Genomic DNA, 51,919 nt, shown 5'->3' with positions numbered 1-51,919 from the left:
TCTGTCTCTCCTCCTCTGGTCCAGATCTGTCTCTCCTCCTCTGGTCCAGGTCTGTCTCTCCTCCTCTGGTCCAGATCTGTCTCTCCTCCTCTGGTCCAGGTCTGTCTCTCCTCCTCTGGTCCAGCCTGTCTGGATCACCTTAAGGAGACTTTGAACAAACAGATGTAAAGTTACATGCATGGGTTACAGACTTCTTTCCATGCAAACAACTTTTTATCTTCTTTTAAAAACAGGTCATAATCTTATTGTTATACTTAAGAAATGGCTGGATATCACAGTCCTTATACTGTATCAGTTTGATTGAGTATTATTGTGTAGGTCCTTTTTATTTTACTGTTACTTTGGATGAGGTTTTCATGAGTCAGTCAAATTAATTTGTTTTCATATGCCATATTCATATGTATCACACACGTAAGGGTAAGACACAAACCTATTGAACAAATGCAATGCAATGGATAAGCTTCATTTCCACTGAAGTCACAGATAACGTCATATATCATATTTAAACAAATCATTTCCTTGTCACTAAAGCATTGACTACGCTATTCATCGTCCTTAAATGCAGGAATTAAGTTACATGTTCTGTTCTACAGCCACGATGAGGCTGTTTCTCAAGTGTGAGGATAATACAATTAAAAGAGGCATTGGTAATAATATTAAAAACAACAATGTTTGGGTCGTTCGTCGGATAGGCGGTTAGCTGCAATACATAACTCCAGTTCAACAAACCATATTACAATATCTAAGGGAGCGTTATTATCTTGAAATGTGACGTTCATATTTTAAAGATACACATATTTCATTGTGAGGTTGATTTAATATACACTAAGCCTCTCTTCAACAATACGTTGACGTTAGCTAGTCTATGTTATGCTATAGTAGAGCATAGCGAATTTAAATGAACCTTAACAATGCATACAGTAACCTAAATAGCAAACTAACTATCTAACGTACAAAGATTACCTTATTTTAGCAACCTCGCACAGAAGCCTTTTGGTAGACAGTAGCATCCCACTTAATATTTTACACTCTTGGATGCTACGCATAGCATCGTTAGCACAGATGGAGCTACGATTGCTTAAATGCTACCCCAACTCTAAACATTCATTAACGTTAGCTTAATAAAAACACCAGTAACATAACATAAAGTACGCAGGGTTGACTTACCGAAGAAACTGCATTCATGGACGGTCTGTTTCAACCGCAGATAGATCCTATATTTGCAGGACGAATAGTCCACCAGGAACCAACACAACAAACACTGCCGAGTTCAAGTAGTGTTCTCCTCATGAGCTGAGCCGCTGTAGCATCACGGAGCTAACGGAGAGGAGCTAGGAGAGAGGAGCTAGGAGCAGCAGCCCCGTTGTCATGAAGGGGGAATCTAACTATATACAGAATATGTTTTTGTAGATCCAGGCTAGAAACATGTTCATTTTCTGATGTTAAGTTGGACATTTTAACAAAGGGTCTACGGGAATTGCTCCCATCTGCATCCATCGCCTACAGTTTGCAGCATTGGGCTTCACCGCACTGTCCCGGGGTTTGCCGCTTGGCTCTGATAGGCCAGAAGTCGGTTTGATTGCATTAGGGCTCGATTGCTTATCCTGTCTGAGTAGCCCGGATGAGGCTGCATCGCAATTTTTGACGTCGAATTTTACACACCGAATTTTTTTACATCGAATTTTAAACACCGAAATATTTGATGTCGAATTTTTTTCACTTGAATTTTTGGGATCTGAATTTGAACATTCGAATTTTTTTAACTTGAATTTTTACATTTTTATTTCACATAGATAAATTCGGAGCAAAAAAAATTCAGATTCATGATTTTCAAAGTAATTATTTTCAATGCTATAAATTCGGTGTCTAATAAAATTCAAATACTTCTGTCTCTTGTTTGCTTCCATAGTCTTACCTTGACTTGAAGATGAAGTCCATGCTATCCTTCTGGACAACAATCTCTATTACTTTTTTGTAAAAGTCCTCCTTATCTTCCTCTAGTTTCAAAAGTCTAGTTTGTTGTTGCGTCTACCGTCTCTGCGTAGAATAACAGTAGCAACAAGAACCTGTGGGCTCACTTGCGCCCCCTTCAGTGCGGCAGAGGTTATGGCTGCCTCCCCTGGTGCTTTTTTCATTGCCGTTGTATGATGAGACCAGCTAGCCTAAATATCATATATACGTGAAATAAGTTATTTAGAGACTATGGATGGCAAGGATAAATGTAATAAAGGGATCTACAAACATTACATTGGTGACATACAGTGAGATGGTGCAGGCATGCGCTTAGGGCCCGCTTTCCAGACAGTTTCTGTGGGGTGACGCATTCTGAGGTGAGGCAGAGCTCATCTGTGCCTCACCTCACCCCACAGTAACTGGCTTGAGCTCGCTCACAAAATAAGTGCCCGCGCTAAATTAGTGCCCGCGCTCCAGCCAGTTACTGTGGGCTTACGAGAGGCAGAGCTCGTCCCTGCCTCACTTCTCATCGCTACCCGTAGTTGTAGCGGAGCTCGGCAAATTTGCTGATTTTAACTATAAAAAGCGATTGGAATCAAACAAAAATCACATTTACAACACAGATCAGTGGAGACATTTTATTATTATTACTATTTAGTTTTTCTTTAGTTGTTTTTCCGTTACATTGGAGTATGACAGGTGAGGCTCAGCTATATATATATATATTAATTAATTTTATTAAAAAAACAATATATTTTTGAGTGGGCTGTATCTGTCGAAAACTGCTAGCTACTGTCTGCTGTATGCACCTCCCTTACGAAATGAACTATAAATGAACTATAGTATTACTATAGTATATTATAAGAGTTGTATAGTGTCCTATAGTCAGTTTGTAGTGTTCTGTAGTATTTTTCACCAGCTATTGTATTACTATAGTTTTTTCTGTAGTGCCATTTTATTAGCTATAGTAGCCCTATAATATTTCAATAGTAATACTCTGTATCTAGATCTTTGTAGTATTCCTATATTATTTTGAATAGTATAACTATAGTATAATATATAGTGTTTATGTAGTTGTTTTTTAAACACACTATAGAACACTCCTAATAGCATGATATTGTCATAGTGAATGCATATTATTACTATAGTGTTTGTAAAAGTAGTACTATAGTGTTTTTGTTGGTGTTTCCGTATTAAGACTATATTATTTTAAATAGTACTACTATAGTATAATATATAGTAATAGTATGATGTTGTCATAATGAATGCATATTATTACTATAGTGTTTGTAAAAGTATTGCACTCCTAGAATTAATGTCATTTATTTATATCAAATGAATTGAGATATATATATATATATTAGCTGTACACTTTACGAATATAATAGTTTTTTATGGACAACTTTACCATTCAATCTCGTCCAACTGATCTTGCAGCTGTCACTCCTCGGCTCTTGGTAGTTCAGGCAGTTATCAAACCTGGCAACTCCGGGGTTCCTGGCAGCTGTCAATCAAAGTCCAGTGGCTCCGCCCCAAAGTGTCAGAAACTTTTCACGCGTGCGTAGACAGACTCCGCGAGCGAGTGAGGCTGACACTCCCGCAAGGGAGCAAGAGGGCTATCTCTCTCACGAGCGAGCGCATAGCCGCCCGCGGGGGTTTAATCTGCCCGCGAGTCATTTTATGCACGTGTAAAAGCACATTTTCCGCTCGTGAGTAGCTTGTTTTACGTGCTAGAATATTGACCCAAATCTGACTCCATATATAGACTCCACTCCGGAATATTTGTGTTGGGTAATCTATGGTAGGGCTAACCCATACAGTGGTGGGGCTCAAGTCAGTATTTGCAATGTAAAATTACATACACGCTATATCGCCCCCTTGACAGTGAAACGCCACGCGTGAGGTTTAGATTATTTCCCTGTCTCAATCCAAATTGAACTGTATGAAACAAAAAGGCACATTTGTCTTGTAGTAAATAAAAAGGGCGACCTGGAGCCAATCCTGCAATTTCCCCACAGGTGAAAGAGTTGACATGCTGAAAACCCAACCCCTGCACACATTATGGTACTCTCTTGAGAAGAAAAATAAATAAATCTATTACTACACATTTAAAAAAATGAATGCCATTTTAGTTTTGTGCAACACACTCTCACTCCCTAAGCGTCCAGGAGCGACGTTTGGTCAGTGTCCGTGGCGTCCAGTTGTGACGCTCCTAGGCTCCTTCAGCGTCATAAAGGGACGCAAATAGCTTTCAACTGATTGCAATGTATTCCCATCTGCGGCGGGATTTGACGCTCATGGAAGCACGGCATTCGTTTGTGTCGGCTGCCCTTAAAGGCAATGTGAGCGTCCATTCCCATTGGATAACGGAGAATTGTACACCCGGAAGTAAATATTCCTCTTACTGTCGATTGATTTTACAGTGATATCTGCACTACTCATCGACTAAAAAACACCAGATTATCCTTGTTAATTACACAACATTGATTGGTTTAAATTGTGTGCAATGCTTTTGTATTTTTCCCCTTCGATTCGGAGAAACAAATGTTTTTTCTGAGTAAAGGATGGCAGAAGACACTACACTACCCAGAATCCCCAGCTATCGTTTGGACTACACCATGTGCTCTGTTTGACAAACCCCGTGATAGTCCTCAAGCTCTGTGATTGGAGAGTGTGCTCCGAGGGTTACGCCGATTCTCGAACAGCACTTGAAATGGGATGGAACCATGCACGGCAGACTGTCCAAAACTGGATTTGAACGGGTCCACCGCGTCCCCCCCTCCCCCACCCCACCCCCAGAACTACACATGCTGGCTATTCTGTTTCGCAACATGTTCTCTATCTATGGCACGTCTCTACTGGGAGTTGTAGTTTTAAAAGACGTTTTCGTATTTCCCATAATAAGAAGTTGCCAGTATTAAACTGTGTACATCCCTGGAGGTTTAGGGGATAGGAAACACTCAAATTTAAAACATATAATTAATAAATGGGTGAAAATTGCTTGTGCCCATAATGGGCAGCATTAATATATATACACACATGCCAGCTAAGGTCAGAAGAGCTTTATTTAACAGCTGGTCTTATGTTTGTGACCCCTGTTGTTAATTGATAACATCACATTAATTGAAAAGCCTGAAACATGCACTTGTTAAGGTTCAGAGGCAAATTTTGCAAATATGGCAGTAGCCATCGATCAGCTTAAAATAAGATATACTTTATTGATCCCAAGTTGGAACATTTGCGTTACATCAGCATGTGTAATACCACTGCACAAATATGCAGTGGTGTTTATTTGTAAATCATTTAGTATAATTACACAAATTCTGTGTTTTATATTTAACAATTCTGTGTTCTTTATTTATTGATTGTTCAATACCTGACAAGGCCGGAGATTAAATATCTACATACATCTTATAAGAGTATAATACATTATGTATAATATCAGTTAAAATAAGTGCTTCAACATAGTTAACATTGCTGGAGGTATGCACAAATATTGATAGATGTCTTGTAATGCGCTATTGAGGAACCTGCGACCCAAGTTTTTCATTCAATGCAGAACTACACCATAGTTGTGTAGGCCTATATGATATGTCAATAAACCTTAGAAAATCTTGAAAGGGATGTGCAAAATAGTCATTATATACAGTCTTTAATTAACTATTAGTAGAGAATAACGAGTAATGAATATACTTTATAGGAATCCTATTAATATCTAATAATAAAAATAATGAAATTCAATAACATGCTTTAACCACTAGGTGTCCCTTTATATCAGCTGTGCACCTTTATGGTGTAAATACAGCCTATCTACCAATTGGATCAAATATAAAAGTCAGCCGAATTAGTGTTGATACTGCAAGGAGACGTATTGTGTGAAAAGAAATGTAAGATGTTGTTTAATGGCTGATATATTTATGATCCACGTCACGTTTTCAGTTCCTCATGTTTGTCTATAAGTCTTCTCATCAGGGCTCTATAAATACAGAACTACGGCAGATATGTAATATTTAATGCAGCCGAACCGTGTATTACAATGCCGTTATGTGATGACTTTCAAAGAGAAAAGCAAGCACACTCGGAATAAAGTATTATTTTATTTAAAAAAAAGTTTTCGGTCTGTTTCCGGTATTTGTTAATGACGATGTGCTGTGAGATGTGAGACTGAAATTGCACAGGGGAAAATAACGTAGGCTATCTTTAGATGCGGATTTTGTTAAACTAATATGTTTGCGCTGTGGACCAACACTATACATTGACGGGGAAGGGGGTAGCAATAAAGATAACACCATTAAACAGTTACACAACATAACAGAAATAATATCGATAGCAGCGTCCCTAGCAACCACCTTGGTAACAATGAAAACGTCGCGATTTCCTGAAGTAATCTTCGTAATAACTAGCAAACTAAAGATCATGGACATCCACTGCACACATAATCTGAAATAACAACTCATATTTCTCGCATCAAATGACATCAAAACGCATTTTAATGGCCAAACTAACTTTAAAATTGGCATTTTCCACCGAGAATAAAACGAAGTTCGGCCATGTTTTCTTTTTCTGCAGGGAGAAATTTGAAGATCACGTGACGTCAAACAGAGCACATGGTGTAGTCCAAACGATAGCTGGGGATTCTGGGTAGTGTAGTGTCTTCTGCCATCCTTTACTCCGAAAAAACATTTGTTTCTCCGAATCGAAGGGGAAAAATACAAAAGCATTGCACACAATTTAAACCGATCAATGTTGTGTAATTATCAAGGATAATCTGGTGTTTTTTAGTCAATGAGTAGTGCAGATATCACTGTAAAATCAATCGACAGTAAGAGGAATACTTACTTCCGGGTGTACAATTCTCCGTTATCCAATGGGAATGGACGCTCACATTGCCTTTAAGGGCAGCCGACACAAACGAATGCCGTGCTTCCATGAGCGTCAAATCCCGCCGCAGATGGGAATACATTGCAATCAGTTGAAAGCTATTTGCGTCCCTTTATGACGCTGAAGAAGCCTAGGAGCGTCACAACTGGACGCCACGGACACTGACCAAACGTCGCTCCTGGACGCTTAGGGAGTGAGAGTGTGTTGTTTTGTGTTACTTTTTCTGAAAGCTGAACCTGGTGCTCCTCACAGAGAGAAAATGGAAGAGGCTGTGGGAATTACTTTACATTGTGGATAAGGGTGGATCGCCCCCATTGTTCTGTGTGTCAAATTGAAAGACAGCCCACACACCTACCAATCATCAAACCGTGGGGTCTTATTTCATTACGTGTTGATTTCTATCAACACGTAATGTTGTATCGATGTATATAGAGATGTAATAATAATAATAATAATATATAATATTTTTATAGCGCCTTTCAGGAAACCCAAGGTCGCTTTACAAGTCGGGTAGGGGAGGGGGAGTAGGGGAAAAAAGGCAGACAGGTTAAGGGGGTGGGGGGGGAAGTAGCAGAAAAATAAACCTATTAAACTAACTATACAGTGGCGAAAGCCTTGGTAAAAAGGTGCGTTTTGAGGGCTTTTTTGAAAATGTCCAGGGTTGGGGCGCTGCGGATTTCGGGGGGGGAGAGAGTTCCAGAGGGTGGGGGATGCCACACTGAAGGCTCTGTCACCAAAAGTCTGCAACCTGGTGCGGGGGGTGGAGAGGAGATCCTGTCCAGATGATCTTAGCTTCCGGGATGGAGTGTGGTAGCGGAGAAGGTCAGACAGGTATTGGGGGGCGAGGGCATGGAGGGATTTGTAAGTCAGAAGAAGGAGTTTATAGGTGATACGGTGCTTGACTGGGAGCCAGTGGAGGTGGATCAGGGTGGGGGGTGATGTGCTGCCAGGGCTTGGTGTGAGTGAGCACCCTGGCAGCCGAGTTCTGCACATACTGGAACTATGTACTATGTAACTGTACTACCGGAAAAGTATTCTCCGTCGGGACTTCCTTTAACAACACCACGCCGTTATCTTGATTCTGATTGGCCAGAAGACATTATCAAATATGTTCTATTGAGAAGACGATCACTACGTGACAACTGTTTTCAAAACCGTTTCTAGTCTTCGGTATTCTTGTTTTGGCGTGAGAATAGTTTGGGCAGCGTGAGAGAGTGAGATTGAGAGTGAAAGTGTGTGTCACACGCCAGATGCGTGAGAGTTGGCAACCCTGGGTGTGTGTGTGTGTGTGTGTGTGTGTGTGTGTGTGTGTGTGTGTGTGTGTGTGTGTGTGTGTTTCAGATTAGTGGGACCAGTGCTTGAATTGGAATGAAAAAGGTGCCAGTACTCTAAAATCAGCAACTTTTTCAAGTCAATTTTATATATACAGCCCACAAACAAGAATTTGGCTACTATAATGCTGGTGGGTTTGTCTCTTTACTACTGTATATTTTAGAAAGGTTCACTGTACTTAACATTTTTTATGATAGGCAGCGGATATGGCTAAAGCTCAGTAAGGTCAATATTAACTGAAAATATAGCAATCAAAGTCTAGATCTTCTGCTGAAGACACATGAAGCAGAGACCTTTCAGGTGAGAGCCCCTCTGGTGGTGTTCAACATTAATGACAAGGAAACAAAGCTCTGGTCAGAAGCATTTTTTATAAAAAGCTTTAACAAAATTAAGTATTTCTGTACATTTTGAATGCAATCTAACTTTCCAACTCAGAAAACGAAAAAGTGCCAAAAGTCTTCTCACATGGCTGAGCTGCTTTGCAATATACTTCACCACTGAAGAATACAAATATGTATAAAGTAAACTATGATGCAATCTAACTTTCCAACTCAGAAAAATGATAAAGAGCATGAACAAAGAACATGTAAAAACAAATGCAAAATTTGCACAATCTAAAATGAGAAACTGTAACTGCAAGTAACAAAGTCTGAGCCATGGTAAAGAGTTACATTGAACACCAAGCTGATCAGATAACTCCCTAGTTGGTCTGAAGTCCTTCTATCTCCAGGATCTGTACAAATCGGCACATTATGCCAAAAGTCTTCTCACTGGGTGAGCTGCTTTGCAATATACTTCACATTGTTAGAAAAGGCTCCAGAAGGCCTTGGGGACATCAGTATCAGGGGCTGGAGCTGGACAGGCTCTTTCATCAGCACTTCTCCTTCCCTTTGCCAGCCAGGACCTCACATACTGTTCCGGATTGAACTGTCCTAGTGATGGTCCATTACATTTAATGAAAACCAGGCTGGACAGTCGGCTGACAGAGAGAGCATTCCTTTTTGCAGTAAGGATATCGTTCATGCAGCTGAATGCCCGCTCACACTCACTAGTGGAGACAGCGATGGTTCGGACTGCTTTCAGTAGAGGCTCCATGGCAGCAGGTGTACGGGATGCCCTGGTTTCCTTGCATTCGCGAAAGCCCTGAACAGTCTCTCTTCTGTCCACTTTCAGCACTTCGCACAAACGTAGCACCTCTACGTCCCCATACTGTACGTCTAACTCCTCTTCAGGCCAACTTCCAGGATGGATAACTTTCATGTCCTGGATTAGCTGATTGTCCCGGGCCTCCCGGCCATGTAATGGGATTTCTCTTGTGCTGACATGAGAGGAGGTTGTGGAAGTCATTCTGTGTCTCAGATTCTCTACCATACTGCGGAAAAACTGACCTGCATGAATCTGTACAAGCCTGCCATTCTCACGCAGGGCAACACCCTTGAAGGACTTCTCAGCTAGAGCTGTATGAACTGTAGTCATGTGTGGGCCAAGCATGGTGACCATGGATTCAAAAACTCGTATTTCTCGAGTTAAGAGCCTATCTGCTGTAGGCAGTGTCATCTCTCTTTTTTGGAGTTGCCGAGAGAGGTCGCTGAGCTCTGTGAGCGCATCGTACATCAGTCCCAGATTGCTGACAAACGTTGCAGATGTGAGCACATCATCCAGGCCCTTGTACTTTGCTCTGTCTCTGGAATCCCTGCTCGTGTCGTTTGCAGCATTTGTGAAGTGATCATGAAGCACTCGGTAGTTTTCCCAGACTGCTCTGACGCTCCTTTCACTTGAAGCCACCCAGCGGATGGACAAAACACGCCCTATCACCAGGAGACGCTGTCCGACTGCTTGCGCACACTGCGCTAACTGCCTCTGATTTTTGGGGGAGGCATGGAACAAGGAATAGAGTTTGTCAAAAAAGATCTGGAAATGATTGAGCCCTGAGACCTCCTTGACCACATCCCCAACTGCCAGCTCTTGACGATGATTGGAGCAGTGCCACACAAACAGGCTTGGGAATTTACTACACAACTGGGTAGCAACGCCTGTTCTCTTCCCTAGCATGACTGAAGCCCCATCACATGCAAAAGAAACGAAACACTGACCTAAAAAGTCCTCGTTAAAATCTCTTCCAAGACACTCCATTAACGCCTTTGTGATGTCATCAGCCGTTGTTCCATCCAACTCGATCAGCTCCCAAAAAAACGTTTCGGGCTCAGCATCAGCTAATGCTGAGCGTAGACACACAACAAGCACCGTTTTACCACTAATAGTGGTAGATTCATCGACCAAAACACAGAGTTTTCTTTGGTTTTCTGTAATGTCTTTTGCCATTTTTTTCTTCAGCTCATGAGCTATGTGGTCGATGATTTCGCCACAGGTTTTATTGGAGTGCAAAACCCTGCCCACGTTCAGCCCATTCAGTTTCTGTACATTCAAATCAATTGGCATGTCTGTGAATGGCCGGCTATGTTTGCCAATTGTATATGCCGTTCGAAAAACTCTGATAGTGGTGTCTAATTCAGATTTATGCATAGACTGCACTTGATGTTGAATAGTTTCACGTGAAGCAGATGTAAGGATGTCAGCAGCTTTTACATGGGCTTGTGATTCTTTATGTTCTTTGATTTTTTTTCTCAGGCTAGCTTGTTGTTTGCCCTTGTCAACACCAAAATGAGACACTGCACACTCACCCCATTCAGTTGACAGTTTCAGTCCTTGTCCAGTGTGTATTCCCAAAGATTTGACATCTCTGCATATCCGACATCCTAGCTTCTTATCTTTAAGAAGGAGCCATGCATTGGTCTTGCAAAAATATTGCACCTGGTCCGTTGTCCAGCAGTCAGGTGCATCGCTTTGCCCGGTGTTGGTGGTGGCAGTTGCCCCAGCAGCAGCTAACTTTAGAGGCTCTGGAGGAGGCGGCGGAGCTAGTGCTAATGTTAATGCACTAGAACTTGGAGCAGGAGGATCAACCAAAGAAAGCTCCCCATCAGACACAATTTCCAACACAGGCACAGCATTCTCTGTATTTGAAGTTTCTTCCGGCGACAACCGCTGTCTTTTTGCACTTTTATTAATCCACGCTAACATTTTAGAAATGCTAATTTGTGACGTGACTTGCTTTCCTTCTCTCGGGGGCGTGCCTGCTCTGTTCTATCACTCTACATAGCCACCCACTGGGTGGGAGTTGCACTGCATAAACACAACACACGTGCATCTAGGTATGTAAATTGTAAAGCATTAAAACATGGTTTTACTAACAGTTTTCAGTATGTTGTTACTTTCGGCATTATTATTATTATTATTATTTTGAAACGTGTATTACTATTAAATCACGGTCAAATAGGTTAATTTTGACATAGTCGTTTCCACCACAGTATTACATGGAGAAGATAAGCCCCGCCCCCTCTCCAGCACGTTCTGTTTGAATGACAGGAGTAAACAGCTGACAGCCGCTGTGAAACTCCAGCGGTTAGAGCGATGAGAATGTCCGTTCGGCACCTCATGACGCATCTACTGAGTACCGGGCGGCTGTATATATATATATGGATGTATAATAAGAACGGCGGGAGAGTGTTGAGTACTGGCACGGTGCATGAGTACCGGAGTACCGCCAGCATGCCGGTACTGAGCAAGAAGTGCCGGTACTCCATGGGTCAGAACCAGAAGTGCCGGTACTGCGTACCGGTGAGTACCGGCCCAATTCCAGCACTGAGTGGGACGCTATGGAGCTCAGGTATCCGCCCTCTGAAGCTTTTAGGGCCGACAGGGGGAGGAGAATACAACGCTGTGTGTATTTATCGCTAAGCTAGCGGCTACACTAGCTGGACGCTACGGTTCAGGTATCCGTCCTCTGAGGCATTTATGGCGAACAGGTTGAGGAGGGTGTGTGTGTGTGTGTGTGTGTGTGTGTGTGTGTGTGGTGTGTGTGTGTGTGTGTGTGTGTGTGTGTGTGTGTGTGTGTGTGTGTGTGTGTGTGTGTGTGTGTGTGTGTGTGTGTGTGTGTGTGTGTGGTGTGTGTGTGTGTGTGTGTGTGTGTGTGTGTAACGGAGCTCAGATGAGAGGGCTCTGATTACAGTTTTAATCCTCTGTCAAACTGCATGTTTTCTGCATGTTTTCATGTTTTATATTTGATGAGAGATCAAATGATTTTCTGCCACAGGAGTTTGACAGAGAATAACTGAAAAAGTACACAGTAAAATAACTTCATAGTAGCCTACTTGTGGTAGAAGTCCAACTACTGAGTCCAACAGTAAAGTACTTCATTGTATTTGTGGTAGTTGTCTTGTCTAACTGAGTCCAACTCTGTGTAGAGATGGAACATCCAGTATTTCGGAGGGGCCCTAACGAGACCCTCCTCTTGAAAGAAATGGATATAAGATAAAAGAACTGTAGGAACTAGGAAACAGTTCTGAACTGTTTCCGCCAGTTCTTTAAGTTCGTCGTTCGCGAACAGCTTCTCTTTAGCTTTTGGCGGAAGGCGGCGACTCAAACAAACAAATCGTTTTGTGCGAGAAATCAGTTCAGTTCAAAAAGAACAAATCGTTCGCGAACGACCCATCACCGGGCAGCGTGAGAGCGTGAGATTGAGAGTGAAAGCGTGTGTCACACGCCAGATGCGTGAAAGTTGCTCTGTTGTGCCCAACATGGAGCGACTACAGATTCAGAAAGTACCCGGGTCATCTAGGGCAGGGGTTCCCAACCCCGCGGAGGTGTTACTGCCGGGCCGCGAAATAGCTGTGAATTTATCGTAATATTTGCAGAATTATAAATATATAAAAATATTTTATTTTATTATATTAATTTTCGCACCTATACCAGTCATATTATTTCATCCAGTAGCCTAGTTAAACTTTCACCAGAAAACCGTTGAAAATGGCTTTTATGATGTTCCGAGGGATTCGGCGGCTCAGCCTGGTCTCAGCCTCTTGTGCGCACGAGAAAGTTACCGGTGCGCCAAGTAGGAAGAGGAGCGCACAGGAGACAACCGTTTAATTGCAGACTGTTATGTTTATGTGGGGAAATGGCAGTGCATACATTATTTGAGATATATTTCAAACTCGGACTTCATTTTAAGGACATGTCGGCCAGGGGTGTAGAGCTATTTGTTTAAGCACCGGATTGGCAAAACAGGAGAGTAAACCAGTCTGCCTTGATCTATGAATTCATGTCCGGGACTCTCACGGTATCTGCTGCCCACAGCTGTTTTATAGAAGGAAAACCTCCTTCACTTCATGAAATGGCTGCAGGCAGCATCAGGAGGCAGCGGGACGTATACTCCGCCTCTGAGAAGTGCAGCACCAGCGGGTAGGGATGTCCCGATCACCTTTTTTTGCTCCCGATGCGATTCCGATCATTTGATTTTGACAATCTGCCGATACCGATTTTTCCTGATCCGATCTTTATGTAATGCATTAAGAGAAAAAAAGGTAACAGATAACGGCTGGTCATCCAACACGATGAATTCAGCTATCTTGGCTGTTATGTTTTTGGCCTTTTCACTGTTCTGGGGCAGTTTCAGGGGCGGATCTACCGGGGTGGCATGGGGTGGCAACTGCCACCCTAAACAATAGCCTTGCCACCCCAGCTGCCACCCCAGTTGGCATCTTTGTTTTGAAAGAAAAGTTGTGGCTCATCGGACATTTATGAGAGAAAATCTCTAATGTCCGAGTGCAAGTGAATGCAGCACAAGACGCGAGTCTTGTAACACCTCCCCCGGCCCTGGCGCGAGAGTGGAAATATGATTGGTGGCGATTTCATTTGAACGGGGGACGGCGCAAAACGAGAAGCCTTTCGGACCCAAGCACTGAAGGAATGAGGTAGTTGCGGTCTACAATGACAGAGAGGAGAATGTCAAGTTTGGCTGTACTCAGCATTGAATCAAAACGCACTAAAGCTGTTGATCTTAATCAGTTTGTGAGGCGATTTGCTGAACAAAATAGTAATCGCCGCATTCAGCTGTAATAGACATGCCAACTTGATGCTCTGCTCACGGATGACTCGATGAGAATAACAAACTGTTAAGATGATGACCTTGTATGCGTGTATATATTTTTTTCTTTGAGGGGGTCTGCCCCCAAAAAACTGTTTTAAGTCCTGAGAAAGTCAAATCAGACGGTGTGTAAAACTTCACGGCCCAGCCAAAAGAAAGTAACCACTTTGATTTAACTAGGCCAGTAGGTAAGGACCTTCCACTGGATAATAACTGCAGCGATGTAATGTATTCTTTCACACACACATACGGGTTTTGGGCCGAGGGCGACACCGTACTTCCGGTATCCGCCATTTCACGCGAGGTGCAACCAGAATATCATAGTCTATTGCCTTAATCAATATAGTCAACTCTAAAATACCAAATATATGCATTGGCATGATAATATTATTGTGACAAGTGGGGTATTCACCTGGTGTTTCCAGAAGATAGACGTAGATGCTGCCAAAATCGATCGAAGGCCACTTTCGAGAGTCGTTTTTCCATACATCTGCAGGCAGTCTGTAAGGGCAATCGGACAACCCACACAGCTATAGTTTACGCTGGTAACGACCTAGAGCACACCCCTCAAGTCCAGAGATGTAATCCGAAGACATGCAGCGATTTCTTCTTTCGTCGTTAATTCAGAAAAAAAACCTACTGCGCTCTGCCTGACTACGTTAGCTAGCTGTTTATATTTGCACCTCCAGGATATTAGCACCTCCAGGAAAATGGCGTATTTATATATATATATGGCACGCGTTGCATTGTGGGTAGCTCGTGACGTCACTGTGTGTGAAAGAATATGTTTTAGCTGAATACACGTTTTTTAACCCTAACTGATGCAGTTAGTCACTTCTTTATTTATTCTTTCTGATGTAAAGTCAAGGTTGTAACTGTATATCAATAATGATATAATTAGCCTACTTGTTTTTCAAATTTGAAGGAGGGTGAGCAAGCATCTTAATGAACATTCATCATTAACTCCTCCAAAAAATATAGTTTATTCAATAATAAATGAATATGTGAATCATAACAGTTCTTCACTATATCTGTAAAGCGTCTTTGAGCACCTGTAAAAACGCAAACAAATTAAATCTATTATTATTATTATTATTATTTATTAACAGTGATTGACAGCTGATAGGAATAATATGATTGTTAATAGTATCATATTCATTCAGACAAACATCGATGAGACAGTTAATTAATGTACTTATTGCAGCAGTGCATATATTTGGTACCCCTGCTGGTCTAAGAGTGAAACAAACTCATTCAGTTATTGTTCAGTTACAATTCATTAAATTACGTCTGCCACCTTATATGTAAGGCTTTACTGATGTGCCACAATAATGTCACCTAATGTTATTGAGTTAAAATATTAATATTGTGGCTTTCCAAGTTAACATTGATTGTAGGGGTGTAACGGTTCACAAACATTTCGGTTCGGTACGTACCTCGGTTTTTAGGTCACGGTTCGGTTCGGTACGTTTTCGGTACAGCAGAAAAAATTATCACAAAACATTAAAACATTTTTTAAATTATTATTAAACTGTGAATAATGTATTCAAATAAATACAAAATATAGTAAAATAAACATTAAGGTGCAGCATTTTGATGAACTGAAATAATCTGTGTTTGTACTGTACTGTACCTAAGCAGCCAGTTTGACATAATGACTTGCTTCTCATTGTATTTTCATGTTTTTTTAAAGAAAGATGAACTTGTCCACATTGCTTGCTGAAAGGGCAGATCTGCTGGCACTAACAATGTCTCCTGCTGTGGAGAACACCCTCTCTAGGGACAGAGGTAGCAGATACAGCCAGGTAGCGCTTTGCTAACATGGCAACATAAGGATACTTGGCTTTTGTAATAGCTTTGGCTCGGTCTGAACTTTCTGCGAGTGGTGGAGGCTTACATGCTAGCGGGAGTTGGGTTTGCACTTCAGTCTTTTTTCTTTTGGTACCGGTGATATTCACGTTCGGTTGATGCCTTTTCAAATGAGTGTGCAAGTTTGATGAATTGCCAGCCGCGTAAACAATGTTAGTTGAACAATGCAGACTAACAGCTTTGGTTCGGTCCACCTGTCTTTGTCCGTCATCCTTGTACGTAACTGCGAAACCAAAATGTTCCTAAACCGGAGACTTCAATGATGCTGGAGGATTTTCAGCTCAACTTTATCTGCGTTCGCTATTTCCTCAAATTACTGACTACATTTGAACACATCCCTGTGACCAGCTCTCATAGTATTACATTACATTACATTGCATTTAGCTGACGCTTTTATCCAAAGCGACTTACAATAAGTGCGTTCGACCAACAAAATACAACTTGAAGAAAACAGAATCATATAAGTACATCAGGTTTCATAGAGCAAAAACATTTCAAGTGCTACTCAACTGGCTTTAGAAAAGCCAGTCCTTTATTAGTATAAAAGTTATTAGTATGCTTCTCGTCCAATGAAATGACTTGGTCGCTCTATGATATATACCTGAGATTACTTCCAGAAAATTGTTCATGTTCTCAATTTTTTTACGTTTAACGCTATATTCGTTCGGTACACACGTGTACCGAACCGAAGGGCCCGTACCGAATAATTTCAGTACTGTTACACCCCTAATTGATTGATATGATTGCGATTTAAATCAGCATATACTTCTGCCAGGGGATGCCACCCCTCAAAATCTCCTGCCACCCTCTTGCCACCCCATGAATATTTGTCTAGATCCGCCCCTGGGCAGTTTCTCTTTCCTTTTAAAAGTCTCTGAAAGTGTCGGTTGTTTCAGTGCCGTTACCTGAGTGGCCGCTGTGTACCCGTCGTGTTGTTGTTGGTGTTTGTTTCTCAGGTAGCGTATTAGATTGGTCGTGTTGAACGTAGCTCTGTTCTTTCCACCACGTGGAACCTCCGCCTTGCAAACATTGCATCTGGCTGTTACACTGCCTTCGCTTTCAATTTTATAATACTTCCAAACTCCTGACATTTTCTCTGTCCCGACTCCCAAGTCACCAGCTGAACGTAGCCTCTCGTTAGCTTACTGCTACTATTAGACACTGCGCCCACTCTGTTGCCAGATTTGAGAGAAATAAGCAACCAGGTCTATGAAAACAAGCCCAAAGAAAGCAACACAAACATGATGTTGTGTAATTTTAAACCAAAACTAAGTCCTCAGGATTACTTTAAGACGTGAACATGGTCATTTTTGTTTTGTAACATTAAATAAAATAATAAAAATATTTTATACAAAAAAATAAAAATAAATTCCCAATCCCAGATTTTTTTCTCCCGATTCCGATCTTTTGAAAATCACGTGATCGGCTCCGATCCCCGATCACGTGATCGGATCGGGACATCTCTAACAGCAGGTAAAGATGTGCCTTTTTACCATAGACTGTATATATAAAGGCTTTTTACGCACCGCCTTCGCTGTGTTTACCTTCATCAGAACAGGGAGTGACTGCAGGCTGCTACGTGTTAACCACACATACCTCTACACACATCGAACTGCCCGATTAGGGAGAGTGGGGTAATTTGTGCCAAGGGGCAAGTATTGCCACCCCTGTTATCTAGAAAACCATAGAAGAAGTTGGTCATGTGACCACATATTTTTGAAGAGGCATCCATTTCAATCATCCTGCAAAGAAGGGAGACACATGGCTTGAGAGGTAAGCACATTTAAGTTAAAAAAACAATTTTTTGCCCTCCAAAGTAACATTTCTATGATCAAGGTTTTTTGATTGCTGTGTTTGAACAATTTAGACAACTTTGAAAACAGTTCACACATGTTTTAGTGCTTTAGTAAGCTACACCATGAGTCTATACAGTTAGCATGATGCTAGCTCAGCTGGGGGATGCATTTTTTTCAAAATGGTGGGCTTGGGGTGATTTGTGCCAAAGGGCCTGGGTTAAGTTGTGCCAGTGGCACAACTTACCTCAACTTATGATTATTTACTATATATTACTTTATTTTATTTTATTGTTATTGTACATTGTATTCTTACATTTGATCACTAAAACTATGTGACATTCTTAATTTTAGACCAAAATCCATCATGCCACGCAAATACAAAAGGAAGACAGACAGGGTTTCAACTCCTCTTGAGGAGTTGGAAAGAGCAGTGAAAGAGGTGCAACAGGGGAAGACCATACGTCAGGTTGGAAAGGAGATGAAGATCTGCAGGATGACCATAAAAAGATATATGGATAATGTTGTGGAATATTTTCCAAGGCCCATAACTTTGACCCAGTGTATCAGTTCAAACTGTCCTGACTGAGCACAGGCACCTGTAACCTTGGCTGCTGTGCTCTCAGTGTTTTGTCTCCCTGTTCCTGCCTGTTGGCGTCAGCTGATAGAGGTGTTATCATTCTATCTTGTTATGCAGCATGTTGATGATGCTCTCTGAACTAGCTAAATACATGGGTCTGGGGTAGAGTTCTTCAGAATTTACGTGGCAACTCTACCGTGAAGTCAGAACCTCTGACTCTTGGACTTGTGATGTGAATCCTCCGGCCGTTAACTCCAAATAAACCACCAGTGTTTGACATCAAAGCTACTGCTCCTACCGTGTCTCCTTCCTGAGTCGGTGACTCCCATTGCATAGCTACACAGAAGTTTCCTCTACAGATAAGAAAAAAATAGGAGAAGTAACAAAGCCAGGCTATGAAGAACAGCAGTCGCCAAACGAGTCTTCAATGAGAACATGGAGAAAGAGCTGGCTGACCATATTAAGACACTAGCAGCAATGTTTTCATGGCATAGAACTGGCTTTTGAGTTCGCACAAAGAAATAGCATTGACATGCCTGCCAGCTGGACCAGAGACGAAAAAGCAGGTTAGATCAAGTATAGGCTATTGGATAGTTATTTGGAGCGGATAGCTTCAACTTATCTGAATGTAAACTGCAATGTGCTGATACATTTTTAACCTTTTCTAGGACCTGATTGGTTCAACGCCTTTAAAGCACGCTACCATTTGGCATGCCGCGTTCCTGAAGCAACCTCTCTTGGAAGAGCTACTGCCTTTAATAAGCACAACGTGGGGGAGTTCTTTGATAACCTCTCTAAAGTGATGGACAGGTAACTTAATAATCATCTGGCTTTGACATGCTGATATGAACACATGAACACTCCGAGCCCCCCCTCTCTCTCTCTCTCTCTCTCTCTCTCTCTCTCTCTCTCTCTCTCTCTCTCTCTCTCTCTCTCACTCACTCACTCACTCACTCACTCACTCACTCACTCACTCACTCACTCACTCACTCACTCACTCACTCACTCACTCACTCACTCACTCCCACACCCTGACTAGGTAGCCTGGCGAGAGGGCACAGCATCTCTAGAGGGTCTTCTGTCCTCGGCAGCAGAGTTGACATTTACACACACAACCACATCCAAGTATGTTAAAACTGCTTTAAACGTCTCTGATCATCAGCACTACCTTTTATTTCATTTCAGGTACAGCTTCCCTCCACACATGATGTACAACATGGATGAAACTGGTGTGACGACAGTGCAGATACCCAAGCAGGTTGTCACAGAGAAAGGGAAGAAACAAGTGGGTTCAGTAACATCTGCTGAAAGAGGAGAGCTCGTCACTGTGGCCTGTGCAGTAAACGCCACTGGAAATGCAGTCCCACCCATGTTCATTTTCCCGCGTGTCCGTTTCAAGGACAGCCTCCTCAATGGATCACCAGCAGGTTCCATTGGTCATTGTACAAAGTCTGGATGGATGAATGAAGACGCCTTCCTCATCTTCCTGAAGCACTTCATCCGCCACACCAACTGCTCCACCGATCACCCAGTCCCTGCTCATTCTGGACAACCATGAGTCTCACATCTCACTCAAGCAGCCTGTCCTCCTACAAAAAACGACCATATAGGTCGATTGTTCAGCAGCTAAATACGACCCGGAGTCATGTTTTAAAGTGTAGCACCTCTAGTGGTCGTGTAAGAAACAACATGCTCCTGTCGATTGCAAACGCTCCGGAGGGTCGTTTATTCACAAATTACCCTCTGGAAAATCCTAAATTGTGGAATAGTTTGGCCATTAAAATGCTTTTTTATTAGATTTCTAGCGAGAAGTGTATATTGTACTTTTATAATCTACGTCCAGTGGATGTGTAGGATCTACAGTTTGATAGATATACGAAGATAATTTGAGGTCTCGCCAGGAGAACGTGTACTGTATATGGGGGCAGCTTCCATGTAAAGTTAGCATGGGTGAAAACAGTATTTCCGGTCTCGAAGTTTTCATAATAAAACCGGAAGTATTCCCCACACTGTCAAATGATCTCCATTACTCATCCACTTAAAAACATCAGTTTATCCTTGTTAATTACACAATATTGATTGGTTTAAATTGTGTACAATGCTTTTGTGTTTTTAACCTTCGATTCGGAGAAACAAATAGTTTTTTCGGAGTTTAGACACTACAGAGTTTCCGAAGACACTACACTACCCAGAATCCCCAGCTATCGTTTGGGACTACAACATCCGCATTGCTTTACAAACCCCGTGATTAGCCCTAAAGCTCTGTGATTGGATGTTGGAGTGGCAGTGCGACAAGGTTACGCCGAATGTCAAACAGCTCTTTGAAATGGAATGGAACCACGCCAGACTATCCAAAACTGGACTTGGACGGGTCCAGCCCAGCCCTCCCCCACAGAATTACACATGCTGGCTATTGTGTGTTTCGCAATATGTTCTATGGCACGTCTCTACTGGGAATTGTAGTTTTATAAGACGTTTTCGAATTTCCCACAATTAGAAGTTGCCAGTATTAAACTGTATACATCCCTGGAGGTTTAGGGGATACGAAACACATTGGTGTTATCAAATTTAAAACATATAATTAATACATGGGTGAAAATTGCTTGTGCCCATAATGGGCAGCATTAATATACCCACATGACAGCTAAGGTCAGAAGAGCTTTATTTAACAGCTGGTCTTATGTCTGTGACCCCTCCTGTTGATAAGCCTGAAACATGCACTTGTCAAGGTTCAGATGCACATTTAGCAAATATGGCAGTAGCCATCGATCATCTTAAGATAAGATACTTTATTGATCCCAATTTGGGAAATGTTTTTGTAACAGCAGCATGTACTACTTTGTTCTACTCCACTACAATTCAGAGGTCAACCTGGTATTTTTACTCTACTACATTTATTTGTGTTACTTTGCAGATTCTGATTAATGATGTGAAATATAAACAACCCTTAAATCAGACTTTCGTTACACCTGAGTAAAATTCAGCCTTATCAGTTTGTCTGTTTTGCACATCCTCCTGTTAATATCTTTGGACGTCCTGCACTAAACTGTTTTATTGTAGAGATCACTACAGTATCTTCTTGATATTTTCTATTCTATATTTCTATCATTGACCCCTATTTTGTATGTAGGCTACTCTTAATATTTAAATGTTTTCATAAAAATTAAACTTATTCAACAACTAAATTCAATAACGTGCTTTAACCACTAGGAGGTACGGTTTAGACCAGTGGTCTAGTTAATAAAACATAATAATATCAAACATAATATGACTATTCACTTTATTGTGAAATTAAAACAGAACGGTAAAGGAAAATACAGTTTCAGTCTCTCAATGTGAAGCTTATGCATTGTACCATAAACTTTTATAGACCTGTAACAGTGAAGAGAAGAGTGAAGAGTTGGAAAGGTAGTTCAGAAAATCAGTAATATCTTTAAAAACTACAAAAAAATCCCTTTCTATCAGCTGTGCACCGTTATGGTGTAAATACAGACTATCTACTTATTGGATCAAATATAAAAGTCAGCCGAATTAGTGTTGATACTGCAAGGAGACATATTGTGTGAAAAGAAATGGAAGATGTTGTTTAATTGTTGATATTGTATGGTCCACGTCACGTATTCAGTTTTGGCGGCATCTCTTCCAGTTTGTCAAAAGGTCTTCTGATCAGGACTCTATAAATACATATCTACGGCAGATATGTAATATTTAATGCAGCCGAACCGTGTATTACAATGCCGTTATGTGATGACTTTCAAAGAGAAAAGCAAGAACACTCGGAATAAAGTATTATTATTATTTTTTTAAATGTTTTTCGATTTCATATCACATAAACACCATATCCCGACGTGCATTGCGGCGTGATTTTAGCCTATCAAAACCTCTGAAAAAAGAAATGTGTCTCTCAGAATCGAAAGAGAAAACCCTATGGGAAAAACACAAAAGCATTGTACACAATTTAAACCAATTAATGTCGTATAATTAACTAGGATAAACTGATGTTTTTTAGTGGATGAGTACTGCAGATATCACTGTTAAATCATTTGATCATTGGTTTTATTATGAAAACGTCGAGACCGGAAATACTGTTTTCAACCCGTAACTTTACATGGAAGCTTGCCGCATATACACGTTCTCCTGACGAAACCCTCAAATCATCTTCGTAATATCTATCAAACTATAGATCCTACATAACGACTGGACGTGGATTCTAAAAGTACAATATATACTTCTCGCTAGAAATCTAATCATAAAGCGTTTTAATGGCCAAACTATCCTACAATTTAGGATTTTACAGAGAGGGTTATTTGTGAATAAACGACCATCTGTAACGTTTGCATTCAACGGGAGCACTAGAGGCCGACAACCTTTAAAACGTAATTATAGGTCGTATTAAGCGCTTGAACAAACGACATATTTGGTCGTAATAAGGGCTTAAACAATCGACCCATTTGGTCGTATGAGTTGGAGGACTTGTTGCACTCAAGTCAGTGACAATTGCTAAAGAGAATGGGGTCATTATGCTCACCCTGCCACCATCACACCGTCACACTGCTTGCAACCATTAGACCAAAACTGTCTATGGACCACTTCAAAACCTACTATAACCGAGCGATGGATGGGTGGATGCGATCACATCCTGGGCGAACCGTATCGATTCTATGAGGTCTCGGAAGTTGTGAAGCAAGCGTTCCTCTCTGCAATGTCACCAACAACATAACCTCAGGTTTCAGAGCAACAGGCATATACCCTTTCAACAGGGACATCTTCCCGGAAGAAGACTATGCACCATCAATGGTGAACAGACAGGGCAAATCCAGAAGATGAACCCAGTGCCACTGCTGACCTGCCTGGAGAAGAGCCCTCCACCAGTGCAGCTGCACACCTGCCTGGACCATCTCATGAGCCAATACATGTCACAGGTATTTAAAAAAAAAAGTCTAGTAGGCCAATAGTGGCGGTGCGCATAGTGGCATGGCTCAGGCTTACCCTCCACCTGACCACGTAATCTTGTTGTTCCCTGTGTTCAATGACAATAAAGTTCCTTTCCTTTCCTTTCCTTGAAGCAGATCCAGACCCAGGAGAGCCACCTGCCACTCTGACAAATCCCGAGCACTTATCAAGTGACAAATCTGGTTCTTCTGCTCACTTGGGTTATGTGTCTCCAGAAGTCATTCTTCCCTTGCCAAAAGACACAGAAAGAAAAAAAAAAATTGTAAGAAAGAAAGTGAAAACTAGAATCGTGACCGACACACCTGAGAAGATGGAGTTGGAGAAGGCTCACAAAGAAAAAGAAGATAAAAAGGCTGAAAAGAAAAAGAATGAAAGAGAGAAGAAAAGGGCTCTGAAAGCTGCAAATCAAACCAAAACCAAGAAGAAAACAGCTGTGTACAGTAGCTCAGAAGAAAGCTCCACCACCAATGATGAGGCAGAAGATGGCCTGGAGAAGACACACAGCAGAGAAAAGGAACGGGCTGAAAAGAAGAAAAGGAGTGGAAATAAGAAGGGGGCTCTGAAAGGGTCAAAACCAACCAAGCCCAAAAAGAAAGTGCTCTCCAGTAGCTGAGAAGAGAGTGACTTTCCGATTCCACTTAGCGATGCCACTCATTATGAGAGTTCAGATGTCCAGAGTGATGATGATGATGGTGACAAGGATCTGTCTGCTGGTGACTTTGTCATTGTGAAGTTTGCAGGTAAAAAATCCAAATCCTTTAACTATGTTGGACTGGTGGAGAATGTTGAAGGTGACGAGATCAGTGCAAAGTTTCTGAAGCAAAGTTGTAAGAGGTCTGTTGATGGAAAGCTCATCTTCACATTTAGAGAGAATGATGAAGGAGTCATCCCTAGAGGTGATGTGCTCAAGAAACTACCCACACCACAAAAACTTTGTGGTACAGCCAAAAGGGAGTATAAGTTCACATTCTCCTGCAGCATTGACAAGTGGGATGTTCAGTAGTAGGCCGAATCTGTGAAGAGATTCAGATGCAGATGATTTGCAGATGATTAGGTGCTCATTTTGGAATTTTAATTTTGTTCTGAGTATGTGTTCATGTGGCGCTAGGCCTTGTTTAAGCAAATTGGCCACACCACAAAACTTGGTGGTACAGCCAGAAGGGAACAGAAGTTCATATTTCCCTGCAGCATTGGACAAGTAGGATGTTAGGTGTTCATAGGCCTTGTTATAGAAAAGTGGCCTTTGATGTTGTTAAAACTTTAAATAAACATTAAATAAATAATTTTGTATTGAATTTGTCTTGCTTTATATAGCATTATTGTTTGTGAGATTAAAATGATCTGTTTTACTTCAATTATCAATGGCACAATTTACCCCAGTGTATTGTCTCTAATGGCACAACTTACCCCGCACCGGGGGCAAGTTGTGCCACAAAACCACTTTTTTTTCTAAAGCTATATTTCTCAAACAGTTTATTTAAGATCCGAAGTGATTGTTCCCAGGGATGCACAACATCCTAAACTATATGTACATATTTTAGTTGGAGGCATTACTGTAATCCCCTTGCTTTAAAGGCACTTTAAGTAAAAATTGGCACTACTTACCCCACTCTCCCTACTCCCCCTTTTATTAGTTTATGAAGGAGATGTCCAGTCACCAAGGCGCATGATGTGTGTGTGTATGTGCTCTGCTCAGCTCTGTATGTTCGGTGTGTTTGTGTCTGTCCGACACCGGCATTTGTTTTCAAATGACCATGAACAGTAATTTACACACATCTGGCTAACTCCATAGGTATATGCGGGTGTTCCCAAAAGAAGTTAGTTTAATCTTAATCTCGATGTAGAGCTAAATGCTGTCAGAGTGCACCGGAACGAACGTCACTATCATAATATCTTCTGAAAACAAATGCCAGTGTCACACACAGACACTGGGGCCGTTTCTCAATCTCGAGGATACTGGCTTCCAAGCCAATATTTCAAGGATGCTACGTCATCGAGTGCCCGCCGAAGGACTGTTCCAATCTCCAGCATACTTGGAATTCCACCGAGGGCCGCGTCCTTGGTTTGGGGGAAATTTCGAGGCTGCACATGGGTAGACTTCGCATTCTTAAAATCCCCACAATGCTTTGCGCACGGACCATTTCAAAACCCTTGCGGAGAATGGCTGAACCGACGCAGCACACATTTAAATGTAAGTATAGTGGCGTAGAACATGTAAATATGTTACTTTGTTACATTTGTTATCACCAACAATGTGTTCCGTGAAAGTAAAGCAAGTTCATAATTAGATAGACATCATGAGGTATTTATTTTCGGTACAGTTTGTTGAAACCGTTAGAGAGAGTGGCACACTTGTTAGCCTGTTCCATTCTTCTTCGTTTTCCGAAGCCGTGGCTTGGAAGTATACTTGCTTCGTTTCTGAAGGAAGTGACTTGGAAGTACGCGACTACCAAGCCAGCATCCTCGCGATTGAGAAACACACACATACACACACACACACACCCTGGCGACCGGACATCTCCTTCATAATGCGCCTTCTCCTCGTTTTCCCAGCATACACTGGATTCAACCTGATCTCACCAGAATGCGTGACTCCACCACGACTCCTTAACACCGCATTGCGTGGTGGAGTCACGCATTCTGCTACATTTACGTGTCGGCACCACGCAAAAAAACCCCAATGTAAAGTTTTCTTAGTTATGTTCTCTTTTATATGTGGTGTGTTATGTGTTATGTGTAACGTTGCTCTGCCTTCTTGGCCAGGTCAGCATTAAAAATGAGATTATATCTCAATGCTTTTATCTGGTTAAATAAAGGTTAAATACAAATAAAAAAAAGATTCCAATAACTTGTATATAGACTCTTATTGCACTATTCACTATTTTTTTTCTGTGTATCTGTTTTATTGTGTTGCACTGTTGGAGGAGCCTGCGACCTAAGGGGGGGGGGATAGGACACGTTCGATTCCTGTTTTGAATAGTGTGCCGTCGATGGGTTTCATTCCATTTCAAGGTGCTTTTTGACGCTCCGTGTAAACTCCAACATCCAATCACAGAGCTTGAGGACTGATCACGGGGTTTGTCAAGCTAAGCACATGGTGTAGTCCCAAAAATAGCTGAGGATTCTGGGTAGTGTAGTGTCTTCTGCCATCCAAAAAAAAATTCGTTTCTCCGAATCGAAGGGGGAAAATACAAAAGCATTGTACACAATTTAAACCAATCAATGTTGTGAAATTAACAAGGATAATTTGGTGTTTTTGAGTTGATGAGTATAGATATCACTGTAAAATCAATCGACAGTAAGGAGAATACTTACTTCCGGGTGTAAAATTCTCCGTTATCCAATGGGAATGGACGCTCGTAATAAAGGGGACATGATCATTATCTTTTAAATAACGTTAACTAAAGGGAACAATATATTTGACACAGCTGAAGCTCTGGCCTTCCTTAAAAACTAACTAATTTAATAAAAATCAAAGTTGTATTACACACAATGCACTGTTTTTTGAGAACAAAAATTCGTAACTAATGTAATTTTTACATTCTGACCAAAAATAAAAATGATTATGAATACAAATAAAATAAAATAAGCCTCCCGTGAGTTACTACAAGCTATAGTAGATTTTAAAAACGTTTTATAGAATAAAAGCTCACTGCGGGACGTTGTAGAAATGCGTGTGTGCACCACGACAAAAGAGCCTCATTCACTTTACATGAGGCGCATTCACACCGCAGTACTTCTCCCACAAAGGTTCATGAGAACTCTTTTGTCGCGTTCACACCAAAAAGAGCCGGTACTACAATTAGTTCATGAGAACCTTTTTACCCCCTTTTCCGTCCCTGCTAGAGAGCAGGGACTTTCGTGGGAGAAAAAGGTTCCTATGTCTGATTGGGCTGGGCTGGATTGCAAACCACGCCCCGTAAAACTCCCAAAAAGTTTTGTGAAGCCGCCATTTTAATTATCCTCGCATTAGCATTATTAGCATTAGCCCAGCGCAGAAACGCAGAGAGACTAACTTATGGCAACACAAAATAAAACATGGGAGCGGTGGAGATGAGGAGGTGTCGGCTGTTCTGGCGATTTACTCGGAAGGCTTCAGTAGAAGCTGCTGGGAGTCCCAGCAGCTTCTACTGAGCCAGTCCCCAACTCCGGGGACTTCCGGCCGGGGACTTTGGGCGGCAGCATACGCCGTGAAGTGGTTTGCGGCCTGCCAGTAAACCCAAAGCAGAAGAAGAAGTAGTGACGTCAGCGGCTTCATTTGCCTAATCCTCCCCCAGGGACTTATTCCGGTGGGAACGCGATCTGTACTTAGTTCATGAGAACTAAAGAGTTCTCATGAACTAAGTTCTCATGAACCTTTTGGGGAAAAATACTGCGGTGTGAATGCGCCTATTGGGGTTTTTTGCGTGGTGTCGACACGTAATGTAGCAGAATGCATGGTTGCATTCCAATAGTCCATTTAGCTTAGGAACCTTCCTAACGGAGTGAAATGACCCGGAAGTACGTCACTGGCAGCCATGATAAGTGCCGTTCCAATTCTCCAAATGAAAGGAAAGGAGGTTTCAAACTTCCTTTATAACCTCCTTTAGCTTAGGAACCACTGGACCTCCCTAACCGAAAGGAGAGGAGAAAATGCTGCCCCACAATGCATTGCAGCCGCAGCATTTGCCGTCACTCAACAGTCGGCCGTTCACGGAAACAACCGATTATGAGCGAGAAATGATATCATGAAAGTTACGATGCTTATTAAGCATTTTAAAACGTATGTGGTAAGTTGCCAAAGTGCTTTTTTCTGAACGTTCATCAGTATTATAATCCAAAAGAGAAATATGAAAGTTAGTTTTTACTGAAATGATCAAATAAAGTCAACATTTCACAGTCTTTACTGAGCTGTGTGGGGTTTGTTCAACTTTTAAAAGATGTTTGAATGGTGATGTACACAGTGATAGATGTTAAGGACTAACGTTTATAATGAATACATTTGTATTGATTTTAAGATATTTTCATAGTTCATACAATCATACGTATTGGGATCATTTGTATTAATGTGGACCGGAGGGAGAGGGTGACGAGCATAAGTTTCACTTTCCTTTTTTATTTCAATTCCAACTTTGGTCATGAAGAATATGTTTCTCTGTTGTCCACGTTCATAAAGCATAACACAATAGCATCAGAGCACGGTGCAGAGTCTCTCGATGAGTTTACAGTAGTCCCTCGTTCTTATTAAACATCCATGTTGTAATCCGCTGTATAGAAAACTGTAGTTTCCATAGTTTCCCCACAGCAGCAGACGCACATTCATGACGTCCGCTGGCGCATCATAAACACGTCGGATAGTGAAAGTGCATTCGGATTCTCTACAGTACCGCAGTCTCTTCTCCTAAGTCCTTTTGAATTCTCCTATCCACTATCCCTTAACCCCGTGACGTTTCACTCAGAGGTCAAGGAATAGGAGATAGGGTTAGAATTTAGGAGCTGATTTTTGGATTATCGGAACGCAACCCATGACTCTACCACGCAATGCGGTGTTAAGGAGTCGTGGTGGAGTCACGCATTCTGGTGAGATCAGGTTGACTGGATTATCCGTAAATCATACAAACAAAACCAAAACGTTGATTTATCTGTTTTCCCGTTTTGGTTTTAAAAACTGAATAATAATTTATTATAATAATTTTTTGGTTTTCCGTTTTCCCGAAAACCAAAAAACGACACCGGTTCTTTTTTAAACGTTGTTAACGTTTTGGATGCATATTGTTCTAGTATTTGTTCAGGCTGTTACATACAATTAGTCTCTGTTGCTGCTGGTGGTGAGTAAATATTAAAATCAGTTAAAATTGACAACCGGTCCACGATTTTTTTTTTTATGGATCTGCCGGTCCTTGGCACAATAAAGGTTGGAACCCCTGATCTAGGGTTGCATTCCAATAGTCCATTTAGCTTAGGAACCTTCCTAACCAAGTGAAATGACCCGGAAGTACGTCAGTGGCAGCCATGTTAAGTGCCGTTCCAATTCTCCAAATGAAAGGAAAGGAGCTTTCAAACTTCCTTTATAACCTCCTTTAGCTTAGGAACCACTGGACCTCCCTTGACGAAAGGAGAGGAGAAAAGGCTGCCCCACAATGCATTGCAGCCGCAGCATTTGCCGTCACTCAACAGTCGGCCGTTCACGGAAACAACCGATTATGACCGAGAATGATATCATGAACGTGCTTATCAAGCATTTTAAAAAGTATGTGGTAAGTTGCCAAAGTGCTTTGTTCTGAACGTTCATCAGTATATATATCAAAAAGAGAAATATGAACGTTAGTTTTTACTGAAAATTATCAATAAAGTCAACATCTCACAGTCTTACTGAGCTGTGGGGTTTGTTCAACTTTTAAAAAGATGTTTGAATGGTGATATACACAGTGATAGATGTTAAGGACTAACGTTTATAATAAATACATTGTATTGATTTTAAGATATTTTCATAGTTCATACAATCATTCGTATTGGGATCATTTGTGTTAATGTGGAACGGAGGGAGAGGGTGATGAGCATAAGTTTCACTTTCCTTTTTTATTTCAATTCCAACTTTGGGTCATGAAGAATATGTTTCTCTGTTGTCCACGTTCATAAAGCTTAAAGATCAAATGCAAAGCTTCCAAATATGCTACATTTTTATAGAAATGTTGTTTTTAGACTGCCTGTATTTTTTATTTTATTTAAATCGAGATAATACACCCAAAAAAAAAGCTTTTATTGATCCAAAACTCGACCCAAAGCCGTCTGAATTTCTGACATGTAATTCCCAGCAGCGTGACGTAATAGTGGCCAAACAGTCTCTGGACCAAATATCCCAATAGAGTCTGGCTGCAGACCGCAGCAAGGAGGCAGATCGTATAGGGGCGGATCGTATAGGGGCGTTTCCTAAAGGGTTATGAACCCCGCCCCCACGTATTTCTTAAAAGGTATATGACGCTCTCCGTTTCTCATTTATTTTAATGCTTTGAATGAATCATAAACGAACTTTGAAAAATAATAATTATAATTAATTTGCATAAAGAATGAAGAGTATACAACCAACAGAGAAGACAAATTCATAAATTGTAGGCATATCATTTTTCACTGTTTGTGCAGTGGTAGTAATTATTATTCAAATCAATCAACTACGTTTATGGAAGATATTGCTGTATATCATTTAACAACATGAGTAGAGGTTTCTGTACACCTAAAATACTGAAGTTTAAGTTACTGTCCTGATGTGTATCATTCATTTGTTCATGTTGTGTCTGGTGGTAAGATTAATAAAATAAAATAAATATATATACAGTACATACAAAGAGGAAAGTCTTTATTAAACAAACATTTTATTCTTGGAAGGTGCCTCCAGCATCATAGAAACAGTCAATGCTGCAGAATCCTGCCAGCTCATCTTTTCTGATGATGCCATAACTAATGTTACATAATTATAGAAGACACATCCGAAGTGTTATTTTTACATATTGATTAGCAGCCGACATTTACTGAAAGGATGCGTCCGTCTCTCGTCTGGTTCATTACAACTAGTAGTTACAAACTGTTACAGTTACAACCTTAATCAGTACCCGCACATCTTATTACTCAATTCAACCAACCAAGCTAGCCATGTTGTCTATCCGAATCCATACCATATTATTTGATTAAGTTACAGTATGTAGGGCAGGCCTACTTATATTTCCAAGATAATACAACAGTACACTAGCATCATGGTTAGCATCACAGCATATACGATAACCTTAGGTCAATTAGATGATCAGCTTTGGTAACACAAATCAGTATTGTTACCGAGCCTGATAATCTATTGACCTATCTAAGCTTAACGTTATTACAACAGTAGAGTAGGCCTGGTTGCAACGGGACTATAGGCCAACGTGTTTATAGTCATCATGCTAAGTTAGCATCCTAATACCACAAACATTTTTACCACATACAACTATTATTTACTTTATTAACGCTTAACGAGGTTGGACAGTCGATGTTGTACTTTGATAACGAGACAATTGTGTGTTAAGAAAAAATGACATTACAATAAATATAAACATGCATCTCTGGAAAATACTATTACCGCTGTTTCACTTGTTGTTCGGGCCATCGTGAAAGAACGAATGACTTATTCTGCGAGGATTTATAAAAAAGCAGCTGGAATCCCTTAAGTTGCATTACTGCCACCTACAGTATGTATTTTCTGCTGAGTGTCATTATTCTATTGGATAAAAAAAAGTTAGGAAACGCCCCCTATACGATCCGCCCCTATACGATCCGCCTCCTTGCTGCGGTCTGCAGCCAGACCCATCTCAAATATCCCGACTCGGCAGTCTCGGTCACATGTTTTTCGCGAAAAGAAAACTGAATTAACATGGGTTATTGTTGTGCTTTTTGTTGTACGAACGGTGCGGGATCTGGGAGAGTTTTACATGCATTTCCCAAAGACCAAATCATCCCGCAAAAAATTGATTTTTTTAGTGAATCGTGTTGGATGGCAACTGACAAAATGGAGCAAGTTGTGTTTCTGACCACTGTATGTGATGCATACGACGTTGATCCTGCTATCATGAAGTCTGTTGGTGGAGAAGCATTAATAGCACGTCGGAGGCTGAACCCGGAGCCGTCCCCTCCATATTTCAGCACAATAAACCACTGAAAAAACGAAAGAGCCGGGCGATGCAGAAACGCCAAAGAATTGAGGTAAACAACTTTTGATTAGATTTCAAAGCGCACGGAGCACAGCAGATAACGCAGATAACGGAATTGCAGTTTTATTGCTTATAGAGGTGGGCACCGTTAGATTCTGTGTCTTACTATCATAAACAATGTGTTGGATGTGGAGCTAGGATAAGTAATAAGGGAGCTAGGAGTGATTTCGGTGCAGTAATATGTTAGCATTTTTCGCTCGGGGCTAATTCAGAGTCTCACTGTTAGCATTGTGTTTGGTTGTGATGGTTCCCAAATTACCCAGTGGTGACTTTATTTTTCTAAACCTCTCTAAAAAAGGTCCAATTTCACTTGTTTTGCATCATCTTGATACAGGGTACTTATTATATGTTATAGTTTGGATTCCTAAAGCTTTAGTCTATAGTCTACTCAGAATCAGACATGATAACGAAACTAAGTTGTACTATCGGCGGAAGCAGCTGTGAGCGATAAGCCAAGGTTTGTTTGTTTGGCCACTGTGACGTCACGCGACGCCATCTTGCGGAGGAGCGGCTGAGAAAATAAATCGTCGACTTGGTGTTGGGGGTTGAACAAAATAAATATTGCGCATTGCCAGACGCATATTATCTCCGATTTTAATACTGCAATATCTTAGATAGTGTTGTAGCTATATGATTTCGATTTTACTGGCATTTGATCTTTAAAGCAACAGCATCAGAGCATGGTGCAGAGTCTCAAGATGAGTTTACAGTAGTCCCTCGTTCTTATTAAACATCCATGTTGTAGTCCGCTATAGAAAACTGTAGTTTCCATAGTTTCCGGCCACAGCAGCAGACGCACAATCATGACGTCCGCTGACGCATCATAAACATGTCGGATAGTGAAAGTGCATTCGGATTCTCTAAAGTACCGCAGTCTCTTTCTCCTAAGTCCTTTTGAATTCTCCTATCCACTATCCCTTAATCCACGTGATGGTTCACTCAGAGGTCAAGGAATAGGAGATAGGGTTAGAATTTAGGAGCTGATTTTGGATTATCGGAACGCAACCCCAGGGCTTTAACAGAGTATAGATGAGAGTAACAAATGCGTCACTTCCGGGCAAAAATAACGTCTCCGCCCACTTTTTGGGGGAAAACAACGCTGTCAGTTGAACGGCGGTCAATACAAATTCTGAAGTTTTGAGCTAACCAATCAGAGCAGACTGGGCTCTGTTTCAGACAGAGGGTGAAAAGAGGTGCTGCAGCACAGGCAGTATGAGAAAAATAAAGAGCTTTTTGAACATTAAAGCATTGAGACATGTCACAGGGGCCTAATAGGGGCCCTTTAAAGAATATGGTATGGTATACATTTTGTTGGTTTTATCAGGTCACAGTAAGTTACTCCTTTTCTGTTCCTGTTTGCTATTTCAGTAGTTAATTTCCAGTTTTTTTCCTCATGTGTCCAGATCTCAGCTAACATGGTAAGTACATGGTTATTATTAAATGACGATGCACAGAACAATGAATATAATCCCAAGTTATATTTATCTAGTTTTCAGATCCTTCACCAAAATATGCATAAACTATGTAGTACTCTTATCTTACTGTTGGAAGCTGAATAGAGGGTAGTAAAAACCCAATTTATTGTAGAAAACAACAACACAGGTTATATATACATCTCCCACCTGTCGAGTGCGGCTGTACTGAGGTGTTTATCCTCTGGAGACGTCGCAAAGAGACGGAGCGGCTCCACCTGTTGCTGTCTGCGTTCTGCGATCTACGATCTACGATCTACGATCTACGATCTACGATCTACGGACGCCTGCTCGTCGCGAAGGGACGGAGTGTCAAGGAGAGACTCTGAGGCATGAACTCAATTGCACGACTCAGATAGTGTTCTCAAAAAATAAAGACTTACTGGAATTTAGCACAGTAATCAAACAAGGAAAACAAATATACTCTTTCGAGGAAAACTAGCAAGTGATCAATGAGGTAGATCCGTGGGAAGTCCGTGAGGTAATCAGGAACGTGGGTCATAGTAAGACAACGAACTGACAATGAACAGGAGGAAGCTACCACATATATACACAGGTAAAGGGGACACAGGTGGAAACAATCAGGGCGGGGGAAAACAATCAAGGACGCAGGAGACAGAAGGGGGCGGGGAGCGTGGAGGCCTGAAATGAGAGGGATGATTAATTAAGGGAATAAACATAAAGCACAGGGCAAAGGGACATGACAAAACTAACATAAAGAATACACTTTAACTATTAGTTTCCTAGACATGACAGTACCCCCCCTTCTAGGGACGGCTCCTGACGGCCCAGGCTCCTCTGAGTTGAGGCGGTCAAAATCCTCAATGAGGCTTTTATCTATGACGAAGCGGGAAGGAATCCATATCCGCTCCTCAGGACCATAACCCTTCCAGTCAACCAGTAGCTGTCGCCCTCTACCCCTTTTCCGACTAGCCAATATCTTCTTGACGGTGTAACCCGGACCTCCATCAATCATCCGGGGGGGGGGGGGGGGTTTGGCGGTGGGAACCATAGCGCTCTCCTTCAAGGGTTTTAGTTTCCCTACATGGAAGGTGGGATGTACCTTCATGGACCTGGGAAGCCGTAGTCTCACTGAAACCGGGTTGATGACCTTGGTGACGGGAAAAGGACCCAAAACCGGGGAGCCCAATTTACGGGAGAGTACGTGGAGGGGAAGGTCTCGTGTAGAAGCCAGACTTTTGGCCTGGCTGTATACAGGAGCTGGTCGGCGTTTTCGGTCTGCTGCTCTTTTCACCAGTTGTGAATTCCTGCAGAGGATCTTCCTAGCCGCAGCCCACACGCGCCGACAACGCCTGACCAGCGCGTGGGCAGACGGGACCGTGACCTCCCTCTCCGTGGCTGGGAACAGTGGCGGCTGGTAGCCATAAACACAGTGAAATGGGGGACAGGCCCGTGGCAGAAGTAGGGAGGATGTTGTGCGCATACTCAACCCAGGTGAGGTGCTCGCTCCAGGAGGATGGATCTGGGACACCAAGCAGCGCAAACAGGTCTCCAGTTCTTGATTTAGGCGCTCTGTCTGGCCGTTAGACTCCGGATGGTATCCTGACGAGAGACTGACCGTGGCACCGATGAGGCGGCAGAACTCCTTCCAGAAGCGTGACACAAACTGGGGGCCCCGGTCGGAGACAATATCCTTTGGGAAACTATGAAGCCGAAACACATTATGCTTCTGACCTCAGCCGTTTCCTTCGCTGAGGGCATCTTGGGCAAAGCAATGAAATGTGTCATTTTAGAAAAACGGTCCACTACCGTAAGAACTATGGTTTTACCTCTAGAGAGGGGCAGGCCAGTGACGAAGTCCATGGAGATCTCTGACCAGGGTCTGTTGGGAATAGGGAGTGGTTGTAATAGTCCTATTCGCGCCCTGGAAGAGTCTTGTTTCGAGCTCAGACAGGGCACGCCTCCACATACTCCTTCACCTCCTTCTCCATGGATGTCCACCAGAAACGTTGTTTTATGATGAACATAGTCTCTTGACTCCAGGGTGACAGGTGAGCAGCGAAGTGTGAGCCCATGGATCACCTGTGGTCGCTCGGCCTCCTGAACGAAAAGCCGGTTATGGCGGGCAACCCCTTGGTGCAGGAGCTCCAGCATTGGCTCGTATTACCTCCTTCTCTACTGACCAAGTCAGCGCTCCTACCCCCGGTTTAATGGGATGATGGGTTCCGGCTCCTTGACTGCAGGCACAGGGTCAAACAGACGGGACAGAGGTCAGGCTTGACATTCTGAGACCCCGGCCTGAAGGAAAGAACAAAGTCAAAACGGTTTGAAAAACAAGGTCCACTAGGCCTGGCGGGAGTTCAGTCTTTTGGCCTTTCTTATATATTCCAAGTTTTTGTGATCGGTCCAAACCACGAAAGGATGCTCGGCTCCCTCCAACCAATGCCTCCACTCTTCCAGTGCCAGCTTCACGGCCAGCAACTCACGGTTTCCCACGTCGTAATTTTCTCTCTGCTGGGGAGAGCTTCCTGGACAGGAAAGCGCAGGGGTGAAGTTTGTTGTCCTTCTGTAGTCGTTGGGAGAGGACCGCTCCCACCCCTTCGTTGGAGGCATCCACCTCTACCACAAACTGACGAGTGGTGTCCGGCAAGTGAGTATGGGAGCAGAGGTGAACATCCTTTAAGCCGAGAAAAAGCCTCCTCAGCCTGAGGACACCACAAAAAAAGGCACTTGAGGGACGGAGGACATGAAGAGGGGCTGCAATAGCACTGAACCTCCGCACAACGTCTGTAAAAATTGCAAAGCCTAAAAACTGCTGCACTTTCTTACGAGAGTCAGGGGTAGGCCAACAAGCTACTGCGCTAACCTTCTCTGGGTCCATCCTAACCTGACCTGGCGAATGATGAAGCCCAAGAAAGTGACTGTCTCTGCATGGAATTGCATTTTTTCTGCTTTGACCAACAAACCTATTCTTGAGCAGCTCTTGTAGAACCTGGCGGACATGTTGTTTATGGGGTGTCAAGGTCAGGGGAGTAGATCAGAATGTCGTCCAGATATACAAACGAAACGGTTCAGAAAACTCCCTCAACACGTCGTTGATCTAGCCTGGAACACAGCAGGAGCGTTTGATAATCCAAATGGCATTACACGGTATTCTAGTGGCCTGAAGGGGTGTTGAAACCCGTCTTCCATTCATCACCCTCCCTGATCCTGACTAAATGATAAGCATTACGCAGGTCTAACTTGGTGAAAACCTTGGCTCCCTGAAGCCTGCTCGAAGGCTGACGAGATGAGAGGAAGGGGGGTACCGGTTTTTAACCGTAATGTCATGAGATGCGAGTAGTCAATACAGGGCCTAAGAGACCCATCCTTTTTCCCAAAAAAAAAATCCCGCTCTGCTGGTGAGGAAGGGCGAATAAGGCCTGTTTTGAGGGAGGCATCAATATAGTCCTCATGGCCTCTTTCTCAGGTCTGAAATAGCATATAGTCGACCCTTGGAATTGTAGACCCAGCAATCAGGTCGATAGCACAGTCATAGGGTCGGTGAGGCGGAAGAGTCAGAGCCTTGGATTTACTGAATACTTCACTTAAATCGTGGTAGCAGGAAGGGACTGAAAGAACATCAGGAAAATATATTTCTGGGATAGTTCCCTGCCTAACCCTCCCAGTGTTACCTCTTCTGTCAATCTCCGCTACCTGCTTAACACAGTGATCTCTGCAATTCTTTCCCCACCCCTCCACCCTCCCAGATTGCCAATCAATGTGAGGGTTATGAAGTTTCAACCAGGGAAACCCCAAAATGAGTGGATGTTGGGCTGAATTAAACAAGTGAAATGACATTGTCTCGTGATGGTTATCATCACATCTTATTTCTAAAGGCTCTGTTTGGTGAGTCACTTTAAACAACAGCCACCCATCGAGAGCACTCGCTTCAAGAGGCTGGGGTAGAGGTTTAGTTTTTATGTCCAATTTTTTAACTAAACCCCAATCCATCAGACTTTCGTCTGCCCCTGAGTCAATGAGTGCACCATGAGTAACCACATTGTCTCTGATTTTTACTGGATGCGGGTCAGGGTGCGAGGAGGAAAGTCAGAAGAAGAGATCCGGCTCACCAACGTACTCCTCTTTATTGGTGAGCCTCCTCTTTTACCGGACAAGCCGCTTGTGGATGTCCGCGCTGCCCGCAGTAGAAGCACAGACCCTCCTTTAATCGACGCTGACGTTCTGCCATCGAAAGCTTGGCGCGGCCCAACTGCATTGGCTCCTCCACGGAGCCAGGGGGCGCTGTTGTCCGGAACGCCGGTGAAGGGTGACGGGGCCTCCAAGAAGAAGTAGTATCCAGCGGCGAGCGTCTCCTCTGGGGAGGCGGATCAACCGCATCCTTGGATTTATTCCTTCTCCTCTCCGTCAAACGATTGTCTATCCGTATTGCCATGGATATGACAGAGTCCAAGTCAGCGGGCAGATCGAGAGGTGCCAGCTGGTCTTGTAGGGAATCCGAGAGACCGCTGACGAAAGCGTCAAACAATGCAGCGGAGTTCCAGCCGCTATCGGCTGCCATAGTCCGGAACTCGATGGCGTAGTCAGCCACACTCCGCTGATGTTGTTTCAGTTTAATCAGAGCCCGAGCTGCTTCCCTGCCCGGCGTGGTTTGATTGAAGATCTTTCTCATAGTGTCTATGAAGTTTTCCAGAGACCCGCAGATGGGGGAGCCTCGGGACCACTCTGCCGTAGCCCACGCTGCTGCTCAGCCGGAGAGATGGGAGATCATGAAAGCCACTTTGGAATTGTCCGTGGGAAAAGCAGCCGGTTGGTGGTGATAGTGTAACTCACACTGCACAATGAACGTCCGGCAGCCCTCCGAGTCTCCGGAGTATTTTTCGGGTGGAGCCAGACGCATGAAAGTACTGTGCGGCTCAGTAGACCGGTTGGGATCGGAACCGGTCGCCGCCGGAACCGGGGAGTCGTGGGAGGAGAAGCAGCCTGCAGGTGAGTGAGCACACGCTGGACCTCAGCTGCCAGCAGATTCACCTGGGTTGTCACCGATGATTGTAGTTCCCCGTGGCTGTTGGATAGGTGCTGCACTCCGTGCTGTATGGCGACCATCTGCTTTTCTTGTTGCCCAAGACGTTGGCCCTGAAGCGGATGGCGTTCTTTAGCTGGTCTGAGTCGGCTGAGTTCATTTTAATGGTCAGTTCGTACTGTCAAGGAGAGACTCTGAGGCATGAACTCAATTGCACGACTCAGATAGTGTTCTCAAAAAATAAAGACTTTACTGGAATTTAGCACAGTAATCAAAACAAGGAAAACAAATATACTCTTTCGAGGAAAACTGGCAAGTGATCAATGAGGTAGATCCGTGGGAAGTCCGTGAGGTAATCAGGAACGTGGGTCATAGTAAGACAACGAACTGACAATGAACAGGAGGAAACTACCACAATATATACACAGGTAAAGGGGACACAGGTGGAAACAATCAGGGCGGGGAAAACAATCAAGGACGCAGGAGACAGAAGGGGGCGGGGAGCGTGGAGGCCTGAAATGAGAGGGATGATTAATTAAGGGAATAAACATAAAGCACAGGGCAAAGGGACATGACAAAACTAATATAAAGAATACACTTTCACTATTAGTTTCCTAGACATGACACAGTCGGTATGTTCTTCTTTTAACACCAGATGGAGCTGTGTACTCACTTGTTCTCATGATGCCCAGAACATAAAACTGCTGACTCTTAATGAGCTAGTTTGGCAGTACATTATCATGACATTTATCTATGAACATTTTTAATGTCTTATAGGTTTTTTCGATGACGCCAAGAGTGACTTCAAATAAGCATTGAAGATTAATCCAGATTTTGAAGATGCCAAAGTGAGCCTGAAACAGACACTTCTGGACCAGCAGCACAAGATAGACAGGGGATACTGACAACTCCATAAACTATAGAATATACCTTTTTATAAATCCTGAAATCTGTTGGCTTGAAGAAACAATCTGTCAAGTTTTGTCAAATTATTTACAATAATGTACAGCTATCGTATAGAAAATTGGAATTGTATTTGATCTGAACATGAACCCTTTGATTAAAGATATCAGAATGAAGATGAACCTTAAAGTAAACACAAACCACATAAAAAATAACCTACACAAGGAACAGAAACAATGAAAATAAAACGATTGCTGCAAAACCATTCAGTTTGAACCTATGAAACCAAGTAAGGCAAGGCAAGGCAAGGCAAGTTTATTTATATAGCACTTTTCAACACAAGGCAATTCAAAGTGCTTTACAAAAAATGAAAGAGATTAAGAAAATGGCATTTAAAATCAGTCATTAAAAAGAAAAGCTAATAAAAGAAACATTAAAAGAAAAAATACATGGATAAAAGTTACAATGCTGTCAATTAAACATTAAAAGAAAAAAGTACATGGATAAAAGTTACAGTGCAGTCTAAGATATGAATAGTTCAATTAAAAGCAGCGACAAAAATAAAAGTCTTCAGCCTGGATTTAAAAGTAGTCAGAGTTGTAGCGGACCTGCAGGTTTCTGGGAGTTTGTTCCAGATATTTGGAGCATAATAACTGAACGCTGCTTTACCATGTTTAGTTCTGACTCTGGGGACAGAAAGCTGACCAGTCCCTGAAGACCTGAGAGATCTGGATGGTTCATAATTTAGCAGGAGGTCAGAAATGTATTTTGGGCCTAAACCATTCAGTGCTTTATAAACCAGCAGCAGTATTTTGAAATCTATTCTTTGACACACAGGAAGCCAGTGTAAAGACTTCAGAACAGGAGTGATGTGATCCACTTTCTTAGTGTTAGTGAGGACTCGAGCAGCGGCGTTCTGAATCAGCTGCAGCTTCCTAATAGATTTTTTAGTGAGACCTGTGAAGACACCATTGCAGTAGTCGAGTCTACTGAAGATAAAAGCATGGACAAGTTTTTCCAAATCCTGCTGTGACATTAGTCTTTTAATCCTAGATATATTCTTTAGGTGATAGTAGGCTGATTTAGTAACAGTTTTAATGTGACTGTTGAAACTCAGGTCAGAGTCCATGACTACACCTAGATTTCTGGCTTTATCTGTTGTTTTGAACATTGCACACTGAAGCTCAGCGCTAACTTTTATACGTTCTGCCTTGGCTCCAAAAACCATTACCTCAGTTTTATCTTTGTTTAATTGGAGAAAGTTCTGACACATCCAGTCATTGATTTGTTCAATGCACTTACTCAGTGTTTGAATTGGAGCATAGTCTCCTGGTGAAATTGTTACGTACATTTGTGTGTCATCTGCATAGCTATGGTAACTTATTTTGTTGTTCTTCATTATCTGAGCCAGTGGTAGCATGTAGATGTTAAAGAGAGAGGCCCCAAGATGGAGCCTTGAGGAACCCCACATGTCATATTTGTCAACTCAGATGTGTATTTACCTATAGAAACAAAGTTGTTTCTGTCCTTTAAGTAGGATTCAAACCAATTCAGAACTGTTTCCGAAAGTCCCACCCAGTTCTCCAGTCGGTCTAGTAATATGCTGTGGTCAACAGTGTCAAACGCAGCACTGAGATCTAATAATACTAACACTGAAGTTCTGCCACTGTCTGTGTTTAAGTGGATGTCATTAAAGACCTTTACAAGAGCAGTCTCAGTGCTGTGGTTTGGACGAAAGCCTGACTGGAACACATCAAAACAGTTATTTAAATGCAAGAAATTACTCAACTGTTGAAAAACAACTTTTTCAATGATTTTACCTAGAAATGGGAGGTTTGATATGGGCCTGTAATTGTTCATTACTGAAGCATCTAGATTATTCTTTTTTAAGAGCGGTTTAATGACTGCAGTTTTCAGGGCCTGTGGAAAAACACCTGAGTGAAGAGATTTGTTTACTATATGAAGTAGATCTGAGGCCATGCAAGGCAAAACATCTTTGAAAAATCCTGTTGGAATAATATCAAGGCAGCAAGAGGAGGATTTCAGAAGTTGAATAATGTCCTCTAGGTTTTTATCATTAATCTGATGGAATTGTGTCATGATGTCTGAATTGATGTTAAGTGGAGATAGGGACAACACATTTGCTGTTCCTGATGCAGAGGCACTGACTGCTTGTCTGATTTTCTGAATTTTGTCAGTGAAAAAGGAGGCAAAATCATTGCACGCCCTGGTGGATAGAAATTCAGAGGCTACTGACACTGGGGGGTTAGTTAGTCTGTCGACGGTAGCAAACAAGGCACGTGCGTTGTTTTTGTTTTTGGTAATGATGTCAGAGAAGAACGATTGTCGTGCGTTTTTCAATTCCAAATTATAAAGGCCAAGTCTCTCTTTATAGATTTCAAAGTGAACCTGGAGATTTGTTTTTCGCCACCTGCGTTCAGCTTTTCGACATTCTCTTTTTTCTGTTTTCACGGTCATGGCCTTTCTCCATGGAGATATTTTCTAGAAGTAGAAATCCCACAGGGATGGGTGCAACATTTTGATATGGTTTTTGTTAAGCAGAGCATTGATTATTCCTTCTTCTGCACTGACTCAACACTCTTCCAGTTGGAACATATTGTTATGGCCTCATAAATGAACATATATCATTGCATAATTGGACAGAGCAGACAAATCGACCCGGGTGAAACGATAAGGTCAGGTTTTACCATCTGTAATAAATGTTTGTGAATTATCTTGCAAGGAGGTTTGAGAATATATACAAACAATAATCAAGTGTTAGATTACAGTCATTATAAGGAGGCTCAAAGGAAAAATCAACAAAAGCATATGTGGTTTTAAGGAAAAGTGGAATTTATTATTAATTGTGGATTATTTTGTTGCTTCTTGAAATATAAAAATGTAATATATGTATAATATAAAATACAAATCTATATGTGTGTGTGTGTGTGTGTGTGTGTGTGTGTGTGTGTGTGTGTGTGTGTGGAGAATCCTTAACAAGCCTCACCTGTGCTTTGTCGTTAAGTGGAATATAAAGCAGCTGCTGATGTCTCAGTTAATCATCCAGTCCCCTTCATTTTAGACTTGAGATTTTGTTTGAAGGTGTGCTGGACATTCCCATACTCTGATACTGACTGTATTCTTTTTGGTTTTGCTGCTTACAAACTGCAACATGCTGAGGCTTGGGAACATGTAAGTTACATTTCTTGTAGATTTATTTCTATGTGTGTACTTAATTGTCTCTAAATGATGTGTTTTATGTGTTCAAGTTTGTTATGGATGGCTGCAGCTAACATCTTGGGTCAAGCCAGGCCTAATTTGAAGCTATAGTTGCAGTCAAGTAAGCTTCAATTCTCATCAAGTCATTTTATACAGCATATTACCTCGGTTTACATTCTCCTCACAAGCCTTTTCTTTTAACAGGCAGTGGGTTAAGGTCTGACTGTGCCGCAAATGTAATGAGACTGTCGTTGGACAAGGCTTTAGCAGTGGGAAAACAGCTTGAGGTGGAGGCTATCAGTAAGTATTAACTGCTAATAATTAGGGCTGTGCATCTTCACTGGTCTCACGATTCGATTCGATTACGATTATCCTGTCAACGATTCGATTCAATTCGATATCCCGATGCATACCAATGCGTTGCATCCTCAATTTTCTATATTTCTGCACATGGCTTATTTTTCATCAATGCATACATGCAGTAAATACATATGAACTCTCTTTTTATTATTTAGAAAGTGCTTCAGAAATCAATAACATAAATGTCTTGACATTAATTTATAAACCAAAATAAATGAATTGTATAGGTCTAGCCTCCCTATATCTGTGTGTGAAGTTGTTCCATCCTCAAAAACGAAAAAATAATAATTCTGCAGTCTAGCTGCAGCTTCTAGCAACGGTCTTCTGTTAAAAAAAGGATACTGAATGTCCTGAATGTGGCATCACACACAGGACTTGAGTCTGAACACAGCAGACAAAAGGAGTATTTACAACAGCATATAACAACTAAAATACTGCATGTGGGTGCACACTTACATTCTCTGTCTTACTGTTACATAAATCCCATGAATGTATGAGATTAAGTTAGCTTCATTATATCTCAGTGAATAATAAAGTTTCTTTCGGGTCACTATCAGCCTGTCACTCATTATTTTCAGGGCGGGGTTTGGAGGAACGGAGAGGAGACGATGATCGCGGAAGCTTTTTTCCTCCTGCTTCACAAACTTTACACACGTGTATATATCGTCTGAAAGTTGCTAGAGGACATTCATACTTTGCAATCCAAGACTTAATTAAATCCACCAAAAACCTGACATGATTGTAACGCGATTATTTTAGAAAAACATAAATCCCTGTGCCGCAGCGACACGGAGTGATTCAGAGCGGGTCCTTCTGCTGTTGGTTCTGGACTGGTGTTCTTGTGTTGGTGGATAAAGCAGACTGCTCCGTGTTTGGTGTTGCTGTGCCGCTGTCACGTCTGTTCCCTGATCTCTGCGTCACCGACCGATTTGATATTAAAGTGACAGAAAAAAAAACGTTATAGTAAAGCCGCGGCCGGAAAATCAGGAAGCAACGTTACTATCCTATAACCGATTATCTTCCGTCACTGCATCGAGACCGAATCGTCCGCATCGTAGAAACGATTATTTTCAACACCCCTACTAATAATGCAGCTGATTGGTTCATCACTGAGGAAAGGGGTCCCTGACAAAGCTTATTGTCTCCCCTCAGATGGCACCAAGCACATTTTGTTGACACCTAGCATGGCTGCTCAGTGTGGATACAGCATGGAGTCTGACCCGTGGGGTAACACCAGAATCTACACCTCCCTGATGGGCTGCTTTGTGGACAACAAGGTTTGTTTTGAGCTAAAGTGGTTTAACAGCATCCAATGTAATTTTCTACCAAGTTTAGTTGCTGTGCTAATTCTGTCAAGTGACTGAATTAATGGCTCAACAAACACATGGTTGCTCCCATTTTTGTGTTCCTTTGAATTTATTTGTAACCTCTTACCCTTAAAAGACAAATACATTTCCCTTTTTTGTTTGGTACATCCCTAAAATATTAGCACTGCTCCACTCAAAACTGTATTCCTCAATTAATCTACTAGGTACTTTCTTGACTTGTTTGTTACAAAAATATCCATTTAGACTTCAAATGTGTCCCTGAAGGCAAGGATATTACATTTTCAATGACAAAGAAGCTGGAACCAAAGAATATTAGGGATTTTCTCTTAATTTGATTTTTTTATATTTATAGGATGATGCTACATTTAACGTTGGCTTGAGACTCCAGATGTACGGCGAGAATCCATCAGACGTGGTCAGTCATGACGTGTCTCAGACTTGCAGCTACACGCGCTGGGCCTCCACGGAGATCCTCTGCGACAGGAACTACATGGAAGTAGGTCATCTTTATATTGATTCCACCATCTTGTTTGTATGGAAACGAATACTAAAACCACCATTTTCTGTTTTAGGTTTCGCACCACATGGCTAACCTTGATGCTGAAGCTAAGGGTCAGACTCGGGATGGTAAAGACGAGAAGCTCAACGCCAATCTTGAAGTATGTTGAATTAAAATGTTCAGATACTACAGTTTAATTCTCCCTACACCAATGGGATTTAATTATATTTGTTATTTCCTGTAGGCCTCTGGTGCATCACAAGGTATCTGGAAGATGACGTTTTACACCCCAGAACCAGTGGCCATGGTGTTGCAAGAGGCTGAACAAGCCGGCTACGCTGCCAAAACTACCTCTAGTCGCCTGGTTATGCGAAGCCCGTACAATACAGCAGAGACTTATTCAGAGGATGTAAGCAACACACTCCTATACAGTGTTTCTTTCCTTTCCCTCCTTGTCAATTATATTAAACCTCTCCTCTCTTTAGGTGGCTGGAGTCCCCATGGAGTTTTCAGGGTGAGCGCCTACTACATGGCACCACAGGGTCTGAATGTAGTGAACTTGGCAGCTGCTTGTCCCAAAGGTGAGTCCTGAGCAACATATTTTCTTCACAGTAAGCTTAATTGTTGCACAGTTAACCTCAACAGCGCCATTTTGTCATTAACAGGTGGCGTCCTCTTCACCGAGGATATGATCTCTTGGCACGTACCTCGCCGTGTGACTCCTCTGTTGGATGGCAGAATTACAGTCTCAGAAATGCACATGGGAATCAATGGGCAGAGGCTTGATAGATCTCAGATGGCCGCACAGGGGTACACACTGAGCACCACAGACTTCCACATCGTCGTCGAGATCCCAGTGGGCTCGCCTGATGGTTACTACAAGGTTGGGGAAATCTGTAATTAGAAATGCAAGAGTCACTAGTGCATTGGCATGTTTTATTGAAATGTCATGAATTATTGCAGAGCCATGCCCCAGATTACCAGTACCACATCACCTACTTTGTGGAGCCCATGCTTGAGGTACTGTGGAGGACAGATGACACCCAAGATAATACCAGATACAAGGTTTTGTTCCCCATCATGACCCCTCTGATGCCTCAATCTCCCCAAATCCAGGATGGTAAGTCACATTTTCTAGTAGGTATGAACAAATGTTGGTGACCAAAAAGAGGTTAGACTTTTACCTAGCTTTGGATCAATAAGTCTGACACAAACACACAAGGCCTGTTTCAGTGGTCAGTTTTTAAAAAATTGTGTGTTTGGATATGAATTCAAGAGAGCCAAGTACAGTATAATCCACTTTTGCTTACAAAGACCGCCTTTTTTTATTTTATTTTTTAAAGTAGCACTCAAGCTAATTACTCAATTGTTCTCTATCAACGTTAAGACAGGTTTAGAATTTGTAAAATGCCACTTTCTGTTCCTCAGACACTGTCCCAGAGATTCGGGTGTTAGCGTTCTCTTGGGAACCTTCCTCCATGACGTTGAGCTGAGGAACATCACCTTCTCCACCGGGGTCCTCACTGTTGAGGAGAGCAATGCCAAAGGCTTCACTGTCCAGGAACACAGCTTGGCTAATGGCTCCAAGAGCTTCTCTCTTCAAGTGCCCTTTGATGCCGATGTTGTCTTAAAACATGTATGACATTATCGATTCAAAATATCACTTTGTACCAGCATATTTTCAGTGTTGCTGAGCTTTTATTTCATTTGTTGCAGAATCCTGAACGCTTGGTTACATCCTACTTCCTCCCTCTGATCTTTGGGTTGATCATCCTGCCTGAAGAAACTCCTTTTGCTCTCCCGGTCGACCTGCAGGCCTCTCTGCAGGATGTTGGTGAGATCATATTGAATTTGCTTTTGACAATATATTTATGCAAATTATGTTTTCTAAAATTAAATAAAACATATATATATATTAGGGGTGTAACGGTACACATACCCGTACCGAAATTATTCGGTACGGGCCCTTCGGTTCGGTACAGGTGTGTACCGAAGTGTACCGAACGAATATAACGTTAAACGTAAAAAATTGAGAACGTGAATAACTTTTTGGAAGTAATCTCAGGTGCTGCGTCGCAGCATTCAGAGTAATTTGCTCACATTGGGTTCAACGCGTCATAGAGCGAGCAAGTCATTTCATTGGATGAGAGGCATACTATGAGAGCTGGTCAGAGGGATGCGTTCAAATGTAGTCAGTAATTTGAGGAACTGAGCTGAAGTTGAGCTCGAAAATCCTCCAGCATCATTGAAGTCTCCGGTTTGGGAACATTTTGGTTTGCAGTTACGAACAAGGATGACGGACAAAGACAGGTGGACTGAACCAAAGCTGTTTGTCGGCATTGTTCAACTAAAATTGGTTACGCGGCTGGCAATACATCAAACTTGCACACTCTTGAAAAGGCATCACCCGAACGTGAATATCACCGGTACCAAAAGAAAAAATGACTGAAGTGCAAACCCAACTCCCACTAGCATTTAAGCCTCCACCACTCGCAGAGAGTTCAGACCGTGCCAAAGCTATTACAAACGCCACATATCCTTATGTTGCCATGTTAGCAAAGCGCTACCTGGCTGTGCTACCTCTGTCCCTAGCGAGGGTGTTCTCCACAGCAGGAGACATTGTTGGTGCCAGCAGATCTGCCCTTTCGGCAAGCAATGTGGACAAGTTCATCTTTCTTTAAACAACATGAAAATACAATGACAAGCAAGTCCTAATGTCAAGCTGGCTGCTTAGGTGCTAGTACAGTTCAGTTCAAATACAGATTATTTCAGTTCATCGACATGCTGCACCTTAATGTTCATTTTATTATATTTTGTATTTATTTGAGTGAATATTCACAGTTTAATAATAATTAAAAACCCAAAACTAATAGTTTATGTTTTGTGAGTACTAGTACAGTAAAGTTCAAATACAGATTATTTCAGTTCATCGAAATGCTGCACCTTAATGTTTATTTTATTATATTTTGTATTTATTTGAGTGAATACATTATTCACAGTTTAATAATAATAATAAAAAAAATATATATGTTTTGTTTTGTGAAAAAAAATGCTGCTGTACCGAACCGAACCGTGACCAAAAAACCGAGGTACGTACCGAACCGAAATGTTTGTGAACCGTTACACCCCTATATATATATATATATATATATAAAAAAAAAGAGTAAAAGCTACACAATCAAATGGATAATGCATGTTTTGCTGCTCTAGTGCTACCCATCATGGCTGGCACCTGTGACCAGAATCAGTTTTATATCAGCGTGAAGTTCGGGAGTCACGGCTCTAATTTCAAGGCTATCGTTGGACCTCGAGAGCTGACGGCTGAGATGGCTCAAGACTACAATTTCTATGAGAACGGCACACACCTCAGCCTCATTCTGCCATACACTGCCAAGGACGCTGTTTTTGAGGTATGTCAAAACTACAAAATCCCACCATAGATCTTCGGCATTGGCTAACTTTATTTCTTTTCCACAGCTGCTCACTGCAGAATCAGTCAAATCCAGAATTGACTTGCTTCTGTTGGATCGTGCAAATGACTGTGGGTTGCTGATCTCTATCTGGCTTGCTACTTCCCCTTAAAAGCAACAGGTAAGATGGAACATGTAAGTATATTTGCTGCTTTAATTGATGGATTTTGTTGCTTTACACATTGCCTGCTTCATCCTCCAGAGTGCCACCCCAATGGCACAATGACCGCTGTGGCTGTGAAGGTTGAATCGACTCGTAATCTGAAGCCAAGTCAGCTGACGCTAAAGGACCAGTCCTGCACACCACAGTTCAGCGACGATCGCTTTGCATATTTCTCCTTCAGTATGGATACCTGTGGAACCACCAGAACGGTGAGTGTGAATAACATTTAAATATCAAAGGGGATTTTTGTCAAATGTTTTGTTAAATAGTTCTTTGACGACTACATGATGTATGAAAATGAGATCCGCCTGTCTTACAACAATGCCCAAGGAGCAGCCAACACATCACCAGTTGATCCTGATTACAGGTAAAATATTTGATTTGTATAATTGGAGATGAACACCTTCAATGTATGCATTTATATTATTTTTTTCCCCCCCTAATAGGCAAACCATTTCCTGCTTTATGTGGTCAATGAGACTCAGACTGTTGCCTTCAGCGCTAAACCAAGAACCTATGAGCCCGCTGCAGAGATCGGCACCGGGCAGCTGATGGTGCAGATGAGGCTTTCCCAAGGCATGGTGGAATTTTACAACATCTTGTTCATGCATACAAAACCTGCTTGCAGGCTCCCTTGAAAAAGAGATCTGTGATCTCAAGGGACCGATCTGATTAAATAAAGGTTTGAAATGAAACTGTAAATGTCCGGGCCTCCTGTCTCTAATGGGACTCTTCTCCTGCAGATCCATCCTACGAGCTCTTCTACCAAGCAGAGGATTATCCAGTGGTGAAATATCTGCAGCAGCCTCTGTATTTTGAGGTGGAGCTGATGCATTCTACCGACCCGCACTTGGAACTCATTGCTGAGAACTGTTGGGCTACCCTTTATGAAGATAGGACATCTCTGCCAAGCTGGGACATCATTGTCGACAGGTAATGTTGTGCAAAACTAACTACATGTTCTCGACTGAGACCTTTGTTCAGAAGTGAGTTGTGTAAACACTGTCTTAATGATCCACTAAAAAGCATTCTAATTTAACGGCTGCTTTATTTTAACTTTCGAATTCCTTCACTAGCTGTGAGAATCGCGATGACAGCTATTCAACAATTTTCCATCCCGTTGTGAGTGACTCCAGAGTTTTAGTCCCGTCCCACATCAAGCGCTTCTCTGTAAAGATGTTCACTTTCACTAAAGATGACGAGGTTCTGAAAGACCAGGTAAGACATGTAAATCCAAATCTGGAGTCTTTTGGCCACTGCTGCATGTAGCCATGTGTAATAAATCATCCTCTCTGTCCACAGATCTATGTCCACTGTGATGCAGTGATTTGTGACCAAGCAGCCAGGCAGATGGTTCCTGCAGAGGCCAGTGTGTGCATCCTCCAGGTCAGAGCTACTCGAGACCTGCAGGTGTAAAAAAGGGTAAGTGACCGAGTCTGAACAAATGTAGTCGATCTGGATGTGCAGTTGGTAATCTTTACTTGTTTTGCAGAGCGAAGAAGCACCGACTCAACACGCCAAAGGCAGATCTCCTCTGGGGCAATTATTCTGTCTAACCTTTGAATATGTTCTGAAGTATTTACATTTTGTCGTTTGCAACTTATGTACATTTGTTCATGTTTTGTTTGGACCAGGGGAACAGTTTTACCAATGAATGTACTGGACTGCCTTTTATATTGATGGATGACAATAACGACTGTTTTTGAATAAAAAAATAAAAGCCACATTGCATGTCGTCACTTCCGCCTTTAGGAAACACAACAAACCTTAGAGAATTCACAGCCAATGGAGCAAGACAATCCTCAAATACTTGAAAATGCTCACTCTAAGTTTAAAAACCAGAGCTTCAAATGTGCAGAACAACTGTATACAAAGTTTATCTCTTCCTGCTTACAGTCCAGGTGCTGTTCATTTTTTGGCGATGTAGCAAGTCTGTACTAGTATTGCAGCTTATTCTGCTATCCGTCAAATTCTGTGTCCCCGGTTAAAGCTAACGTCCATCGTGTTCTCTTACTTTGTCATTTCATTACATGTATTGTTTAAGACTCTTTAACGCTGTCATATTTACACAGGGAATGTGAAGCCAGTCATTTCGCCACTGCTTACAACAACCGCGTACAGATAAAGTACCACCGGTGGTTTTTGGTGAAGCAGTGGAGGACTTCTCTTTAGCGATACAGTGACGGTAGCATTGAGATACCTTTCTACAACAGAGGACTCATCCACTATAGACTATAGGGCTGAAGTCGAATAGTCCATTTAGCTTAGGAACCTTCCTAACGGAGTGAAATGACCCGGAAGTCCCTCAGTGGCAGCCATGATAAGTGCCGTTCGAATTCTCTACATACGAAAGGTTTCAAACTTCCTTCATAACCTCCTTTAGCTTAGGAACCACTGGACCTCCCTTGACGAGAGGAGAAAGTGCTGCCCCACAATGCCTTGCAGCCGCAGCATTTGCCGTTACACAACAGTCGGAAATTAATCATGAAAGTTACGGTGCTTATTAAGCATTTTAAAACGTTGGTAAGTTGCCAAATTGCTTTGTTTTGAAATTTCATCAGTATTATAATCAAAAAGAGAAATATGAATGTTAGTTTTTACTGAAATATCAAATAAAGTCAACATCTCAGTCTTTACTGAGCTGTGTGGGGTTTGTTAAACTTTTAAAAGTTAAATGGTGATATACACAGTGATGTTAAGGACTAACGTTTATAACTAGAAAATGCATTTCCTGCAGAAAATGCATGCGAATGCTGTAAACTGAACATTTGTGGCTGAATTTAGCCGAAAAAGCTGAATATGTTATTAGCTGAATGGTAGCTGCTTTAAGCTAAAAAATGCAGAAAAAGCTTAATATTTAAAAGAAAAGGTTTAAAAAAGGTATAAACAACATGTATAGCCTTGATGTCCTGAAATAGCTGAATAATGTAATAGTTGAATGGTTTCTGCAGCTGAAAATATGCTGAAGGCGTTAAATATCAGATGTAAGTAGTAGTGAATAATTTGTATTAAGATGAGAAAATAAAGTAAAAAGGCTTGGGAAAGCAGCAGAATATTTGAACTGCAAACTTTTGAACTAACTTGATGGTGAATTATCTGTCGCCATGGCAATGGCATTTGATGACACCCCATAATAAGATTAGATGCGTTGATGGCTGCATCGTTACCAAACCTGTGAAGTTTTGGGCCGTTTGGAGCATTTTCACTGAAGTTATGAGAAAACCGTGTTTCATGGTGAGCATTGTGTTGCCATGGCAACGGCATTTGAAGAAATCTCAAAACTTTCCCGTAGATATCTTCATGGCTGGACTTTAGCGCACATGTGAAGTTTGAGCACTTTTTGAACATTTTCACAGGAGTTATACATTACATTAGGAGCTTACATTACTCTCTCTCTTCTCTTGATCGCCCTCTCTCTCTTCCCTTGATCGCCCTCTCTTTCTTCTCTCTCTCTTCTCTTGATCGC

The 51,919-nt window shown here is 42.0% G+C and overlaps 1 long non-coding RNA gene and 1 pseudogene across 1 annotated transcript; both read left to right on the top strand.

The window, feature by feature from the left end:
• The first annotated feature begins 17,576 nt into the window (after positions 1-17,576).
• Positions 17,577-18,330, top strand: LOC117542244. Its single transcript, XR_004568399.1, has 2 exons — positions 17,577-17,788; positions 18,163-18,330. It is a non-coding gene; the product is annotated as an uncharacterized LOC117542244 (long non-coding RNA).
• Positions 18,331-39,320: 20,990 nt separating this feature from the next.
• On the top strand, positions 39,321-50,063 carry LOC117542257 (annotated as a pseudogene).
• The last annotated feature ends 1,856 nt before the right edge of the window (positions 50,064-51,919 follow it).

The sequence above is a fragment of the Gymnodraco acuticeps genome, unplaced genomic scaffold (genome assembly GCF_902827175.1).
Source record: "Gymnodraco acuticeps unplaced genomic scaffold, fGymAcu1.1, whole genome shotgun sequence".
NCBI lineage: Eukaryota > Metazoa > Chordata > Actinopteri > Perciformes > Bathydraconidae > Gymnodraco > Gymnodraco acuticeps.
The sequence above is the reverse complement of the archived record's forward strand: the minus strand, read 5'-3'. Positions and strand labels throughout refer to the sequence as shown.